Source organism: Helianthus annuus, chromosome 12, assembly GCF_002127325.2.
Source record: "Helianthus annuus cultivar XRQ/B chromosome 12, HanXRQr2.0-SUNRISE, whole genome shotgun sequence".
Lineage (NCBI taxonomy): Eukaryota > Viridiplantae > Streptophyta > Magnoliopsida > Asterales > Asteraceae > Helianthus > Helianthus annuus.
Window position 1 is genome coordinate 5,242,570 of NC_035444.2, and position 52,964 is coordinate 5,295,533.

Consider the following 52,964-nt stretch of genomic DNA (forward strand, 5'->3'; position numbering starts at 1 on the left):
TCTGGGTATTCTGAGACTACAGGGATTTCCTTAAGTTCTTTTCCTTTAGTACAAATGATTACTGAAATCATATATACTATTCCCTGCTTCCGTTCATAATTAGCAACTTTCATTACTGATATGAACTTCAGTGGCTTTCGAGGTTTATCTCCTGAAATCTTAATTATCTCTCCAGTAGGTGCTTGAATTTCTATAGAGTTTCTATCACAAATGATTTGAGCATGGTTGGCTATTAACCAATCCATTCCTAACACAACATCAAACTCGGCTAATTTCATAGGCAATAGGTTTGCAGTAAATTTATGACCTAAGAGTTCTATTTCTACTTTTTGCAAAACCTGATGGATTTTGACTGAATTCCCATCTGCAGTTTCGACTGTAAAAATCTGCCTAACGGTAGCTAAAGGTAACTTAAGAGCTTGACAGAATGAAGTATTTATAAAACTTTGGTTTGCACCAGAGTCAAATAATACTTTTGCATAAATGTTGTGAACTAAAAACGTACCGGCTATCACATCCGGGATGAGTTCTGCTTCTTGAGTAGTTAGCTGGAATGCTCTGGCATTCTTCTTAGTAGCTCCTTCAGCTGCCTTGGGTTTGTTGTCTACTGGGTTAACTAACTTAGGACATTCTGGTTTGATATGTCCGGCTTCCCCACAATTGTAACAAATTATGGATTTCTTTCTGCAGTTTTCTTCCCGATGTCCTGTTGTTTTGCAAAAATTGCAAAGTTTGTTACATTTTCCAAAATGTTTCTTTTTGCAAATTTTGCAAAATGGCACAGTTGAAGGTTGCCCTGTTCCTCTTTTCTTGAAATTACTACTATTACCCATCCTAAATCCTTGGGTAATTTTCTGAGCTAATTCCTTCTTCCTATTTCGTCTCGTGTGCGTATCAGTTCATCAGTTAAGGTGTTAGCTAATTCTACTGCATCGTCAATAGTGCGAGGTCTCGCAGCCTTAACGATATTTCGAATTTCGCTAATTAATCCCGAAATATAGCGAGAAATGAGTACCGATTCTGGCGAAGCCAGGTTAGGTACTACTCTAGCATATTCAAAGAATGTCGAAGTATAACCACGACAATCCACACCTATCATCCGATGAGTTAGGAACTTATTTGCCATTTGTTCCTTTTCATACTCAGGACAGAATTTTCTTTCTACCAGACTCTTGAATTCTTCCCAAGTCATAGCATAAGCCCTATTTCTTCCTTTAGCTTGTAACACAGTGTTCCACCATTCCAGTGCTCCTTCTTTAAACAGATTCGATGCGTACATGACCTGATCATCTTTGGCACACTTACTTATTGCAATTACTGCTTCGGTTTTCTCAAACCAACGCAGCGATGCAGTTGCCCCTTCATTGCCTGCAAATTCAGTGGGTTTACAAGCAAGGAATTCTTTGAAAGTGCAACCAGGTGTTGTAGCTTTCTGTTTCTTAGGGAGCGGCGTGTGCTGGGATTCATTATCATGATTAACATGATTATGGCCACCGTTTATACTATTACTGAAGTTATCTTCAGTAGTACGTTTACTAGGAATGATATGTTGCGGTTCGATTGGACTTTTTACAGCAGCAACAAATGCTGGAATAGCATTGGCTATCCCTTGAGCAACAATATTTTCAATATCTTGTCTAGTCATATATTGATCCCCTGGATGTTGCTCTGACTGATTAGCTTCATTTACCGGTTCATTACCATTATTAGCCATCTGATAATATATATTAATTAGTATCTTGATAAATAGCAATTTATACACAAATACTCAGAAAATTCATAATGCACATAAAGTCAAAACTATCGATTTCTCGATTCCATTTCATATCCGTTATAGTATGCATCACTAAACACAGATATTTTACAAAGTTTTATTTGGAGTTATGTTACAGACTGATTTCACTATTTACTATACTATTACACAACTATAGTTTTACCATCTTCCTATCCCTCACCATTTGTTGTTCTAAAAACGCATTTCCCTTTCATCATACTTCCAAGCAATCTGTCCCCCTATCTCCCTGATTCTATTCCCTGCATCCATCAACTCTTCACCGAAATGGCGAAGTTCAGCCATATTCTCAGTGCTCATTGGTGGATTAGGTAGGGGTTCTGGATCGAATTGCGGAAAGAAGGAATAAGGGTCGTTGACAATATTTTGAAATTGCCAATCATTCGTCCACCCTTCTTCCATTTCTACAGGTTGAGCGTGGACTATTGGGTCTGGGATTGCTGGTGCAAAATTCATAGGGAGTGGATTTTCACTAGGATAGGTAAAAACATTCGTATTGACAGGCTGAATAGTTTCACAGTTTGCCAATAGAAAATCTATTTTATCCTGAAAAGTTATTCCCTGGTTTTGGTTTTGATTGGAGCTCTCTCCGATTTCTATCTGAGTTGGTCTAGAACCTTGTCCTACTTCCATTTCTATTTCCTTAGAATATTCCTCAAACTGTATTTCCATTTGCCTAGAATTTTTCCTAACTTCAGTTTCCAACTCTTGCTGTCTAGAACTCTCCTTGATTACAATTTCTTTTTCTTTTTCTAAAGGGTTGTTTATTTTAGGAAGTTTCGGAACTGGCTTTTTCCTACGAATACGACTACCCCATACATAATTCTTCTTTTTCTTTCGTTTTGGCTTTGTCAAAGGTGGAGCATGGAATTCTACAGGTTGGTCCATATCAGCAAAGTATCCAGTAAACTCTTGGGAAACTTCTATATTCACCGGGTAAAGATTGAGGTTCTGAAAAGCTTCAGATATCTCGCTCATGCTGTGTAGCATATATGCAAAATGCACAGAAATGCTAAGTTAAAACTTTGGAACAAGGTTTAACAAATAAACATCAAAGTTTTATTGCACATTATTTGTACAAAATACAAGAAAGAACACACACTCAGCTTTATTTATCTACTTACTGAGAAGTACTAGTACTAGATTTAGAGTACTTTAAAGATTTGCATTTTCCGCTACAGTAGCTAGCATATACAAATTTGTCCATTTTTCATCTAACTTATCTTCCCACGGTGATTTATTAATTATCTCCTGGGTTTCCTTTTTAATCCTCTTTTCTCGGATTTGCTCCTTACTTTTCTTAATAATCATACTCCTTTTTCTAGGAGAAAGTGGGTTTTCATACTGTGCTTTACGCACAAATATTCCTTCTTCAGGAATTGTAGGGAGCTTTGAAAATTTAGTTTTGGATGAACTTCCCTCTTCGTAGACTGACCTATCTAGTTTAAGATAGATATCTTGCAACTTTTGCTTACCCATACTGTAACTAACAAATAGTCAATTAAAAACACATAATCACATAACAGTAATCATGAAAGATTAAGTATCTGTTAAATACTTAATTAGCTTAACTCAGTGGCTCTGATACCACCTTATTTCTGTCACGACCCCCGACCCGGTTTGACCCGTTTCAGGAGCCGCGGGACAGAAATCCCGTGATATTTATTTATGTGATTTTAGCAGCGGAAATTTTAACATCATGATCGTTGTAAAGCTAAAACTTTTCCCGATTATTTTATTTCACAATTCGGGATAAACCCCGATAATTTATAATACATAAGTTTTAGTGATCAATACAGCAGTTACGATAACTCACAAGATCAAATTCTCACAATGAACGACAAAGTCCGATACTTAAACTCATTCATCGAATTAACGACGAACGACAAAGTATAACCCTAATGTGGGCGGCACTTAAACATTCTTTGGATATATTGACCTCGGAAAATGAATCGTAATAGCGATCGAGTGATTACCCTGTTTTGCGGCAGCAATTCGAAAGTAGTGTGTGTGTGTTTATTTGTAGTATAAGTGTGATAACTCGTCGTACAGAAAGCGTTTGGCCGACGTTTCAACTTCCAGATTCAAGTCCCAAGGCCCTCTATTTATACTGAAAATTTGCATCTCCCGCGTGTCGCGGAAGAATTCGGGGAACCTCCCGCGTATCGCCTGGGATGCCAATTTAGGGTAGGGTAGGTTTCGTGTCCAGTAGCTTGGGTGAGTTGACAGTTTTGTTTAATTCAATTCAGACAACGAATTTAGAGGATAATATCGATTAGGGTTTAACCCCCCCTGAGTTTTAGGGGCCCTGATCCTGATTCCGATTGTTTCAAAAATTTTAGGGTTAGTGCAGAATTACTTGGGTTTCTCATTTAGGGTTTTCTTAATAGCTAATTACCACCCTAAGCATTAATTTTAGTGAGAGTTGTTACACCTGTAGTCACATACAAAGTATTAATTGAAAGTTCAACTATAATTGTGAAAGTTGTTACAACTTACAAGTTACTTTAATTCTACATCAAGTGTTGACACCATACAAAATTTACAATAGTCAAAAGAACCGGATTAACTGACAAAACATGATAATAGATTGGCAAATATAAAAGTTTACAATAGTGTGGCTGCATCAAACTATAGCGAGAAGTTGTTACAAGATAATTGATAATTTATTCGATACTCATAAAAAGCTTACAATAGTCGAGTGATTGACACCAAATGATAAAAGATCGAAACCAAACTAGTCGAAAGAATTGACTGGACACATATAACAAAGTTACAATAGTATAAGACAAAGAGCTTGATCAACTAAGAAATGAAGATGCACACCCATAATGAAATGCAAACTCACATTCCAAGCACTTAAAGATCATATAGTATTCCAATTCTTGATGACACTTAACGCACTTTCCATCGCTGTTAAACCCTTGTGCAAAAGCCAAGCGGTGTGAGTGACCTTTGATCTCAAGCATTCCTCCAAATTTGATATTGAGAAACCTATTGACATCACGTCTCAAAGGATATTTACCTTGCTCACATTGAAGTATATACGGTACACAACCAACATGCATAGACTGGGCACATGTAGTGCAATGGATGAACCATTTCCAAGGGTTTAAACCATACTCACATATCTCACAAAAGTAATCGCTGATATGGTTCTCCGCTGGATGGTATCTAAGGCTCAAAGGATGTTTATCACACTTGTGCTTAATCACTTTAAGCAATAACAAAGCACACTCTACATGAATGTAGAAATTACAAGAGGGACACTGAAATCCCCACCTTGGCAACGAATGGTCATCACATGCTTTGCAAGACAAACGCATTTCATTATAAGGTGAAGTCTCTACTCTCAATAGGAGATGATCTGGATGAGCCGCATGTGTTATTTCTTCAGGTATGAATGCGCAATTAATATCAACATAAAAGTCACACATTGTGCACCCATACGCGAAACCATTAGATGGTAACCCGCAAACAGTACATGTGAACACACCAAATAACCTATCAGAGATTTTCGGCAGTAGAAAAAGAGTATGCTCGTGATGGCCCACGTAGTGTTGTACTTCCGAGGGCAGTTTGGCACACCACTCATGAAGAACAAAACAACATTTTCCATCAACATATTCGGAACACATGTAAAATGGTACTGTTATGATTGGTTTCACACATCCGTCACATAATAGCCGAACTCTTTTCATGGGGTCGTGAAGAGTTATACCTACTATTGTTTGCTTGTCGAAAAGGATGAGTGGGTGTTGATGGCTAAAATGGTTGAGCGTGTCACCATCATTTTGTTTACCAATCAACTCCTTTCGATTAGACATATGATGCTTTAAAAGATTGTCACCTTCATCGTTAAATTGGCAGTGGAGCAGATTCGGATGTTCATCATCTTAAAAATTTTTAGAAGTTTCTCCAAGGCCTGATAAAAATAAGATACTTGAAATTAAACTAAGATATAATGTTCACATAAAATAATAAAATAAAAAAGAAAAAGAGATTGCTCACTTTCATGTTGGAAGATGGACATAAATGGCTCTTTCTTTGAAGTTGCACAATCAACATGCACATAATATCGGCATTTATCACATTTGTAAGCCCATAAATGACTTTTGAAACGCTGACCACAGGCTCTACAAATGGGGAAGAATGCAGATTGTAGATCCAAAGAGGAAAAGGAATAGGCAAGGGTAAGTGGATGAGAATGAGTGAAAGTCCCATCGGTATGATTTTGTATTAGTAACTTGGCAGGCAACAAAGCACAGTCCTGGTTGATCCGAAACCCAGGACATGTGGTACATAGAAAGAAGACCCCTTCATGTTTATTACCACAAGCTTGACAACTAGATACGATGGACCCGGGCATTCGTTCTAGTAGGTGAGGGTGACTAGGGTGGTTTATCTTTTGTTTTGGCATAGTAGCACAAGTAATGTCCATGTAAATATCGCAGACATAACAATAATAAAAACGGGTGTCCTTAAGCTCGGTATTGCAGACATGACAGTTAACTCTATAAGTATAAAAACGATCGAAAAAAAGATCTTGGTTAGGGTGTGATGGGTGATTTACTAGGGTCTCGGGTAGTTCTGCACAAAATTTGTGCAATGAGTAGTCACAGGACTTGCATTGGTAGTAACACAAATGAAATGACCAGATTTGTTCCTTACAAAGGTTGCATTGTCCACCATAATGGTCTTCCTCCACAAAATCATCTTCTTCTTTCTCTTGGTCTTCATCTTCGTCTTCAGAATTTTCATTTTTTTGATTAGGCTGTTGTAGATACACATTGCTGAGCGGATGGGGGTGATCAAAGTGATCAATTTCGTCCCTTGTAAGTACATCGATTTATGTTACCGACAGATTGGTCAAAAAAATTATGTTTTACATAAAAAAAATACACAATATGAGTGTCAACAGGAAAGCCAGAATGAAATAGTTTTGTATCTCTCACTGCCTCATACCTTAAGCATACATACTTCATCTCTATCAATTTACAAATCTTCTAATGCAATAAATGTCGATATTACATGCATGTAAATCCATAAATGAAAATGGTGAAGAACAAATATAATCAAGTCCATCCGAATGAACACGGTTTCGGGCCGGTAGTTTACTTATGTTTATTAGTTTGCTTAATGGGTCAAAACAGTTTTATTTGTTTTATGTTTATATTTAGAACATTGGGCCGGAGGCCATGTCTAGTGGGTCGAACAATAGAAGTCCATTAGGTTTAATGTAGTGTTGGATAACAAGAATGTTTGGGCCGTGAATCTCGAAACGGTGCGTCTGGGATAACCGCACGAGCGGTTAAGAGGGAAACGACACATCGCTTTGATCAAACGTTGTGACTCCTCAAGACGTGTGTTGGATAATGTTGACTGAAGATGTTGAGCTGGCAGCCTTGACTGGATCGTTGAGCTGCTGCAGTTGAAGACCTCAATAAAAATGTGCAGAATTAAAAAAGAGACGTTGCTTTCTGGAAAAGTGGAAGACTAAGTTAAATAGCCGTTTGTTTTATTTATTATAAATAGCATATGCAGTAGGTTGTTTTATTTATTCACTAGTCGAAATTTCTTTTTATCATATGTAAAGCAGTGGTGTAAGCTTTCCATTTCAAGCATTCAATAAAGCAGTGAACTTTCCACTGCAATTATCCTTTTACTGTTCCTGTTCATTTTTGTTCTTTCTTGATTGATACCCAACATTTGGTATCAGAGCACTTGTTCTGATCCAAAGTTTATACTCAGTTTGAAACCATGCCTGAAACCATGTCTATAGACACAAACTCTAACCCTCCTAAAGATAACATTTTCCCTTTTCAATGTCCTGTTCTTACCTCCACAAATTATAATACCTGGGCGATTAAGATGGAAGCAATAATGGATGCTCACGGGTTGTGGGATGCCATTGAACCACCAACCGGTGTGGTTGTGGAAGAAAAGAAAATAAAGCAAGCTAGAGCCTTTATTTTCCAATCAATTCCGGAGGAGATTCTCTCTCAGGCTGCCAAGAAGAAAACAACCAAAGAAGTTTGGGACTCCTTGAAATCCAGGTTTGTTGGAGCTGAACGGGTGAAGAAGGCCAGATTACGAGTCCTGAAAAGTGAGTTCGAAGCGTTGCAAATGAAAGATGGTGTAACCATCGATGAATATGCCGGGAAGCTTTCTGCAATGATTTCGAAATATAACAGTGTCGGGGCAATACTGGAAGATGAAGAATTGGTTAGAAAATTGTTTGACTCAGTTCCTGAAAAGTTTATCAATTTGGTGGCATCAATCGAGCAAAGTTCAGATATGGATACCATGCCTTTCGAGGAGGCAATAGGCCACTTAAAGGCCTATGAAGACCGTTTGAGACTCCGCAAGAATAAGACTTCCGGGGAGGAGGCGTTGCTATTTTCCAGAGCAGATGGATCTGCTGGTCAAAGGGGCTCAAATAAAACCACAGGTGGTCGTGGTCGTGGTCGCGGTGGAACGTATGACAGGGGAGGAAGGACAAGTATGCGTGGTCGGGGGTCGACCCATGGCAGAGGTGGACGTTGGGGAGGCAAGTCACACCAAGAGACTAGTGGGTCAAGCAAGAAACCGAGAGACAAAAGCCATATCAAGTGTTTTGAATGCAACAACTATGGACATTTTGCTTCGGAATGCAAGACAAAGAAGCAAGATGAAGCAGTAAATTTAACTCAAGAACAAGAGGAAGAATCAACACTCTTGCTAAGTGTGTGTGGTGAAGAGACTTCATCTATGGTATTATTAAATGAAGAAAAAGTAAACCCAAGTGTGTATAAAGAAAGTGATGCTGCTGTGAATACCTGGTACCTTGATAATGGTGCCAGTAATCACATGACTAGACTCAAAGATTTGTTTGCTGAATTGGACCAGAAGATATCAAGACACGTAAGATTTGGAGATGGCTCAAAAGTCGATATTAAAGGAAGAGGTACACTATTGTTTACTTGCAAAAATGGTGAACAATTTATTGTACCCAATGTGTATTACATACCTGCATTGCACAGCAACGTGATGAGTCTTGGTCAGATGACTGAAGATGGCTATGATGTCAGAATGAGAGACAACTTCTCGAAAATGCATGATGAAAGAGGCAGATTAATAATGAAAGTACAAAGGTCAGCAAATAGACTTTACAAAATAATTCTCACACCAGCAAAACCAGTATGTTTGAACATGGTGGTGAAGAATGACTCGTGGCTTTGGCACGCTCGCATGGGTCATGCCAACTTCCAGTTACTTGAAGAAATGGGTCGAAAAAAAATGGTCAGAGGCATGCCAATTGTGTCACATCCGTCACATGTGTGTGAAGGCTGTGTCGTGGCAAAGCAGGCAAGGAAGAGCTTTCCAAGTATGGCAAAATGGAGAGCAAAGCTGCCTCTACAATTACTACATGCTGACCTCTGCGGGCCCATCACACCTGAAACTAATGGCGGTAATCAATATTTTTTATTAATTGTCGATGATTACTCTAGATATATGTGGGTTTTTATGATTAAATCCAAGGATGAAGCGTTTGGTAAATTTAGAAAATTCAAGAAACTGGTTGAGAAGCACAGTGATTATAAAATCAAAACTTTAAGAACTGATTGTGGAGGGGAGTTCAACTCCAATCAGTTTAAGAAGTTTTGTCAAGAACATGGTATAATGCGACAGTTGACGGCCCCTTACTCACCACAACAGAACGGTGTGGTAGAACGACGCAACAGAACAATTTTAGAGATGACCAGATCAATTCTTAAAGCTATGAGTGTACCTGATTCGTTCTGGGGTGAAGCTGTGCGACACTCAGTATATTTGTTGAATCGAATTGGCACCAAGTCTCTAAAAAATGTGACGCCATATGAGGCCTGGAAGGGAGAAAAGCCGTCAATTGAACACCTGAAAGTGTTTGGATGTGTAGGGTTTGTGAAAAAGATGGTAGGACTGACAAAGCTCAGTGACAGATCAAAACCCATGGTGTATCTGGGTGTAGAAGAAGGCAGTAAAGCATATCGTTTGTACAACCCTAAAAGTAAACAACTGGTGAAAGCTAGAGATGTGGAGTTCATTGAGTTTAAAAAAAGGGCCTGGGAGGGAGCCCAATCGCATGATCAAAATAAAACAACCTGGGCCTATGTTAATGAAAATAGCCCAGTCCAGCATACACAAACATATGTCGCTGATCAGGAAGCAAGCCCTATATCCCCAATTCAAAATCAGCCATCCCCAATTTCTGTAGATGATGCAGGTACTCCACAATCAACAAACTTGAATCAGGGATCAAGCAGCAACAATTATAATGATACCGTACCATTTGATGATACTCCCAGACAAGGGTTTCGTCGAATTGATGGGGTTTATCAGGATTTTATGCCTATGGATGAAGCTGAAGTGCAAGCTTTATATGAACAAGATGAAGAGCTGATGTTGATTAATGAAGAACCGGTTACATACGAAGAGGCTGCAACAGACGAGTCATGGTGCAAAGCAATGCAAGTGGAACTGGATTCGATCAAGAAAAACAACACCTGGCTTTTAACCAAGTTGCCATCTAATCACAAGGCAATTGGTTTAAAATGGGTATACAAACTTAAGAAAGATGCATCAGGGAATCTAATCAAGCATAAAGCTCGACTGGTGGCTAAGGGGTATGTCCAGAAACAAGGAATTGATTTTGAAGATGCATTCGCACCGGTAGCACGTCTAGAAACAATTCGTTTATTGCTGGCTTTGGCAGCTAAGGAGAAGTGGTTTGTTCACCACATGGATGTAAAGTCCGCGTTCTTGAACGGAGAGTTGAAGGAGGAGGTCTACGTCAAGCAACCTGAGGGTTTCGAAGTAAAGGGGAAGGAAGATTATGTGTACCGGTTGAATAAAGCACTATACGGCCTACGACAGGCTCCAAGGGCGTGGAACACTCGACTCGATAAAGCACTTAAAGACCTTGGTTTTTCCAGATGCTCACACGAACAGGCTATGTATAAGGTACATAAACCTAACTTAATTCTTAATGTTGGTGTTTATGTAGACGATTTAATCGTCACTGGTTCGAGTGAGGAGGGAATCCTAGAGTTTAAAAGGAAAATGATGGGAATATTCGATATGAGCGATCTGGGTTATTTGACATATTATCTGGGAATTGAGGTTAATCAAACCAAAGACGGAATATTGTTGACACAAGCTGGTTATGCACAAAAGATACTTGAAGTTGCTGGTATGGCCGAGTGCAATAGTACTTTGTTTCCTATGTAACCAAAGATCAAATTGAACAAAGATGAAGGCGGCAAGCCATACGATGCTACAACATACAGAAGATTAATAGGAAGCATCAGATACTTGATCCACACCCTGCCTGATTTGAGCTATTCGGTGGGAGTAGTAAGCAAGTATATGCAAAATCCCAAAGTGTCTCATTACAATGCAGTCAAACAGATCTTAAGGTACATCAAAGGTACCATAAACTTCGGCTTAAAGTATTGCAGGGGAGGCAATGGTGAAGTATTGGGTTACAGTGACAGCAGTAATGGCAAAGGTTTAGATGATGGAAGAGGAACAACAGGGTTAGCATTTTACTACTCAGGCAACCTGGTGACTTGGGCCTCGCAGAAACAAAGAACAGTTGCTCTTAGCTCGTGTGAAGCTGAGTTTATGGCTGCAACTGCAGCCGCGTGTTAAGCATTGTGGCTGCAAAATTTGATTGCAGATTTGTTAGGGAAAGAGGCTCAAATGGTGACATTACTAGTGGATAATGAAGCTGCGATCGCATTGATGAAAAACCCCGTGTTCCATGGAAGAAGTAAACACATAGACACAAGGTATCATTTCATCCGCGAGTGTGTTGAAAGAAGACAGATTTGTGTGAAACATGTTAGTAGAAATTTGCAAAAAGCTGACATACTAACCAAGTCTTTAGGAAAGCTGAAGTTTTGTGAAATGAGAAGGCTAATTGGAGTGCATGAAGCACAAGTACAAGCCAACATTACAGGGGAGAGTGTTGGATAATGTTGACTGAAGATGTTGAGCTGGCAGCCTTGACTGGATCGTTGAGCTGCTGCAGTTGAAGACCTCAATAAAAATGTGCAGAATTAAAAAAAAGAGACGTTGCTTTCTGGAAAAGTGGAAGACTAAGTTAAATAGCCGTTTGTTTTCTTTATTATAAATAGCATATGCAGTAGGTTGTTTTATTTATTCACTAGTCGAAATTTCTTTTTATCATATGTAAAGCAGTGGTGTAAGCTTTCCATTTCAAGCATTCAATAAAGCTGTGAACTTTCCACTGCAATTATCCTTTTACTGTTCCTGTTCATTTTTGTTCTTTCTTGATTGATACCCAACAACGTGCCTGTTGCTGCGTATAAATACGGATCCCAAACCTCTTGTTTCAGTACGTATTCTGTAATGCAAGTTTGTGTTTATAAGAAGTTCAGTTCGATCAGATTTTGTTTCGGTTAGTTTATTATCATTCAGCATATTTTCGGTTAGTTTGATTCAACATGAAGTATTGTGAAAGTTGTGGTTTGTTTGAGAATGATTGTGTATGCGGTCACAACTCGATCCGTTCCGACTGGTCCTGGGTTTCCGATGACGATGATACCAACATTGGTATCAGAGCCAAAGGTTTAACAGGAACCGGAAAGGGTTGTGATCATGATGGGAACCGTTTACGAGGAGACAAGGGAAAGTCGATTGAGACCGATTACGGTGAAAACATTGTTCGTAGTGGAAAGTGCAGCCGGGCGGCGGAAGAGATGGATGAGTACGCGCAGGGGAAGCCAACCATACGAACCGGGAAGTCACCGGTAAAGAAGTTTCCAAAGAAATTGGTTCCAAAGGGGTTTGTGAAGAAGTCCGGAAAGAAGGCAAATGCACCGGTGGGAAGGCCAAGGAAACCGGGAATTCGTTGCTTCAAGTGCAAGCAATTTGGTCATATCGCCTCGATTTGCCCAAGTAAGTATGTTAATTTATCGCCATTACCGGTTGAAAGTGATTATATGGTTAAAGATACATGTGGCGGTAATTGGGATTCGATATGGGTTGTTGATCCTACATTCAAAACACACATGACGGGAAACCGGAACGTGTTTAAATGTTTCAAGAGGCACTTTGGGTTAGTGACAAACGAGAATAGGAAGGATTTCTCGTTTGTGCATGGTATTGGAGAAGTTAGAGTCCCGGTGGATGGTAAAGACAAAACAATCCCATGTGTAAGTTACGCTCCTAGTCTAGACAAGAACGTGTTAAGTCTAGAACAACTTTTGTTTCAAGGAATAGAAACAGTTACAATGGGGGATACATGTCTACTAAAGAAAATGTTTGGAAGTCGCTCGAAAGGGTTCGATATTTATGAAGATAAGTCGGAGGTTGACTTAGAACAAGATTATCTCAACACGTTTTATGATAATCTTGGTGTTGATAACGGTTACAAGAAAGAAAAGAAGGAATTTAAGGAATGCTTGGAGGATTACTACGAGAGGGAATTCGAAAAGGAAAGGAACAAGAAAAAGGCGTACGGTGAAAGTTCGAGGGCAAGAAAGAAGGAAATCGTGTATTCCAAGAAAGCAAAGAAGGCGCTTTTAATATACATCGAAGGTGAAAAAGATAATCCGCATGAGTCAAAAGAAACGCTCCGGGAACGAGCGTTAATTCTTTCACAACTCGAGGAAGACGTTATTGAAAAGAACATGATCATTGAAAGTTGTGTAGAACCGGGAGATCTCATAACTTTGCACGAAGAATTAAAGAATCACCAAAGGTTCTTCGATGCTCCATTCGAAGAGATCTTGATTTGGTTCATATCGGATTTTCTTGGAATCGTATGTGAAAAGGCAATGCCACCCGAGTTGATTGATGGTCGAGATCTTAGTCTAATCTTGTTACATCGAATTGTAAAGCTTAACGGAGGATTCAAGGAAGTAATGGAAAAGAATTTATGGGATGTGATCGTGGCCAAATATGGTTATGAACCGGATGATGCATATGAAGTCAAGGTTGCCTACGTTTACTACTTGGAACTAGTCGAATGGTATTTCGACTTCATGAGGAAAGAGCGTGGGAAAAAGGCAAACGTCATGGCTGGAAATTCAAACAACAACGGCGGTTGGCTCAAAGAATCAAGTGATGATGAAGTGGTGGTCAAGATAGAGGTCACCAACAACCGCAAGGAGTAATCAAGGCTGAAGATTCGGATGTTCTTGCTTAGGGCGGTGAATGAAGAACAAATATAATCAAGTCCATCCGAATGAACACGGTTTCGACCGGTAGTTTACTTATGTTTATTAGTTTGCTTAATGGGTCAAAACAGTTTTATTTGTTTTATGTTTATGTTTAGAACATTGGGCCGGAGGCCATGTCTAGTGGGTCGAACAATAGAAGTCCATTAGGTTTAATGTAGTGTTGGATAACAAGAATGTTTGGGCAGTGAATCTCGAAACGGTGCGTCTGGGATAACCGCACGAGCGGTTAAGAGGGAAACGACACATCCCTTTGATCAAACGTTGTGACTCCTCAAGACGTGCCTGTTGTTGCGTATAAATACGGATCCCAAACCTCTTGTTTCAGTACGTATTCTGTAATGCAAGTTTGTGTTTATAAGAAGTTCAGTTCGATCAGATTTTGTTTCGGTTAGTTTATTATCATTCAGCATATTTTCGGTTAGTTTGATTCAACATGAAGTATTGTGAAAGTTGTGGTTTGTTTGAGAATGATTGTGTATGCGGTCACAACTCGATCCGTTCCGACTGGTCCTGGGTTTCCGATGACGATGATACCAACAAATGGAACCAACTACTATAGGCTACAAAATGAAAATTTTGAAGGCGAAGATGCACAAAATCACCCTCATCGTTTTCTTCATCGTCGTGATTAAGCTGTTGCAAATGCACAAGGCTGATTGGATGATGGTGATCAAAGTGATAGAAGCTAGTCATTTGCAACTATAAGAATGAAATATTTTTGATACAAAAATGAAGTTATGATTTTAATTTTAAGATTTCATATAAGTATATAACCAAAACACAAAATAAAAGTGTTCACAGAAAAAGGAGAGGGAGATTGTTTTAGCAAAAAACAAACAGCACCTAAGTGATGCGGATCCAAGTGTGGAGGTGCTGGCCATCTTGTATCTGGAGGCCCAAGATCGTGTGACAAAAGGGGCTTCACTAAAAAACATTTATTTCTATTAGTTATTTATCTTTTTATGTTTTTTTCGGTGTTTTGGGCATTTTGTTTTTGGGCTTGTGTTTGGCCCATGGCCTTTTTGTGGCCCATTTCGAATTTCTGTCATTATTTATATGATTCTCTTGTAAGTTTTCCATCAGACTTCAATTTTGAAATTACTCAATTTTCACTTCAAATTCTGTGCCCTTTAGGTTGAATTTTGGGGGTTTGGGGAAGATCAACACGGGTATTCACAGAATCAACGTGTTTTGCTCTTCGTTTACATCAAATAAGTTAAGATTTGTTCAAAACTGAAGTGAATGAAACACCAATATTCAAAGTAAAATTTGAAATGAAATCTGATCAAAAGTACAATTCTCTAAAATTTGAATGAAACGATCCAAATTTTATTGCATTAAGAGTCTTTAAATATACATCAACTCAATTCATGTTTGGCTAGTAGTGAAACTTTTCATTGACCTAACCTATAGAAGGAGAGTTTGAAAGAGTTTATGAAAAAAGATAACATTTCGATCTCTTTCATCATTAAGATCTTTGTGTTCTACGTGTGTATTGAGGTTTAGTAGTCTTATTACTTTTCGATGTTCGGTCTGTTGATACACATAATTTTTTGAACATCTAACAAAGCCCGGTCACACGGGTTACACCCATTTGCAAAAGGGTACCTGCGCCCGCGACCGCAGACAACGCTAGCAACTCAGCCAGCCCGTCACCAATTCAAGAGGAAACTCATTGTCTAATAGTCCACTGTGGTAAATCCTCTGGCTCGCGCATGACATTTTGTCACGAACGAGACTACAGCAGACGAACTACCTTAAAGAAAGTCACCGGGGTACCTCTAGAATAGTGTCCCTACACATATTAATCGAAACAAACCTTGCAATGGACCGCATGCTCCCCAAAGTTATCCAAACAAACCTTGCAGCAAACTGGACAATACTTATCAACCGAAAACAATGAGATCATTAACCATAACCGGTATATAAGGATGAACCGATACTCCACCGCTGACATGTGTTGTTGCCTAGACCCTCAATAAAGATAATAGTAAAAAAATCTTGAGCATGAAGATATTAATTTTAATCAATTTAAATTTACAAGATATATAGAAAAAAACAATAAGCCGGTCTAAACTTCACTTTGACTCCTACAAAAATCACAAGTTAACAAATAGCATATAAATCATATAAAAACTAAAATGTTTAAAAGTTAAGAAGTATTGTTAAATTATAAAAAAAAAATATGTGTAGGTAGGTCGTCGGTTGTCATGCGCGAGCCAGAGGATTTACCACAGTGGACTATCAGACAGTGAGTTTCCTCTTGAATTGGTGACGAGCTGAGTCACTATGTTACGTGCCACACCCTTGGTTCCATGCATAAGTTTAATTCCTTTTTTTCATTTCTTTATTTACTTCTTAGTTTTTGTTAATTAGCATGTGAGAAAATAAAGAGATAGTGGGAATGCCCATATTCTCATGTTACTAGGATTAGGAAATAGTGGGGTGTTAGTTATTTTGATTTTGTTTCCTTTAAAAGAGGATTGCTGGTTTGGAGAAAGATATGAATGAAAAATATTAAGTCTCAAATTCTCTCTAGATTTCATCTTGTTTCTCTCTATTTTCTGTGGAGCTTGACCCACTTTAACGGGTTATCTATCAAACCAAGTGGTACATATCATTTGGTATCAGAGCTATCGTGATCCCCCCGGATCAATGGCTGCTCAAACTTTATCGGAAATCGAGTTCTATCAGTGGATGAATGAATCCCTTGTGAGACTCGAATCTCAGTTGCAAACCCTTCGCAACGAGTTCCAATCAATTCGAACTGCGTGGGAAGCCCCCCAAACTCCTACACCTTCACCACCCATTTCCGCCACCGCACCGCCTGTCCAGTCATCCGCAGCAGCACCACCTCCGTTCCGAACCCTTACTCCACAAGTCACAACACCATCCACATCCGTTGCTGCACCACCACCGAGACATGTTTCATCACACCCAAACATTACGTCATCCTCTTCTTTGATGCAGTCAAAACAAACCCTCTTTCCATTGTTACCTAAGACCCTTTTCCCATCCTCCATGTTAGGCAAGACTAACTCAACCCAAAGGGACAATCACATCCTTGATTCCCAAAAGAAAAAGGATATTTTTATGCCATCTATGTTGAAAGCCATGAAAAGTAGTTTGAAGAAGAAAAAGAGACCGGTGCTTTGGTTCAAAAAGACTACTTGCAGAAAGGTGATAAAGACATTTTTATGGCAAAATTTGTTTCATCGTGCTAGTGCCGATTCTACTCAGAATTTATTGGTGACAAAGAAGACAACAACTCCAGCCAAAGAAGTCACCAGGGTGACCGAGTGGCGGCCTCCGTGGCGCCTCGTTACTACATCTCCAAATGTCGTAGGAAGGACCGAGTGGCGGCCATCATGGCTTATTAGAATGTGTTCACCAATTGCATCCTTGAGGACAAGGATTGTTTTGAGCGGGAGGGAATGTTACATGCCACACCCTTGGTTCCATGCATAAGTTTAATTCCTTTTTTTCATTTCTTTATTTACTTCTTAGTTTTTGTTAATTAGCATGTGAGAAAATAAAGAGATAGTGGGAATGCCCATATTCTCATGTTACTAGGATTAGGAAATAGTGGGGTGTTAGTTATTTTGATTTTGTTTCCTTTAAAAGAGGATTGTTGGTTTGGAGAAAGATATGAATGACAAATATTAAGTCTCAAATTCTCTCTAGATTTCATCTTGTTTCTCTCTATTTTCTGTGGAGCTTGACCCACTTTAACGGGTTATCTATCAAACCAAGTGGTACATATCATAGCGTTGTTTGCAGTCGCGGGCGTGGGTGACCTTTTGCCAATGGGTGTACCCGTGTGGCTGGGCTTGGTTGGATGTTCAAAAAAATATGTGTATGAATAGAGCGATATTCGATCGATTTATATATGTTATCGTTGTCAAAATAAGAAGGCATTGTATACCATGTGATCAACACATGTGCAAAGTTTACATAGTTTAAAACGGTTTAGTCTAGTTGTTATGTTGGTTAAAAAGTTATTTAAGTTATATGTACGAGAGAGAGATAGTTATTCACATTTTACAAGATATATCATCTCTTTGTAAATTTTTAAGCAAGTGATAAAAATCAACTTATCCATTTTGTGTGTGTGATCAGCTGCAATTGCAAACTCATAAACTTTACTACACATCTATTATCTATATTAAAACAAAACACTTTGGTGCCACTTGGCATTATTTTAATCCTATTATTGCCACCTGTCAACTTAATATTCCTCACAATTCTTATTTGAGCGGCAATATACATCGATTGGAGAAGCTTCTCACATACGCTTCTTTTATAGTCTCTCTCTCTCATTATCTCATACTGGGATTAGGGTTTTTTTGTTTCCATTGTTCCTCTTCATCACATAATCCCTCATTCGCATTCTGTTTGGAGAAAACCTAGCCGCAGACCATGGATTCTCATCTTCATCTTTAAGGTATTCGATTTAGGGTTCCGATTGGGATTATGACGGTGACTCGGTTTATACTTAATATTATGACGGTGATCTCTCGATCTAAATCGACTGATATGGTAAATCAAATTTGTTTTTTGTAGATTTATATCTTAAATTTGTTTTTTGTAGATGTTTTTTTCAACAACCATCAGGTTTGTGTTTTTGAATCTGAGTATCCATGAGTTTTGGAACAATAATTACGATTTTTGAGGTCTAGGGTTTCAATATCCATAAGTTTTGTTGAATGTAATTAAAATACTACAGAATTATCCATGAGTTATGGTTACTGATTTGTAATTTACTATTTTGTTCTTGATTTTTATCATCTGAATCTGATTTGTATTTGAATATCTTGCTGGAAAATTGATTATTTGCCGGATGAAATATTGAATCTGTATTCGTGATGTTTTTACTTTTGTATTCATATTTAAGCTTTCATTTATGTGCAGTAAACTGAAAGAAAGGGGAACTCGCCAAATTTGAAGCCATCGACTGTGGAAAACCACTCGATGAAGCAACATAGGTAATGTTTTTACTTTTGTATTCATGTTTAAGCTTTCATTCAGTTTTTGCTTTTCAATTTGCTTTTAGATTTTTTTTTTTATTTCAGGTAATTTTTATTTTGGTTTTTGCTTTCGATTTGTTTATTATTTTGCAATGTGTAGAGACTTATTTGTTACTTGAAAATGGGTAGTTTTGGAGCGTTTTGGGCTTTTGTCAAACGTGTCAAGGCCGGTTAAGCCAGTCAGCACGTTAATTGAGGAGTTGCTTGTGCTGAAAATATACAAAATGGAGATTGCTGAAGGTATAAAAGATAACCCGATATATTTAGTTATTTTTTTACCTTTATATTAATTTTATAGATAACGTGTGACACGGGTCGGATCAAGCGTGCCGAAACAAATCAACCCAAAGAATTTGGTATTCATGGAAAAGAGGTTTTCGTTATCACTAAAAATCAGTTATTTCGTTTCGAAACCACTACGGGTGCACTAAATTGTGAGTTTTTGGCTTAATAAACATTCTTTAGGTATTGTTTTGGGACATAATTGATAAAGTTTATCTAGGGGAACATATTAAAAGAGTAACACTTTGGTCTGCTTAACTTTTTGTTGGGTTTTGATGTAACAAGTGGATGCACATGAGTAAACCTATTATCATGTGCTGCTTATATTTATTTGATGCAAATCATATTCTTATGCAAAACACTCACTTTATGGAAATGAATTGGTAGTCTGGCGAGCATCTTTGACTTCAGTTTTTTATAAAAAGTAATCATTTGGAGTTTTTGGTAAAAGTTTTTTCTTTGCAAATGAATCCTTAGTTTTTTATCTTCTTTGATGCAAAAACTATGCTAGAAAGACTGAGCAACAGAAGATTAGCATTTGTTGGTGATTCAATTGGAAGAAACCAATGGGAATCCCTTTTGTGTTTGTTATCAACTGCTGTAACAAACAAATCTTCAATATATGAAGTTAACAGGAGACTAATAACTAAACATACTGGTTTCTTGGTGTTTAAATTCGCTGAGTTTAATTGCACGATCGAGTATTACCGGGCCCCATACCTGGTCCTGCAGAGTCGACCGCCAGCTGGCTCACCAAAACAAGTGAGGACCACTTTGAAACTCGATAAAATGGATTGGGGCTCTGTGAAATGGAAAGGCGCGGATCTTATCGTGTTCAATAGCGGGCTTAGAAGTTATTTCACATGTGACTTTGCCCCATGCCAGTTCTTCTGTAGGAACCGTAACATATGATCTTAGGAACTTAATTTGAATAATTTATGAAATTATTTCATTTAACGGAAATATATGGTTTGTTGTAGGGAAGATTTGAAATTATTTCGTTATCTGGATCTTTCACACCATGCTACAGAACGGACAATCGAAGGTAAGATATGTTTTAGCGGCAAAACGTTTTACAATCGTATTCTTCTCTTCTCAGTTTCTTACTCTTGTGACACCAAATCAAATCAATCTTTGATTTAGTTAGATAGTAAGTCAGTTCTAAATCGTACATTAAAATCACATAATGCTATTTTAGGGAAACCAAATTCAAGTACTACAGAATATGTCAATGGAGAAGCAATCAGTGAACCAACGGAAAACGTAATCTCTGAACAACAACGGTCGGCAAAGATTCGTGATTTTTGTTTCGGTCTTCCATATGGTAAGTTTCTCTTTCTGTTGGTTCATTTTATAATTTTATAATATCGCGTGATGCTGTAATCAATATGATTTTTGTTTCGGTCTTCCATATGGTAAGATTTGATGGTTCTTTTAAGATCAAGCCGCTACAATTGTTTCTTCAAAGATCCAGCCACTATAATCAATCTTGTATGTATTTTCCTTTTGTTGATTCATATTCTGATTGTTAATTTGATATATCTTAGATCGTTCTTTCCGATTTCAAACCACAAATCGCTTCTTCACCTCTATACTCGCCAGTGTTGATTCTTCGTTTTGGATTCTCATGTCGTCGGTTTGATATCAAATTACTGATCTTTTCTATCTTTTTAGGTATGATTTTCGTCAATTATGTTTAGGCAGTGTTGCCGACCTTGGGCTCAGGTTGCTTCGGTGGTGGGTTACAAAATTCATCCCGTTTTGGATATAAGAGATTAACGACATTGTGTAAGCAAGATATCTGAATCGTTAATATAATCAGGTGGACAATTCTCTTGATTTCCCTTTTAATACCGGATTATAACATCTTTTATTGTAGCTTTAAAGAAGTATATTTTGATGAATTAATCAAGATTACCAAGAGCATTTTGAATCTTTTCTGAGTTTGTATATCTGTGATTATATAAAGAATGTTTGGAGTCATTTGAATAATGCAAAATGATAAAAAAAAAAAAAAAAAAAAAAAAAACTAAATGTGGTGGTGTTCTACACTAAAATTAGTGGTGGGAATAAGCCTTGATAGTGATCTTATGGAATAGTAAGTTATCGGGTCACTTTTCGCTTTGAATTTAATGCTTTTTATTGGGATTTTTAAGATAAGATAAATCTGAACATTGTTGTTTTAGGATCCATACCATGGACTGGGTCGCACTATGGGGCTTCTTTCAAAATAATCATTGTTTATTTTATAACAAATTGCTTTGAAGGCAAACTAACCACAATGACTTCTTATGAAGGCGCTTCATATTTGGAGGTCTACACTCTACAACGAAGAATTTATTAAGTTTGATGTATCTTTGAAGCAAGGTGATTGTCTACACTCTACAACATTTATTAAGTAATAAGTTTCTATTTGTAAGAATTTTTATCGGCTTTTGCTAAAGTATAATATATATTTTTGTACAGCAAGCTTCCACTCTCTATTGTATTACTTGAGGATAGTGATGGGCCGTGGGACATAGTGAAAGAATTTGACGATAATATCCCTGATCGCAACTGAGATATCGTAACTTCTAATGTTATTTTTTAGTATCTATAGTGTGCTACTAAGATATTGTAACTTCTGATGTTATTCTATTTGTTGTCTTAGTTTGTCAATTTCACAGAAATCATGTCAAATAATGTAGCTGCAATACTACGAAAAGAGACCGAATTTGCTCTTTTAGCATTTATGGAAATCCCTTCTAATATAAAGCAACAATTGACAACCAGGTACACATTTGACAGTCAGAACATTTACCGTTTTGGCTCAAGTCCATTCTGACCCGTTACTCATTGGCCCATTTTACTGCACGTAAAAAAAAAATTCTAATTCATACAGTTCTTTCAAAGTACTTTGCATTAACACGGTTCTTGGTTAAATTCGAGGTGTGATGATTTTTTTTTTTTTTTTTTTGGATCTTATTCAGCAATGCCCAATTTTGGTTACTAATATCAAAGACATGGCCTTTGGTTGTTGACATCAGGTACTGTTCTTTTGTCGTATTTTACTTCAAACAAACCTCAAATTTTGCCGCGTGTGGTAGTTAAGTTTGTTGGTTTTTTGGTATCTTGCAGACATGTTACGTGTGCGGAGAAACACTTAATCGGAGTTCAATCCAAACTATAATATAGCTTTACTAAGCATTGATTGGTTCTCTTTCAGTTAAACAAATTCATTTTTATTTGTGTTAATTCTTCTTATATAAACCTTGGTTGTGCAACTAATGCTTTAGGGGACCATTATGTGACAATAGAACAAATAACACCTGTTGTAGTTTCTTCTAAACCACTTTTCCCGCTTGATGTTTGTATATACTGTTTCCATTTCATGTCTTTTTTAGTAATTTTGTCCATATGTATTTTAGTAATTTTGTTTGTGAAACTTTTTTTTTTCTTTTCTGATTTTCCCATTAAAGGAGTTGTAACCCACCATAAGCAAACAAAAACCAATATGTAAACGATACCAAACATGTAGAGTTCAATTATCTTCTTTCGACTACAGAAATATTCTTCTTTTGACTTTATAATAGATTCGATTAAAGCAAGTCATTTACATATAATATTAATGACCGTAAAAATAGTGTGTTTTATTTTACCTTTCAGATACGTTGGGACGTGTGTGTAAGAGCCGAACGGTATTTGTATTGTTTGTTTAATTAGATCGTAAAAATAGTGCGTTGGTTTTCTAACTTCGTTTGACATTACGTACCCGTTGGTAGAGGGATGGATTTCGTTACTTGAACGTTTATTTCTTTCAAAGAATTATTTCAACAATTTTAAGTTATGTATTTGTGTGTTAGTCCACCCGCGAAATTCGCGGGATCTTAAACTAGTAATCAATATAAAAATGTCAACAATTCGATGATCAGACCCGTATCATCTAAAAAACAAAACGAGCAAAACCAATAGATAACAGAGTAAAATTAACAAAGCACCATATTCGAACCATAACAGTCCATAAATTATTTTAATCTAAAAGCCCACATCATTTATACTATTTAGACAAAACACACTTTATAGTTGAGCTCCACCCTGTTGGTCAAGTTATGTTACATAACCACATCTATGTGAAATTGGTCACAAATGTCATATGTTTCTTATACATTGATTTAATGCCACTCATACATCAACAATTTTGAAATATTTTATCTAATTAGCTAGGGGAGACATTGGCTACAAACTTCTGACCAAGTTTGCAATGATCTAGTTTGGTGCAAATGAAAAAGTGGGAGCCTGGTGTCAACAATGTGATTCGGTCAGGGCCGGATGTGATAAGTCAAACGGGATTTTTTATGTCACACGAGTAGTACGCTTCCTCCTTCACTTCTGCGACAGAATCCTTTCCGGTAAACCAAAGAACATCAGTTGTCTTAAATTTTTGTTTCCCTGACCACAGGGTGTAATCTTTCGGGTTTGTAGGAACATTCCAGCCAAGGGGACCGCCGACAGTTATCACTTCTCCGGCCAGCGTGACATGAAACCGCATATATGCCACCATGATGATTATAACCACCATTGGATCTAACTTAAAACCCGCCATTACGACTGATTGTTAGACTTTGTAATTTCTTGTCTGATTCAATCAGTCATTTACAAGATATATATAATCATTTACAAGTCAGTGGTCTTCCTAGAATGTCTCCTCTAGTTAATGGTCTTCCTCTAATTAAGCTCTAGTTAATTATTTACAATAATGAGATACAAATCAATTGCTATGATTTAGCTTTATTCTAATATTCCCCTGCAATCGAAACGAGAGGATCACGGATGTTGAGACTGGTGCGAAAATCATCGAATAGAACCTTTGGCAATCCTTTTATAAAGATGTCGGCTATTTGGTATCGTGATGGTACATGTAGAACACGGACTTCACCCTTGGCGACCTTTTCCCGGACAAAGTGGATATCCATCAAACAAAACATGATGCCATACCTTAATGGATAATACCTGTAGTCACGTACAAAGTATTAATTGAAAGTTCAACTATAATTGTGAAAGTTGTTACAAGTTACTTTAATTCTACATCACCATACAATACAAAATTAATTTACTATAGTCAAAAGAACCGGATCAACTGACAAAACATGATAATAGATTGGCAAATATAAAAGTTTACAATAGTGTGGCTGCATCAAACTATAGCTAGAAGTTGTTACAAGATAATTGATAATTTATTCGATACTCATAAAAAGCTTACAATAGTCAAGTGGTTGACACCAAATGATAAAAGATCAAAACCAAACTAGTCAAAAGAATTGACTCGGACACATATAGCAAATTTACAAAGTATAAGACAAAGAGCTAGATCAACTGAGAAATAAAGATGCACACTTATAATGAAATGCAAACTCACATTCCAAGCACTTAAAGATCATATTGAATTCCAATTGTCGATGACACTTAACGCACTTTCCATCACTCTCAAACCCTTGAGCAAAAGCCAAGCGGTGTGAGTGACCTTTGATCTCAAGCATTCCTCCAAATTTGATATTGAGAAACCTATTGACATCACGTTTCCAAGGATATTTACCTTGCTCACATTGAAGTATATACGGTACACAACCAACATGCATAGACTGGGCACATGTAGTGCAATGGTAGAACCATATCCAAGGGTTTAAAGCATACTCACATATCTCACAAAAGTAATCGCTGATATGGTTCTCCGCTGGATGGTATCTAAGGCTCAAAGGATGTTTATCACACTTGTGCTTAATCACTTTAGGCAATAACAAAGCACACTCTACATGAATGTAGAAATTACAAGAGGGACACTGAAATCCCCACCTTGGCGACGAATGGTCATCACATGCTTTGCAAGACAAACGCATTTCATTAGAAGGTGAAGTCTTTACTCTCAATAGGAGATGATCTGGATGAGCCTCATGTGTTATTTCTTCAGGTATGAATGCACAATTAATATCAACATAAAAGTCACACATTGTGCATCCATACGCGAAACCATTAGATCGTAACCTGCAAACAGTACATTTGAACACACCAAAGAACCTATCAGAGATTTTCGGCAGTAGAAAAAGAGTATGCTCGGGATGGCCCACGTAGTCTTGTACTTCCGAGGGTAGTTTGGCACACCACTCATGAAGAACAAAACAACATTTTCCATCAACATATTCGGAACACATGTAAAATGGTACTGTTATGATTGGTTTCACACATCCGTCACATAATAGCCGAACTCTTTTCATGGGGTCGTGAAGAGTTATACCAACTGGTGTTTGCTTGTCGAAAAGGATGAGTGGGTGTTGATGGCTAAAATGGTTGAGCGTGTCACCATCATTTTTTTTATCAATCAACTCCTTTTGATTAGACATATGACGCTTTAAAAGGTTGTCACCTTCATCGTTAAATGGGCAGTGGAGCAGATTCGGATGTTCATCATCTTTAAAATTTTTAGAAGTTTCGCCAAGGCCTGATAAAAACAAGATACTTGAAATTAAACTAAGATATAATGTTCACACAAAAAAAAAAAAAAAGAGATTGCTCACTTTCATGTTGGAAGATGGACATAAATGGTTCTTTCTTTGAAGTTGCACAGTCAACATGCACATAATATCGGCATTTATCACATTTGTAAGCCCATAAATGATATTTGAAATGCTGACTACAGGCTCTACAAATGGGGTAGAATGCAGATCGTTGATCGAAAGAGGAAAAGGAATAGGCAAGGGTAAGTGGATGAGAATGAGTGAAAGTCCCATCGGTATGATTTTGTATTAGTAACTTGGCAGGCAACAAAGCACAGTCCTGGTTGATCCGAAACCCAGGACATGTGGTACATAGAAAGAAGACCCCTTCATGTTTATTACCACAAGCTGAACAACTAGATACGATGGACCCAGGCATTCGTTCCAGTAGGTGAGGGTGACTAGGGTGGTTTATCTTCTGTTTCGACATAGTAGCACAAGTAATGTCCATGCAAATAAAGCAGACAGAACAATAATAAAAACGGTTGCCCTTAAGCTCGGTATTGCAGACATGACAGTTAACTCTACGAGTATAAAAACGACCGAGAAAAAGATTGTGGTTAGGGTGTGATGGGTGATTTACTAGGGTCTCGGGTAGTTCTGCACAAAATTTGTGCAATGAGTAGTCACAGGACTTGCATTGGTAGTAACACAAATGGAATGACCAGATTCGTTCCTCACACAGGTTGCATTGTCCACCATGATGGTCTTCCTCCACAAAATCATCTTCATCTTTCTCTTTGTCTTCATCTTCGTCTTCAGAATTTTCATCTTTTTGATTAGGCTGTTGTAGATACACAATGCTGAGCGGATGGGGGTGACCAAAGTGATCAATTTCGTCCCTTGTAACTATATCGATTTATGTTACCAACAGATTGGTCAAAAAAAAATTTGTTTAAACATTAAAAAAAAAAGAAATACAAAATAGGAGTGTCAACAGGAAAGCCAGAGAGAAATAGTTTTGTATCTCTCACTGCCTCATTCCTTAAGCATAAATACATCATCTCTTATCAATTTATATTATGATTTCTCAATCTAGTATCGAAAAACATACGTAAAATGGAATAACAAGTGACATACCAGGTATAATATCCATGAAATTTCCTTTGCCTTAGATCGATCAGCAAGTTGAATACCGCACACAAATTGCCAAGTGACTGATAGTGTTTGGAACCCAAATGCGCCATTATAAAGAAAATGAAAAAGAATATCTTTGATTACATGAAAGGAATTAACCCTTCAATAAGAAATCTCAATTATTCTTTCCAAACTCACTCACACTTTATTCCTCCATCCCTCAACAAGACTTCAACTATATTCCATTCTTGGATTGTTAGGAAAGGAAAGAGAACTTAACTTTATACTTTTGACCCATTTGCATATCTATCTTATGCTCCCCTACTTTTATTACATAAAATATGATAAACATATATGCATCCATCTCTTTGATTATTATGATTGATGGGTTTAATGTGAGTATAATTAAGGTTTTAGTGTGAGGTTCATTGGGGAACACTAAAAAAGTGGGGAACCGGGGAACACTCTTAAAAATTTAACTTAACATGTTAAAAATTAATTTTTTAAACATCTTTTTCGGCGCTTCTCCTTTTATATATACTTGTAGAAGCATTTTTAATAAAAAAAATAAAAAACTAAAAATATTAAAAAAACTATTAAAAAAGGCTACTAGTTTCTCCTCCTTCTTATAAAGAAAAGCGCTGAAAATTTTTTTAAAAAAATTTATTTTTAACATGTTAAGATAATTCTATAAGATATAACTGTTTTTTTAAAATTTTTTTATATTTTTAGTTTTCGATTTTTTCATCAAAAATGTTTCTACTTGTATTTATAAGAAAAGGCGCCGAAAAAAATTTAGAAAAAGATTTTTTTTAACATGTTAAGTATAATTTTTAAGAGTGTTCCCCCGTTCCCCACTTTTTTAGTGTTCCCCAATGAACTCTCCCCTAAGGTTTTATTTTATTTACAATTTCTAATTACTTCGACTTCAAGATCATGAGTATATTAATTTTACTTGCTTTTAGTTGAAAACTTTAACTTTAGCAGCATTAAAGAATTAAGGCATTTGACGTTTTTTCGATTCCGCTACCCCTTTAAAAAAAATTATGTTACCCCTTGAAGTATCACCTAATTGAATAAAATATAAAAAGAAAGAAGGGAATGCGAAAATAAACTGATTCTCCGGCACGGGCAGTAGTAGTTCAGCGGGTCTAGGGTGAATCAGTTTATTTTCGCGTTGTCATATGGTAGTGTGTTTGCTAAGTTTGACATATCTAAGATTCTGAGATGTATACGAATGATTTTACTAAAGAAGAAAGAGGGTGTCTTTCGGGTGATCTTAGGTCTTTTATCACACTCCAAAGGAAGATAAATTTGCAAAATTGAATGGATTGAGTGACCTTACTTGTGTAATGGTGGAAACCAGAAAACATGATACTTTTCCTTAGGTTTATCGAACATTGAAGCTAGCGTACCGGTTGCAACCACAACCTTTGAAAAATTGTTTTTTTTTTTCTTAAATGAAGCTTATCAAGACGGATTTGCACAACCGAATGGGTGAGGAGTACTTGAACAATGCTCTAATTTGTGCGATCGAAAAAGAAACTTTTTTATCTTGTATGTGTTTAAATTTATTTATTTAAGTGCTACTATTTTTGTTTCATAAGTACGTTAAAAAAAATTGAACGTTACCCCTATAATTATTTTCTAGATGCCGCTGCTCAAATGCACTGACGAAGTCAACGAAGTTGTGAATGTATCCACTGAGTCTTTTCCTCTCGGCTCAAACTCGACCCTAGAACTACCGACCACTAAGATAGATTACATATGAGAACATTATTGGAAATTTACACACACTAGTTCTCTTCATTGTGTGTTTCTGAGATGTTAAAAGTGATGATGAAGGGGTGAAGGTAACTGAAATGAATGAAACTGAGTTTGCTTAAAAATAATTATTAAAATTAGTAATTATATGTTATTTTGATTTTTTCAATTGGATTTGCTTAAAAATATTACTAAAATTAGTAACTATATGTTGTTTGTGATAAATTCTCAAGAATGAACAATTTTTTAGATGGAACCAGTGCTATTTTTTCTAGGAACTTATTCTTCGAACAGAACAGATAATCGAGCTATTATAAAGCAATGGCGATGTTTAACTCACACACCCACTAAATATACTTCTATCTACGTCAACATCCATAATGGAACTAGAATCCTTAGAAACATATTTACGAAACACGATAGACGACTAAAAGCCCTTAGGATACTGGTTAATCTAGTGACCCACACAACTTGGATTCTTTCGAAATAGGTCTCTCTTCAGCAGATTCTAGGCTTACTAAGTTACTAGCAATGTTTTAAAAACCGGTTCAAACCAACCCGTATTACCGGTCAAACAAGTCAAAGAAAGAGGTGAATTGAAGAAACGTGTGAAATACCGAAAGTGCCCCTACCCGAGGAAGTATCGAGCCCTGTAACTGAACAAGTCGAAAAACAAGAGTTTAAAGGCGAGGAGGCTGCAAAAGACGTTAACGTTAATGAAGAATTGCTTGAAAACCCGATAACGCCCCCACCAGAGGAAGTAATTACCGAACCCGCCCTTGAAGAAGCTGTACCTGTAACAGAAGCAGCAGGAGAGACTGCAGCGGAGAACGGATGTCCAGTGTGGCGGAAGCCGCCAGCAAGGTGAAGCCTACATGGGAGGAGATAAAGATAGAGTAAGTGGTGGTGCCGCCAATGATGCCCCTTTTTACCAAAGGGGCATTTCTGTAATTTGTTATTTGTAACCTGTCATAGAATTAGGAATGTTGAGAACTTAACTTTAGTGACATTAAAGGGACATATTTGACGTTTGTTGTCATAATCCGTCGTGAAACCGGACCTCTTGAATGCCTTGTGAATTCTGGGTTACAGAGGTCGTGTTCATGCATGTCTCATTATCATGTAATAGGTAACTCTTTAATGAGAGCTTTAACTCTTGCCCGTTGTTGGTTTCTTCGGTAATTCCTTGTGTGTTCCATTTGTGTACTCTTTTTTATTTATCTTGCATCTTTTAACGTATTTACACGTTGAGGTGACCTTTCTAAACGTAATTGTTTTAGATTAATCGTAGTAATAAGAGGAATCTGAAGCCTTTTATCAAATCGCGATTTTGCTGCCATTATCCCAGGATTAAAAGATTCGATACAAAGGGCCCGAGCATTCATGAGTAAATCTGGTAATAAATTATACAACTAGATGCATTGACACAAGTATTGTGTACTGCTTTGATCCTACACTAATACATCATCTCATGATTCTTGATGACTTGACCATCGAAGGTTGTCCCGAGGCTTTGGGCCTAGGGCCCCTTCTAACGGGTTTTTTATTGCGTTTACAACTCTATTCATGTCTTAGGGAGGTGACAAACAATAATATATCACTGCAGCCGAGGTTACTTCGAACCGGAAGATCCTCTTTCCTTGCACACTAGGCAGATTTTTATAGAAGCACATTTCGAGCACCAATTTTATAGTAACACATTTCGAGCGCCATGAATTTTTCATCCCATCCTAAAAAATGTACCTAGGGGTGATCTTTCACACCAAGTGTGAAAATGTGTCATATTGTGTAACTAACTGCAACAAACTTTTCATGAAATGTTGCAATGTTTCATTAAACAATACATCAATTAAGTATGTATATCAATAGTGAGCATAATTTTGAAAAGCACTAAATACTTCTCTATTGCTTTATTCTTTACTTGCCTTCCAAAGTCCATTTCGTGGATACCCAAGCTTTAAGATTAAAATACTGACGCAGACCCAAGTGTAGAAGATCAAGCCATGACATTTCTGGAGGCTCATGATTGAGCTTCCAAGTTTATGCCCAAAAAACGCATTCTAACGGGAGTTATGGACACTTTTATGTTTTTCTCGGTGTTTTATGTATTTTGTTTTTGGGCTTATGTTTGGCCTATCGTCTTTTTGAGGCTCATTTCAAATTTTAGTCTTTATTTATATCTTGCTCTTGTAATTCTAATGGTCAGACTTCAATTTTGAGAATAACCATTTTCACTTTAAATTCTTTGTCCTTTGGGTTAAATTGGGGTTTGGGGAAGATCGTCACGGATATTCGTAGAATCAACGTGATTTGTTCTTCATTATCGTATCACTCGCTACATCAAATACTCATTCAGAAAAGACACTACAGGAAATATATCTAGAACTCCATTTGTTCGAAATTCCCAAACATTTCATATATGTAACCTACTTACGTACTTTTAATATTTCAAGAATGTTTGCCATCAAACAAAACATGATGCCATACCTTAATGGATAATACTTGTAGTCACGTACAGAGTATTATTTGAATGCTCAACTATAATTGTGAAAGTTTACAATAGTGTGGCTGCATCAAACTATAGCTAGAGGTTGTTACAAGATAATTGAAAATTTATTCGATACTCATAAAAAGCTTACAATAGTCAAGTAGTTGACACCAAATGATAAAAGATCGAAACCAAACTAGTCAAAAGAATTGACTCGGACACATATAACAAACTTACAATAGTATAAGACAAAGAGCTTGATCAACTGAGAAATGAAGATGCACACTTATAATGAAATGCAAACTCACATTCCAAGCACTTAATGATGATATCGTATTCAAATTCTTGATGACACTTAACGCACTTTCCATCGCTGTTAAACCCTTGTGCAAAAGCCAAGTGGTGTGAGTGACCTTTGATCTCAAGCATTCCTCCAAATTTGACATTGAGAAATGTATTGACAAGAGTACCATAATAGGGAAACGAACCTTGCTCACATTGAAGTATATTGGGTACACAGGCAGCATGCATAGACTGGGCACATGTAGTGCAATGGTAGAACCATTTCCAAGGGCTAAATTCATTCTCACATATCTCACAAAAGTATTCGCTGATATGGTTCTCCGCTGGATGGTATCTTAGGCTCAAAGGATGTTGATCACACTTGTGCTTAATCACTTTAGGCAATAAGAAAGCACACTTCGCATGAATGTAGAAATTACAAGAGGGACAATGAAATCCCCACCTTCGCCACTTATAGTCATTACATGCTTTGCAAAACAAATGCATTTCATTATAAGGTGAAGGCATTACTCTCAATAGGAGATGATTTGGATGAGCCTCATGTGTTATTTCTTCAGGTATGAATGCACAATTAATATCAACATAAAAGTCACACATTGTGCACCCATACGCGAAACCATTGGATCGTAACCCGCAAACAGTACATGTGAACACACCAAAGAACCTATCAGAGATTTTCGGCAGTAGAAAAAGCGTATGCTCGGGATGGCCCACGCAGTCTTGTACTTCCGAGGGTAGTTTGGCACACCACTCATGAAGAACAAAACAACATTTTCCATCAACATATTCGGAACACATGTAAAATGGTACCGTTATGATTGGTTTCACACATCCGTCGCATAATAGCCGAACTCTTTTCATGGGGTCGTGAAGAGTTATACCAACTGGTGTTTGCTTGTCGAAAAGGATGAGTGGATGTTGATGGCTAAAATGGTTGAGCGTGTCACCATCATTTTGTTTACCAATCAACTCCTTTCGATTAGACATATGACGCTTTAAAAGGTTGTCACCTTCATCGTTAAATGGGCAGTGGAGCAGATTCGGATGTTCATCATCTTTAAAATTTTTAGAAGTTTCTCCAAGGCCTGATAAAAATAAGATACTTGAAATTAAACTAAGATATAATGTTCACACAAAAAAAAAAAGAGATTGCTCACTTTCATGTTGGAAGATGGACATAAATGGTTCTTTCTTTGAAGTTGCACAGTCAACATGCACATAATATCGGCATTTATCACATTTGTAAGTCCGTAAATGACTTTTGAAATACTGACCACAGGCTCTACAAACGAGGAACAATGCAGATCGTTGATCCAAAAAGGAAAAGGAATAGGCAAGGGTAAGTGGATGAGAATGAGTGAAAGTCCCATCGGTATGATTTTGTATTAGTAACTTGGCAGGCAACAAAGCACAGTCCTGGCTGATCCGAAACCCAGGACATGTGGTACACTGAAAGAAGACCCCTTCATGTTTATTACCACAAGCTAGACAACTAGACACGATGGACCCAGGCATTCGTTCCAGTAGGTGAGGGTGACTAGGATGGTTTATCTTCTGTTTCGGCATAGTAGCACAAGTAATGTCCATGAAAATATCGCAGACAGAACAATAATAAAAACGGTTGCTTTTAAGCTCGGTATTGCAGACATGACAGTTAACTCCAGGAGGATAAAAACGACCGAAAAAAAGATTGTGGTTAGGGTGTGATGGGTGATTTACTAGGGTCTCGGGTAGTTCTGCACAAAATTTGTGCAATGAGTAGTCACAGGACTTGCATTGGTAGTAACACAAATGAAATGACCAGATTCGTTCCTTACAAAGGTTGCATTGTCCACCATGATGGTCTTCCTCCACAAAATCGTCTTCATCTTTCTCTGTGTCTTCATCTTCGTCTTCAGAATTTTCATTTTTTTGATTAGGCTGTTGTAGATACACAATGCTGAGCGGATGGGGGTGACCAAAGTGATCAATTTCGTCCCTTGTAACTATATCGATTTATGTTACCAACAGATTGGTCAAAAAAAAAATTTGTTTAAACATTTAAAAAAAAAAGAAATACAAAATAGGAGTGTCAACAGGAAAGCCAGAGAGAAATAGTTTTGTATCTCTCACTGCCTAATACCTTAAGCATGCATACTTCATCTCTATCAATTTATATTCTGATTTCTCAATCTAGCATCGAAAAACATACGTAAAATGGAATAACAAGTGACATACCAGGTATAATGTCCATGAAATTTCCTTCGCCTTAGATCGATCAGCAAGTTGAAGACTGCACGTAAATTGCAAAGAGACTGATAGATAGTGTTTGGAACCCAAATGCGCCATTATAAAGAAATGAAAAAGAATATCTTTGATTACACGAAAGGAATTAACCATTCAATAAGAAATCTCAATCATTCTTTCCAAACTCACTCACACTTTATTCCTCCATCCCTCAACAAGACTTCAACTATATTCCATTCTTGAATTGTTAGGAAAGGAAAGAGAACTTAACTTTATACTTTGACCCATTTGCATATCTATCTTATGCTCCCCTACTTTTATTACAAAAAAAAATATGATAAACATATATGCATCCATTTCTTTGATTATTATGATTGATGAGTTTAATGTGAGTATAATTAAGGTTTTACTTTATTTACAATTTCTAATTCTTCGACGTCGAGATCATGAGTATATTTATTTTACTTGCATTTAGTTGAAAAATTAACTTTAGCAACATTAAAAGAATTAACGCACTTGACGTTTTTTCGATTCCGCTACCCCTTTAAAAAATTCTTACCCCTTCAAGTATCACCTAATTGAATAAAATATAAAAAGAAAGAAGGGAACGCGAAAATAAACTGATTCTCTAGCATGGGCAGCAGTAGTTCAGCAGGTCTAGGGTGAATCAGTTTATTTTCGCGTTGTCATATGGTAGTGTGTTTGCTAAGTTTGACATATCTAAGATTCTGAGATGTATACGAATGATTTTACTAAAGAAGAAAGAGGGTGTCTTTCGGGTGATCTTAGGTCTTTTATCACACTTCAAAGGAAGATAAATTTGCAAAATTGAATGGATTGAGTGACCTTACTTGTGTAATGGTGGAAACCAGAAAACATACATGATACTTTTCCTTTGGTTTATCGAACATTGAAGCTAGTGTACCGGTTGCAACCACAACCTTTGAAAAATTGTTTTTTTTTTTCTTAAATGAAGCTTATCAAGACGGATTTGCACAATCGAATGGGTGAGGAGTACTTGAACAATGCTCTAATTTGTGTGATCGAAAAAGAAACTTTTTTATCTTGTATGTGTTTAAATTTATTTATTTAAGTGCTACTATTTTTGTTTCATAAGTACGTTAAAAAAAATTGAACGTTACCCCTATAATTATTTTCTAGATGCCGCTGCTCAAATGCTCTGACGAAGTCAACGAAGTTGTGAATGTATCCACTGAGTCTTTTCCTCTCGGCTCAAACTCGACCGTAGAACTACCAACCACCTAAGATAGATTACATATGAAAACATTATTGGAAATTTACACACACTAGTTCTCTTCATTGTGTGTTTCTGAGATGTTAAAAGTGATGATGAAGGGGTGAAGGTAACTGAAATGAATGAAACTGAGTTTGCTTAAAAATAATTATTAAAATTAGTAATTATATGTTATTTTGATTTTTTCAATTGGATTTGCTTAAAAATATTATTAAAATTAGTAACTATATGTTGTTTGTGATAAATTCTCAAGAATGAACAATTTTTTAGATGGAACCAGTGCTATTTTTTCTAGGAACTTATTCTTCGAACAAATAATCGAGCTATTATAAAGCAATGACGATGTTTAACTCACACACCCACTAAATATACTTCTATCTACGTCAACATCCACAGTGGAACTAGAATCCTTAGGATGGGGGTGATCAAAGTAATAAAGTTCGTCCCTTGTAACTACATGGATTTATGTTACACAATAATCAAGTTAATGATTTCAACATTTAAAGAAATTTAACTTAAGCCATGAAAATATTTCCTCAAAATCCAACATAAAAAAATTATATATATATATATATATATAGGGTAGGGCTAGGTAGAAAACCCTAAAAATTTGAGAAAACCCTAGAAAACCCAACCTCCCGACTTTTTTTTTTTTTTTTTTTGAAAAAATAACACATGTAATATACATGTTTTTAAGAGTTTTGAGCCAAAAAAATCAAAAAAGCGCCGAGTGGTTTTTTTTTTTTTTTTTTAAAATAAACAAGTTTCAGCACTTTTTTGTCTAACACATGTTAGTGATGAAAGTTGCTGAAACTTGTTTATTTTTTTTTTAAAAACATCCACTCGGCGCTTTTTTGATTTTTTTGGCTCAAAACTCTTAAAAACATGTATATTACATGTGTTATTTTTTTCAAAAAAAAAAAGGTCGGGAGGTTGGGTTTTCTAGGGTTTTCTCAAATTTTTAGGGTTTTCTATCTAGCATTGTCCTATATATATATATATATATATATTTTAATTCTAATTAAAAAGAGAAATACACAACAGGAGTGTCAACAGGAAAGCCAGAAAGAAATAGATTTGTATCTCTCACTGCCTCATTCCTTAAGTATACATACATACATCTATCAATTTATATTCTGATTTCTCAATCTAGCATGAAAAAGAATGGGGGCTACTAAATGTACCCTCTCTTGTTACTTTTTATACCCCTTTCCATAAAATCACATTTAAACTTATCATATTTACCCCCTATACATGTCATATTTTTTAAAAGTATTCTTTTTGTTACAAAACAAATTCAAAAGTGTAAAAAATATCGTAGACGTTTTTTTTTCAAAATTTTTGTTTGTTTTTTATATTAATTTAAAAAACACATTTTTTTAAAGTGTTCACTTCGATCGAAAGTCCTAAACTGCTTTTAACTTCTTTATAACATACTCCTTACACTAATTAAATTTGAACTTATATAGATTGTTAATTTATAGTTTGATAAAATTATTTTAGTACCTATTCTTTATTTGTTCACTTACATAGATAGTTTGAATGATTAATATGTGCTAGGGCTATAAACACTATTTTAAAAGAAAAAACTTTATTACTTTTTAATAAATAAAAATTGTTAATTATTTTATAATCACATTTAAAGTACTAAAAAATATAAAAGTAAGAGGGGAAAACATAATATAGATTTTTTTTTAAAAGAGAGTTCAAAACTTTTTTTATTGTTTTTTACAAAAAATGTTAGTATTTATTTATAAAGATGTTCAATAAAAAAGCATAATCAAAATACTATTTGAAAAGTGTCTTTAAAAACAATATCTGAGAACTTTTAAAAAATATGTTTTAGAAATAAAAATTAAAAAACAAATTTTTAAAAAGACGTCTGTAATATTTTTTTACACTTTTGAATTTATTTTGTAACAAAGAGAATATTTTTTAAAATGATAATTTGTATAGGGGGTAAATACTACAAGTTTTAATGTGATTTTATGGAAGAGGGGTATAAAAAGTAATAAGAGGGGATACATTTAGCCTACCCCAAAAGAATATGTTTGATTACACGAAAGGAATTAACCATTCAATAAGAAATCTCAATTATTCTTTCCAAACTCACTCACACTTTATTCCTCCATCTCTCATCATAGACGTCAGTTATATTCCATTCTTGGATTGTTAAGAAAGAAAAGAGAACTTAACTTATTTATACTTTGACCCATTTGCATATCTATCTTATGCTCCCCTACTTTTATTACATAAAGTATGATAAACATATATGCATCCATCTCTTTGATTATTATGATTATGAGTTTAATGTGAGTTTAATTAAGGTTTTACTTTATTTACAATTTCTAATTCTTCCACGTCGAGATCATGAGTATATTAATTTTACTTGCTTTTAGTTGAAAACTTAACTTTAGCAACATTAAAAGAATTAACACAATTAACGTTTTTTCGATTCTGCTACCCCTTTAAAAAAATTATGTTACCCCTTCAATTATAGCCTAATTGAATAAAATATAAAAAGAAAGAAGGGAACGCGAAAATAAACTGATTCTCCAGCATGGTGTGACGCCCATTTGTACACGGGTTTAAAACGCATATTATAGACGTACGAACAAGTTATATAATGACTTTTTTACCCTTATTTTTACTAAAACTTAAAAAAGTTCAAATTTATTCATTTCTACTAGTCTTTGACAATTCTTTAAAAAATATATATTTGTAAAAATGAGTGTAAACCACTTTACTCAAAGAATAATCTCTTAACAATATTTTTAGTACCCACATCCAAAAGACCTATTTTTCTATTTCACGTCCCTGCTCACCATTTAATATTAATCTATTTACTATTAAGATCTTTGATTGACCTATAAGCTTCACGATTTTAAGTTGTTTAAGCTCACGATTTTAAATTTATAAATATGCACTTTTTAAAGAATTGGGAAAAATCCACAAAGAGTAGTTAAAATGAATAAATTTGAACCTTTTTTTAAGTTTTAGTAAAAATAAGGGTAAAAAAGTCATTATATAACTTGTTTTTAATAAAATAAATCAAAATGGGTAAATTTGCAATTATATTAGTTAAAGAAGGGGATATATGCAATTTTAATAGTTAAGGAAGAGGATATATGCAATTTTAATTTTAAGTTGAGTAAATACGCAATTAAGAAGTTTTTTAAGGGGAAATATTTATTAAAATTAGTAATTATTTGTTGTTTGTGATAAATTTTCAAGAATGAACATATTTTTAGATGGAACCACTACTAATTTTTAAGGAACTTATTCTTCAAACAAATTATCGAGCTATTATAAAGCAATGGCGATGTTTAACTCACACACTCCATAAATATACTTCTATCTACGTCAACATCCACAATAGAACTAGAATCCTCAGAAACATATTTACGAAACACGATAGACGACTAAAAGCCCTTAGGATACTGGTTAATCTAGTGACCCACACAACCTGGATACTTCCGAAATAGCAATGTTCTAAAAACCAGTTCAAACCAACTCGTAATACCGGTCGAACCTCCCGCTACAACCGGTTGAATTGTTTCTGAACCCAAACCAGTACAATATATAAGCCATTTCTGAAGTCTCATAATTTTCGAGACTTCATTCATCCTTTCAGGCATTAGTTGTGGGCCCAGTGAAAAGTCAAATTTTGGACCTAATGATAAAATTGAATTAATAACCAAATATATTATATCAATTGTACTCAACAACCGGATTGTTATTTTTGGATTGGTTAGTTGAGCCCATTTCTTATATTCTGAGCCCGGCCCAGAACAATATATAAACCGTTTCTGAAGTTCCGAGGCTTAGGCCTAGGTCCCCTTCTAACGGGTTTTATTTTGTATGTACAACTTTGTTCATGTCTTAGGAGGCGACAAACGATACATCACTACAGCTGAGGTTACTTCTAACCGGCAGAACCTTATAGCAACACATTTCGAGCACCATGAATTTTTCATCACATTCTAAAAAAAAGTATCTAGAGGTGATTTTTCATGCCAAGAGTGAAAATGTGTCATATTGTGTAACTACCCGCAATAAACGTTTCATGAAATGTTGCAATATGTTTCATTAAGCGATACATCAATTAGATATTTATATTAGTAGCGGCCAAAATTTCGAAAAGCAGAAGATACTTCTCTGGCACCACAAAAAGTCTACAATAGTCAAAAGAACCGGATCAACTGACAAATGATAATTGATTAGATACACATAAAAATTTACAATAGTGTGGCTACACAAAGTATAAATAAAAATTGTTACAAGATAAGGGATAATTTTTTTTTGACACACATAAAATTCTTACAATGGTTAAGTGGTTAACACTAATTAATGAAAGATGGAAGCCAAACTAGTCAAAAGAATTGACTGGACACATATAACAAAATTACAATAGTATAAGCCAAGGAGCTTGATCAACTAAGAAATGAAGAACACTTGAGATGAAATGCAAATTCACATTGCAAGCACTTAAAGATGAAATCCAAATTACAATAGTAGTCATGTACTTCCAAGGGTAGCTTGGCGCACCATTCATCAAAGAGCAAAACAACATTTTCCATCAAACATATTGGCAACATATGTAAAATGGTATCGTCATGATTGGTTTCACACATGCGTCATGCGTCAGTCATCACATAACAGTCGAACTCTTTTCACAGGATTGTATATAATTTTACCATATTTTTTATGATGTTTTTTACCATCATATTGTTTACCAGTCAACTTTTTTTATTTGACATATGACGCAGCGGCGGAGCTAACCCATTAATTTAGGGGTAACCTTAATTTTTTTTTTACCGTGCAATCATACAATAATAAAAAAACGATAATAGATAAAGTAAAACAAATATCTAATAGATATGTCCTCTTCTTATTTCATAGTTTGAAATCGTTCCATCACATCGTCGTTTTTTACTTTATCAAAAGTTTTCTTTTTCGACCGCACAATAATAAAGGAATTCGAGTAATCAACCTTCAACTTCAAAGAATTCAAGTACCTAGTTTAACAATAACAAAGAAAACTAGAAACTATAACTTTTTTTGTAAAATTTAACTTATCTAAACATAAAACATTTATAATTTATAGGCTTATTTTACCATTCGGGCTTAATTATTCTACAAGTTTTCGGGTTGTAATAAATGTTTGGGCTTATAGAAAAATGGGATTTTAGTAATATCAAGTATCATTTTTTTTTGTTAGGGGTATCCTCGTATTTTTTAGGGGTATCCTTTGTATAAAACCGGAAAAAGACTACGAATACGGAGTTGAGCCATAGCCCATGCTACAGCTCCTATAACTATAGTTCCGCCCCTGCTTCAAAAGGTTATCACCTTTGACATGAAATTGACAGTGGAGCAGATTCAGATGTTCGTCATCTTTAAAAATTTTAGAAGTTTCGCCAAGACCGGATAAAATGATATACATGAAAATTAAACTAAGATAATCTTCAAGCAACTAAATTAATAAGAAGAAGAGATTGCTTACTTGCACTTAGGAAGATATATGGGCGTAAATGGCTATCTCGTTAAAGTTGTACAAATCAGCATGCACGTGATATCGGCATTTATCGCATTTGTAGATTTACAAATCTTCTAATGCGATAAATGTCGATATTACGTGCATGTAAATCCATAAATGAAAATGGAACCAATTACTATAGGCTATAAAATGAAAATTTTGAAGGCGAAGATGCATAAAATCACCCTCATCGTTTTCTTCATCGTCGTGATTAAGCTGTTGCAAATGCACAAGGCTGATAGAAGCTAGTCATTTGCAACTATAACAATGGAAAATTTTTGATACAAAAATGAAGTTATGATTTTAGTTATAAGATTTCATATAACCAAAATACAGAATAAAAGTGTCAACAGAAAAAGGAGACTAGGAGAGGGAAATTGTTTTGTGTCTCCCACTGCCTCATACCATGAGCGTATATATATACATCCTCTCGATCGATCTATTTTCGAATTTCTCAATTTGGCACCGAAAAGTATATATAAAAAGCATGAAAAAGTGTATCTTTGGTTATAAGAAAAGAACCATTTAAATTCCTCCCTCTCTCAACATGCATATATTGACTTTAGTTTAATTATATTCCTTTCTTGGATTGAATGTAAAGAAAAATAAAGTGAACTTAATTAATTGTACAATCTGACCCACTTGCATATCTATGTTATTCTCCCTCCTTTATATCTAAAAAAAAAAAAAAAAAGTTAAATGTCATTTTAGTCCTTATGGTTTAGATCATTTTGACAGTTTAGTTCAAAAGTTTGTAACATTGGCATTTTAGTCCAAATAGTTTCAGCGTTGCCATTTTAGTCCATTGGGTTAACTCCATCCATTTTTTATGTTAGCTAGAAGGGTAATTTGATCATTTTTTATATGGTCGAATTGTTCTTCTAGTTAACAGAATTACATATAAAATGACCGAAATGCCCTTCTAGTTAACAAAATAAATGGATGGAGTTAACCCAGTGGACTAAAATGACAACATTTAAAACTATTTGGACTAAAATGACAACGTTTCAAACTTTTAGACTAAATTGACAAAATAACCTAAACCACAAGAACTAAAATGACATTTAACTCCAAAAAAAAAAGAAAAAGAAAAAGAATAAGCACTAGTTGAAAATTATCATTTTCAATTATCTTTGGACTTGTATCAAAATATATGTGACGTATAGATTATTTCTTTTTTTTTTAATTTACATTAACTTGGTGAGAGTATGACAATAAGTTAAGATTTGTTCAAAACTGAATTGAAGTGAATGAAACACCAATATTCAAAGTAAAATTTGAAATGAAATCTGATCAAAAGTACAATTCTCTAAAATTTGAATGAAACGATCCAAATTTTATTGCATTAAAGCATTCACATCCAACCCATTAAAATATGTGAGTGTAGTTTTTATAATATAAAGAGTCTGAAAGAGTTCATGAAAAAAGATAACATTCACATCCAAATTTATTGCATTAAGAGTCTTTAGATATACATCAACTCAATTCATGTTTGGATAGTAGTGAAACTTTTCGTTGACCTAACCTATAGAAGGAGAGTTTGAAAGAGTGTATGAAAAAAGATAACATTTCGATCTCTTTCATCATTAAGATCTTTGTGTTCTATGTGTGTATTGAGGTTAGTAGTCATATTACTTTCGATAGAATGTTCGGTCTGTTCATACACATATTTTTTTAACATCCAACAAAGCCCGGTCACACGGGTTACACCCATTGGTAAAAGTCTACCTGCGCCCGCGACCACAGACAGCACTAGTGACTCAGCCGTCACCAATTCAAGAGGAAACTCACTGTTTGATAGTCCATTGTGGTAAATCCTTTGGCTCGCGCATGACATTTTGTCATGAACGAGACTACAACCGACGACCTAACTTAGAGAAACTCACCGGGGTACCACTAGAACAGTGTCCCTACACATATTAATCGTAAATTTAATAAAGATATATACTATTTACATGTGTTTATTTTTAATAACTTAACAATTAACAATACTTCGTAACTTTTAAACATTTTAGTTTTCATATGATTTATATGCTATTTGTTAACTTGTGATTTTTATAGGAGTCAAAGTGAAATTTAGACCGGCTTATTGTTTTTTTTTTCTATACATCTTGTAAATTTAAATTGATTATAATTAATGTGACAACCCTCTCAAAACCAGGTATCCGTACGACTTAATTAATTATTAATTGCTGCCTAATTACTGTGCTTGACTGAGAATTCTGCTACTTGATTTTTGATACTTATACATGCCTGCATCATACTTTGATATTCCTGTCACTACACTACTTATTTACTGAACCTTAGTGACAAACATGATGCACAAAAGCACAGTAGCACTAAACGGATACACAGTGAACATGCTGATATAGCCAGCATCAGGCAAACACTGCCTCTAAAGGCCTGAATAAGCCAGAATCATTTTACTACACCCATAGTGTGTGTAGGGATACAAGGGTTGTATGATTACGTCTCTAGGAATAAGATATAGAGATTTGGATGTGCCTAAAACATACTTTAAGCACGAAACACAGCACTTTTATTTACACACTAGCTTCTAGCTAATTAATAAAGTGCCAAAATATGAGGAATTATTCCCGACACTTTGCAGAATAGATTGTGTCGCTAAAAATATTATTTATGACGCTTAACGGATATCTTAAGCACTTTAACGGATTACTATCCGACCGAACAACCGGACAATACCCGGAACATAAGAATATTGCCAAAATTAATATTGGTACTTTTCTGAGCCAGTTAGGGTCCCTGATTACCCTAACACCCGCTTTTAATGCATCAAGCAACTAACGAGGTTAGTACCTTAAAGTAACGCACTTAACCAAACTAAACCGTAACTGAACGATTGAAAACGAACCGAGCACCATTACATCCTAAAGGAATCGGCCAACTAGTGGGACCCGGGGAGTACACCTTTATTATTTTATATTGGATTGCACGAGGATCGAGACAACTTTCTCTATTTAAACCCCTCACCTCTCACACACACAAACACACACACCTCACCTTCACTCTCTCTCCCTCTCCCTCTCCCTCCTCTCGGCCGAGATCACCACCACCCCCACATCCGTTTTTCGGTTCAAGTCTTGACATTCCAAGCCTATTCAAGTGTTGGTGGTTACGTACAACGGAGCTCGGAACAAACGGAACGCGGAGGACCTCTACCGTTTGCTATTATCCACGCAGTTTTCGACTAGTTTCTTCCCTAGCCCCGAGCTAGAGGTATAACGTTTAAAACTCATTTTTGGTCATATCTAAAGTGGTTAAAAGGATATTTGTCGGTTGAATGTCGGTAACCCGCTTAATGGAACTTTAAAGTTTGCTAAAACGTGTATATCGTTGGATAAAAGCTCAAAACGCGTGTAAATGTCGTAGTATTTGAATATGTTGGTTTTTATGGCCCGATCTATGATGTGGTGGCTCTCATCATCGTTTAACCCGACTTTGTTAGGATCACGTATCTTGACATACACTGGTTTCTTTGGTACAAGGGTTAAAAGGTGAAACTCCACCACACGGGAAACATGAACTTGTGTAAAAATGTTTTAACGTGAAAAATAGTATTTTAAACAAGCCGATCTACGTATGTACAAGTGGTATATTCGTAGGACCGGGTGTCGAGAAAATCATGTTTTTATAAAAATAGATAAAGTGTTAACAAATACGATTTCTATAAACTACAAGTGTAGAAACACTTGTAGAATAAAAGATCCGACAAAATAACAATTTTTACAAAATTGTCGGGAAGTTGTAAGAAGTGATTTGTTCCAAAAACGAGGTTTTTGCAAGACTAAGTTATGCTATATATAGATCCACTAAAAATAACGAGATCTACACCGTAGTTTTTGTAAAAACTACAAGTTCATGAAACAACGCGGTTTTACATACTAGTCTTCTATTTGAAGTGTTGAAAATTGATTCGGTTGATTTGATAAATTGTTGAGATGATTTGTAAAAGAAAATGATACGCTTGAAAGCGTGGCCACCTCCAGTTACAGGGGAAACTCTGGCGAAATTTTCTAAAAATCTAACACTTAGAATTATTTACAAGTGTTAGACTACTTTGACATGTTTTCAAAAATATATTTCGCCACAACTTTAATTATAAAATAATCGGAGGTGGGATTTTCACAAAACTAAAAGTGATAAATATTTATTCGGTAGATATATTTTGTCACCTCACTGTTTATGATTATTTTGTGAAGATATATAAATATTATTTTTAGAGTAAAAATAATATTTACTAACCTTGTCAAGCCCGAAATAATACAAACGCCTTCACGGCAAACATATAAGTTACAACGGTAATTTCTATTACCACTTAATCACCAAAACGTAACTTACGCTTTATTCGGAAGTATTCATAAGCGCGTATGTTGTCAATATATTATTTTGGGAGAATATTATGAGAAAAAGGAAATATATTATTTTTGAGAAAAATAAATATATTTTGAAATAAGAAATAAAATATATTAAGTGGGACTTAATAAAATAATAAAAGTATACATGTATTTAAATCCCCCATCCTTGGGAAGGAGAATGCGTATCAAACACATATACGGAACGGTTGTCTAACTGTTTCCCAAAAATGTAAACTATGAAGCTAAAGCACGGCCATCCGTCTAATAGAATTAGCACATGTAGGTCGTTGCACAGCACTTGGATATTGGATTGCTTGATTTTGTGACGCGTTCACTGTGAGTTCATGTCCCCCTTTTCTCTTAACTGTTTTCAGTTTTATAAACTGCGGGGGTGAAATACATGTTACAATGATTATGGATATGTTATACATGGTATGGTTAGCATAAGGAGGGTTATTACTTAGATCATGTGAGTGGGTAGGCAGAAACTTGAGGCCATTAATCCTCGTTGAGGACCGAGGGACAGGAGCGGTAGATCTATCTGGGTGTAGCGAGCCCAGCCCCAGGTCCAGCATAACGGACCTCGGGGTGACTTAGTGCCCGACGCATAAATCCGCTAGGTTTGAGTCATCCCTACTTGCACTTCACACATATCAGTGGACTTGCAACCCATTGGTGATCTCTTTTATTTCCTTGTTTGCTACATACCAGGGTTTTTGATAAAGATAAAGGTTTATTTACTCATTTTCACATGAACTCGCTCAACATTATTGTTGATTTTTCAACTTACATGTATTTCAGGGAATTAAGGATCTGGCACGGTTTAGCAGGATTTCCCGCTGCATTTAGACTCAGAGTCATCCGGGTTCAAGGCTTATGGCTCTTTCCTGGACAAGCCATAGCCCCTGAACCATGTTTATTTTCGTTGCATTATGGTAGTGGTTGTACTGTTTAAGACAAGTAATGGTTGTTGGGTGTTTACCCATTTAGACAATGTTTGACAATTTTATTTTCAATGGATGACTTTGCATGATTTTAAATTCATATAGCTTGTTATGATTAAGCTATGGTATTAAGAAGTCACACCAAATTAGCCACGCTTCCGCAAAGCCAGGGTGTGACAATTAATATCTCCATGCTCAAGATTTTCTGACTGTTATCTTCATTGAGGGTCTAGGCCACAACACATGTCAGCGGTGGAGTATCGGTTCATCCTTATATACTGGTTAATGATCCCATTGTTTTCGGTTAATAATTCTTGCCCAGTTTGCAGCAAGGTTTGTTTGGATAACTTTGGGGAGCATGCGATCCATTGCAAGGAGCTATCGGGTTTTAAATACAAACATGACTTGGTCAGGGATGTCATATGTGATACGTTTAAGCGGCTAGAATCTCCGTAAAAAAGAGGCCCGTGTGAATTTCTTGACTGGCCCGCTTCAAGGGAGGTTCACTCTTCGGCCAGTGGATTTTCTTGTGTTTGGTTGGACAGGTGGAAAACATGCCTGTGCGGATTTGACTTGGGTGTCCCCTCTTGTTGGGCTCAGGGAAAAACCGTTTCGTGGCTGACCAAGTTGTGTTGAAGGCAGAATCAGGGAAGATTGCTAAGCTTGAAAAAGGCTTGTGCTGTGAATCAACATGTTATCATTCCCTTTGCCTTTGATACTCTCGTGTCTCTTGCCCTTGAAGCTCTCGATTTCCTAGATAGACTGCAGAAGGTCGTGCACATCAATTTCTCTACGCCGATTGCCGAAGAACCAGAGTTTTGTTTTTTATAGAATTAAATTAGTTGTTCAAAAGAGGATTACGACGTATCTTGTTTACCCGTTTACCTACCATTACTATGTAATTTCCCAAGAGATTGTTTATAAAGTCAACGTAGAGAGTTCACTTTTTGTTAATTTGATATAATCCGGTTTTTGAAATCAGTACAACCGGTCTCATTTTTTAACCGAAATAGCAGTTTATTAATGTGTCCGGTTTTCAAACATGAAATGAACATGTTTTAAACTAAAAAGCAAGAAAACAGATTATTAATTATTTAATTTTCATGTCACATGAACATGTTACGTCTTAAACAAACTATTACATCATAATTTAGGTGTGAATTCAAGTTTAAAAACTAAAAACTTCTTTTTATATCCTCTATAAAAATACAAATCCAGCCCTTTTTAAACCGAAAACCTTAAAGAATTTACGCAATCAAACATGACATTTTCGAAGCTGAATCTTGTTGTGGTTATGACCATCATGGTGGCATATGTGCGGTTGCCCACATAGATACGTAAACAATGGGATAGGTCATATTTAATTTAAATTAAATTTTTTTATAAACAGTCACAATGACGGTTAGGCATGGCCCCATCCCCAAAGATACCACCTACACGCCGTGCCACCACTCACGCCAACCCCCACCCCGCCCCCTTCCACGCCTTGTCCAGCGATGTGTCGTGCCACTCCACGCCCTACACCTTGCCACATGGCAGGGGTCGTCGTCCCATAGTGGGAAACATTGTGACATAGTTAACAGTTTAATAAAAATGTCAACACTTCGATGATCAGGGCCTTATCATCTAAAAAAAAACAAAACGAGCAAAACCGATAGATAACAGAGAAAACATTAATAAAACACCATATTCGAACCATAGTAGTCCATAAATTATTTTAATCTAAAAGCCCACATCACTTATACTTTTTATACGAGACATAAGCTATGTTACATGACCACATCTATGTGAGATTGGTCACTAATGTTATATGTTTCTTATACATTGATTTAATGCCACTCATACATCAACAATTTTGAAATATTTTATCTAATTAGCTAGGGGAGACATTGGCTACAAACTTCTGACCAAGGTTGCAATGATCTAGTTTGGTGCAAATGAAAAAGTGGGAGCCTGGTGTCAACAATGTGATTCGGTCAGGGCCGGACGTGATAAGTCGAACGGGGTTTTTTATGTCGCACGAGTAGTACGCTTTCTCCTTCACTTCTGCGACCGAATCCTTTCCGGTAAACCAAAGAACATCAGTTGTCAAAAATTTTTGTTTCCCTGACCACAGGGTGTAATCTTTCGGGTTTTTAGGAACATTCCAGCCAAGGGGACCGCCGACAGTAATCACTTCTCCGGCCAGCGTGACATGAAACCGCATACATGCCACCATGATGATCATAACCGCCATTGGATCTAACTTAAAACCCGCCATGACGACTGATCATTTGAGTTCTTGATTGATAAAGGTTTTTTGGCTTTGTATTTGTAGGAGGGATAGAATTATAGAAAGAAGTTTTTTTGTGTTGGTATTTTTTTAGGTTTACACTAACATCATGGTGTTAGGCTTCGCTTCTAAAGTTTGAAATATTTAATGATTAACTATAACTAGTATTAAGCACCCCCTGCGTTGCGGCGGGGGCTAGCACTAATGTCACACTACTGCCAGCGACCACTGACACTGAAGTTGCGGTGTCAATGTGAAGAAATTAAACTGAAACGTAAAACATAGAATAAAGTAACTAAGTTGATCTAGGACTCGCGCGTTACGATGAACTAGCGTCTACTTTTAAATTGATAGTATATAAATGTAAGGTTTGAGAAGGTAAGTACATGTTTAAAATATTTAGAAATGTGCATACATTAATTGGGTGCGTGTATATATGTGTTTAAGCTCAATGTAATATTTTTAAGAGTTAAATGCTATTTTAGGCCTTGTGGTTTGGGTCATTTTGTTAGTTTAGTCCAAATGTTTCATTTTTTCTCCTGTGGGTCCAAAAAGGTTTAACCGTTGCCATTTTAGTTCACTAGGTTAACTTCATCCATTTTTTCTGTTAATCAGAAGCGCAATTCGGTCATTTCATATGTAATTCTATTAACTAGAAAGTCAATTCGACCTTATAAAATGACCGAATCGTCCTTTTCCTTAACAGAAATAATGAATAAAGTTAACCCAGTGGACTAAAATGATAACTGTGAAACCTTTTTGGACCCACATACAAAAAATGAAACCTTTGGACTAAACTGACAAAATGACACAAATCACAGGGACTACATTTAACTCTATTTTTAAAATACCCAACTCAATTTCACAATTAGGTTTGGGTGATATCCTGGGTCATGACATGATGGGCCTTCTTGGTCAAGTGGGCTTCTCTTAGACATCTAGATTATTTTCTCTAGAAAAAGAAGATGAAGTGTCATGCTAGGGTTAGCCACTTCACAGTAAAGGTGTACACAAAACTGGATGTAGGCCCGGTTCAGTACATAAACCGACTCGGGTTTTTTCATCATGGGCGCAAACCAATTTGGCCCAAATCGGTTCAATTTGTAAATCGATTTTAGGTATGAAAGTCTGAATCGATCCGAATCGGTCTGGGTTGGGTTGTTAACCAGTATGGGCCCAAACCTATTCTAAATCTGTTTGGCCCAAACCAGCTCGGTTTATGAATCGATTTTAGGTTTGAAATCCCTAACTGTTTCCAAACCGCCGGGTTGGGTCAGGAATTAAACCGGTTTGGCCCAAGCCGGATTTTTTTTTTTTTTTGGTGTATAGGGTCGGGCTGTGAACCGGTTTGCGGGCCCAAACCGCATTTTTCTATACACCTCTACTTCACATTACAGGTCTCTGGATTCTCAAATACTATCTAGGTTTTGCAACTCAACTAGTTAGTAATCTACAAGTTAAGAACATTATAATAACAAAGTTTTGTAAGAGTATTTTCTTCATTAATCTTTTTATAATTTCATTTGTATGTTGTAAATATCTGTATTTTTGTACTAGTAAATATTTATCATGTCACATATAATTATGTTCTTATATATTAGCATATATATTTTTCAGTGTAAAAAGTATATAACAAACTTGAATAACGAATTGAGTAGTCATAGTTGCATATTAAGGTGAAACCCAACATATGAAAAACCTTTTTAGACCACGTGTAGAGGTGATTCTCCAACTCTTGGACGTTTTGCTTCATGTGTTAGCCCAGTCAGTAATGGGGCATTATGAGTCGTTTTCTAAAATGGTTGTAGTGGGGATGTGGGCATTGTGGGGCATTACGTTAAAAGTGATGTAAAAAATTAAATTAAAAAAACCATCAAAAAAGGATATTGGCCAACCAAAAAGAAGAAAACAATCACAGCCAAAGATCTTGAACATGGGTGTGGAAAAAAGGACGCCATTTGCATTTTTTTTTTTTTTTTGAAAAAAAACACCCCCACTGGTGGAAAATTGTTTTTTAGGGAAAAACGCCCAAAAAAACCCCCCACTACGGGTGGTCTTAGTGTTTTTTAGGGTTAAGTTATTTTACAAAGACTCCTAAAACTAAGAAGTGTAAGAAGACATTATAGAGTGACAAGTGTCCAAGAACCTAAAACCTAAACCCATTACACCACCACCCAAAACCTAAACACCCCCCCCCCCCAAAAAAAAACTATTCCTCACCAAAAAACCTAAACACCCCCCCCCCCCACAAAAAAAAAAAAAAAAAAAAACTATTCCTCACCAAAAAACCTAACACCCGGAAAAAGGGTTTAGGTTTTTGGGTGGTGGTGGGTGTGTAGGTTTTTTTTTTTTTTTTTTTTTGTAGTGGATTTAATTTTAAAAGTCTTTGTATACTTCTTATTTTTAGAAGCCTTTATATTTATCCTAAACCAGTGTTTTTATTTACACCTTTTTATACTAATACCTAACTTATATTATGATGTCGGTCTCCTAAAGTCTTTTTGGTGACTAATCTTCCATAGCAATAAACTTTGGATGTTACATATCAAACTTTTCCCTTTAGTGTTAGTAGAAATGAGGTAAAAGACAAAGTTGTGGTGGTTATGTGTAGTCTTTTCTTTGTTTGAAAAAACTAGTTTGGAATGAGAGGATCTATGATAAAGTTTGTGGATTAAAGTTGGGGTTGGTATATAAAAGGTACTTAGGATCTATCATATAGAAACAATATTGAATCTAAAGACTAAAGAGTGTAGAATCGTAGAAACCAATATTGTATGAGTTTTGCTTTAATGGAGGTTTTGTTCATGTGGACATATTGGAACACCTTTCTTTCATACCTATCATGTGTTAAGTTTCAATCGAGTGATGCGACGGGGAATGTATTAATGTTGACATTGGTGGAATGGTGTACGAAGTGTGGGATTAAGAATTTGCATCACGGGCACCTTCTATACATAATAATACCGATGTGTTATTGGATGAAGTGGACTCGGGATAGGATGAAGGCGAGGTGATTTCTGATGATGACGATGATGAGGTAAAAAAGGAAACTTTTATGAGTATAAACATACTAAGGATATTGACAAATCTAGGGACCTGTTCGAGATCTATACAGTAATAGACTAACTTAGTAGTAATAAGGAAATCAATGTGGAAAACGTAAACAAAGATGGTTTTATTGATAATGATTTGGATGAAAATGACGAAGCGAATTCAAATGAAGTTGGTGGCTCAGAATTGAGGGATGGCAACCATACGAAAAAAAACACAATGTGGGGCATCTCAAATAGAGGTGGGGATGGTCAGATTGGGACAGATTTGGTGGGAATAGGTGTAACGTTCCATATTCTTATACTTTTTATTTTTAGAAAGCTTGTATTCGTACTTCGTATCAACCTTTGTAATCTCGAGATTTTGATCATAATGGAAATGCATTTTAATTATACTTGTTGTAATTCATACATATATGATACGTAGTCATTCACAAATACACGTTTTATATATGAAACTGATTCATACTTGATGTGTATTTATATACAGAATCATACTCATATACATTTACGTTATTCACATAGTCATACATACCCTAAAATGCCTTAAAACACTTAACATATTAAAGAAATGGCATACATGAACAAACCACCAAACATCAAGGGCCAAAATTTATTTTTTTATTTTGGGAAGCCCTTACGGACTGTAACCAAAGGACCATACGGTCCATAAGCCCTTCTGGCAGGCAGAATGTTGCAAAGCTCACGGATTGGAGAAATAAACCCGATTGTGTCATGTAATGGATTATTATTTGTATTTCTAACATTAAATTGAATTATTAATGGTATATAACCTTTAAATATATTGTCATAAGCTGTGAACAATCAATCATGCTCCGGTCACCTATTCCACTGCGGGTCGGGGTGTGACACACCATACCCATCCACACACACATGTAGGTTCATTGAGGAACTCCAATAAATGGGGATCAAGTTTAAACAAACTTTGATTGAACTATTTCCAACGACATCAGAACCGGCTCTTCGAACCATAACTAGAAACTCTAAACCCTAATTCTAAACCTAGTTAAACCCTATAGCAACACCATAAAAGGTTAAACATAAACCCTATTATATATATATATATATATATGTGTGTGTGTGTGTGTGTGTGGGTGGGTGGGTGGTTCGAAGAACCGGTTCCAAAGTTGTTGGAATGAATCAAATCGGAGTTCGTTTGAAGCGGTTTCCACTTTTTTGAGTTCCCAATGAACTTCCACTTACATATGTTGAAGGTTTAAATCATAAAACCACAATAATCAAAGTCGCCGCTTCGAGCATGATCGTCAGGTATTGATGATCACCTCTCAAATATTGGTGAGGCAAACGGGTCGAAGACATTCTCCAAACGAGATGGGTACAGTCGATTCCACCAAACATCCCCGGAAGGCCATTACAAAAAAGTGTAAAACTGAATTACGGCATTACAGAAATATTCTATACATTTACATGAAGTCGTATTGGTCATACTTAAATATTCATCATATTCGGCAAGAGGATTACCGTTGCGTGTTGTTTAACCATTTATGTGCATTTTTGTAACGTCGTGAAACACTTTTTCATCCTCCTGTCTAGGCTCTCTTGAAACCAATCAAATCCGGCTTCTATATCTCCAACTGTTTTTTAAATAACCTCTTCGACATTCAAAACCTTGAACAAAACATAGATTTATTGTATTTTTGGTTATTGACGAAATAATATTCCATTAAATGTTGAAAATAATTCAATCAAACAGTTAATTTATTAATTACCGAGTTATCAGCCAAACCAGTTTGTTCCAACTTGAGCAAACTGATTAAAGAAAGGTAG

General features: G+C 36.0%; 4 protein-coding genes and 1 long non-coding RNA gene across 6 annotated transcripts; 1 reads left to right on the plus strand and 4 right to left on the minus strand.

Moving 5' to 3' along the window:
* Nucleotides 1–4,425: 4,425 nt before the first annotated feature.
* LOC110893882 lies at nt 4,426–5,643 on the minus strand. Its single transcript, XM_022141030.2, has one exon. It carries the CDS (start codon nt 5,617–5,619, stop codon nt 4,594–4,596), a length of 1,026 nt encoding a protein of 341 aa, XP_021996722.1. The 5' UTR covers nt 5,620–5,643; the 3' UTR covers nt 4,426–4,593.
* On the minus strand, nt 5,599–6,641 carry LOC110893883 (the record flags this gene model as incomplete). Its single annotated transcript, XM_022141031.2, has 2 exons — nt 5,599–5,717; nt 5,804–6,641. Coding segments are annotated over 2 exons (867 nt in total), but the record flags the coding sequence as incomplete, so codon positions are not given.
* An 11,720-nt stretch (nt 6,642–18,361) lies between these two features.
* On the plus strand, nt 18,362–19,289 carry LOC110896313. Its single transcript, XR_002567827.2, has 3 exons — nt 18,362–18,466; nt 18,934–19,007; nt 19,179–19,289. It is a non-coding gene; the product is annotated as an uncharacterized LOC110896313 (long non-coding RNA).
* A 4,623-nt stretch (nt 19,290–23,912) lies between these two features.
* LOC110893879 lies at nt 23,913–27,185 on the minus strand. Of its 2 annotated transcripts, XM_022141029.2 has the most exons (4): nt 26,939–27,185; nt 25,880–26,707; nt 24,727–25,803; nt 23,913–24,320 (listed from the first exon to the last, which is right to left on the minus strand). In XM_022141029.2, the coding sequence occupies exons 1-4, from the start codon at nt 26,952–26,954 to the stop codon at nt 24,307–24,309; spliced, it is 1,935 nt and encodes a 644-aa protein (XP_021996721.1). In that variant the 5' UTR covers nt 26,955–27,185; the 3' UTR covers nt 23,913–24,306. The 2 variants fall into 2 exon arrangements, with proteins under 2 accessions (XP_021996721.1, XP_021996719.1); XM_022141027.2 differs by lacking the exon at nt 23,913–24,320 and having other exon boundaries at nt 24,482–25,803.
* Nucleotides 27,186–31,238: 4,053 nt separating this feature from the next.
* Nucleotides 31,239–33,791, minus strand: LOC110893878. The gene is made up of 3 exons (XM_022141026.2): nt 33,708–33,791; nt 32,648–33,475; nt 31,239–32,575 (listed from the first exon to the last, which is right to left on the minus strand). The coding sequence occupies exons 1-3, from the start codon at nt 33,721–33,723 to the stop codon at nt 31,449–31,451; spliced, it is 1,971 nt and encodes a 656-aa protein (XP_021996718.1). The 5' UTR covers nt 33,724–33,791; the 3' UTR covers nt 31,239–31,448.
* Between the last annotated feature and the right edge of the window lie 19,173 nt (nt 33,792–52,964).

Excerpts from the sequence above, each read along its gene's own strand:
- LOC110893878 (XM_022141026.2), bottom strand. Across the intron at positions 32,576-32,647 it reads GTCCATCTTCCAACATGAAA|GCCTTGGAGAAACTTCTAAA; the intron begins GTGAGCAATCTC and ends TATTTTTATCAG.
- LOC110893879 (XM_022141027.2), bottom strand. Across the intron at positions 25,804-25,879 it reads GTCCATCTTCCAACATGAAA|GCCTTGGCGAAACTTCTAAA; the intron begins GTGAGCAATCTC and ends TGTTTTTATCAG.
- LOC110893882 (XM_022141030.2), bottom strand. The coding sequence starts at position 5,619 with ATGTCTAATCGAAAGGAGTTGATTGGTAAACAAAATGATGGTGACACG.